At 36.3% G+C, this 72089-nt stretch overlaps 3 protein-coding genes across 4 annotated transcripts; all 3 read right to left on the reverse strand.

Moving 5' to 3' along the window:
* Positions 1-9796: 9796 nt before the first annotated feature.
* Positions 9797-30482, reverse strand: LOC109110523 (FH2 domain-containing protein 1). Its single transcript, XM_042718477.1, has 12 exons — positions 30293-30482; positions 21707-22551; positions 17831-17892; positions 16430-16532; positions 15957-16042; positions 15768-15868; positions 14530-14600; positions 14203-14310; positions 14004-14074; positions 13669-13786; positions 13386-13550; positions 9797-12562 (listed from the first exon to the last, which is right to left on the reverse strand). The coding sequence occupies exons 2-12, from the start codon at positions 22127-22129 to the stop codon at positions 10439-10441; spliced, it is 3432 nt and encodes a 1143-aa protein (XP_042574411.1). The 5' UTR covers positions 22130-22551; positions 30293-30482; the 3' UTR covers positions 9797-10438.
* Positions 30483-31712: 1230 nt separating this feature from the next.
* Positions 31713-46700, reverse strand: LOC109110029 (arfaptin-1-like). 2 transcript variants are annotated; one of them, XM_042718572.1, is made up of 9 exons: positions 46530-46700; positions 44520-44824; positions 41760-41858; positions 40942-41047; positions 37049-37161; positions 35615-35836; positions 34276-34433; positions 34004-34178; positions 31713-32979 (listed from the first exon to the last, which is right to left on the reverse strand). In XM_042718572.1, the coding sequence occupies exons 2-9, from the start codon at positions 44820-44822 to the stop codon at positions 32824-32826; spliced, it is 1332 nt and encodes a 443-aa protein (XP_042574506.1). In that variant the 5' UTR covers positions 44823-44824; positions 46530-46700; the 3' UTR covers positions 31713-32823. The 2 variants fall into 2 exon arrangements, with proteins under 2 accessions (XP_042574506.1, XP_042574542.1); XM_042718608.1 differs by lacking the exon at positions 44520-44824 and having other exon boundaries at positions 46530-46697.
* Positions 46701-47850: 1150 nt separating this feature from the next.
* On the reverse strand, positions 47851-51467 carry LOC109110030 (secreted frizzled-related protein 2-like). The gene is made up of 3 exons (XM_019123071.2): positions 50887-51467; positions 50724-50804; positions 47851-49905 (listed from the first exon to the last, which is right to left on the reverse strand). Exons 1-3 carry the CDS (start codon positions 51383-51385, stop codon positions 49598-49600), a joined length of 888 nt encoding a protein of 295 aa, XP_018978616.1. The 5' UTR covers positions 51386-51467; the 3' UTR covers positions 47851-49597.
* Between the last annotated feature and the right edge of the window lie 20622 nt (positions 51468-72089).

Raw genomic sequence — 72089 nt, forward strand, 5'->3', positions numbered from 1 at the left:
CATATATGCACATATTACTTATTTATTTAGTGTACATTTAAATAAATCTGTTATTAAAAATGTTTTTTTACTATTATTATTATTACTGCAACTGTTTAAATGTTTTATTGTATAACAACAAATTGAAGTAGAAACATGATTCTATTATTTAAAAAGTTGATATAAAACTGCTTTATGTGCAACTCACTGTGTTTTGAGTGTTGATTATTACATAATTTTTTTTGGGTTAAATGAAAACTTCAGTTTTGGTGAATCACTAGTAAATATATTAATTTCTAATTGATGTGTCTGCAGCTTTTATGAGCTCTTATTAATTGAAAGAATACATGCAATATTTGTACTTATAAAATCAATTTATCAAACGGCATGAATATCTACTCAAACAAGTACATCAGTTAAGAAAAAGGTGAAAAGGACGTGTGACCTTTGCCATACATTCAATCTCATCAGGGCCTTAACACACACACACACACACACACACACACACACACACACACACACACACACACACACACACACACACACACACACACACATACACAAACACCCACACACATAAACACACACAGCCAGGGCACATGTGACATCCAACACTACACACCGTGATAAAGGAGGAAGAGATGAATCTGTGCAGGAACATCTGTTCTGTTTTTGCATGCGTGATAGTTTGTAGCAGACTTATAATAACTTAAATGAGTACTTTTATGGTCCTTTTTTTTGGGCCTAGGATTATAAATCACCAACCACTTTAGTTGTTTGGAAAAGAACGGCAAGGACATTTTACCAAATTTCTCCTTTCATGTTCAACCAAAAAATTAAAAATTAAAAATAATCACACAGGTTGTGAACAGCAAAAAATTCTGGGTTAATGATTCCTTTCAGTGTAAAAATGATAGAAAACCTTCTGTCTTTAGTGCCACTAAAAATATCACGGGCCACTGCCTTCCTGTATGCAAACCCGGCCAGGTTCTGCTTGAGCGAGTGTGCTTTACAGCCCAAGAAGTTCAACTGATCTTGTTTATAAAGTGCATTTCCTATCACAGACTCATGTTAGATAGGACAAGCAGTACACAATGCCTGACTGAAATTATGAGTTAATTAAGGCAAACTGCTGGCTTGGAAGTATTGTGGTTTTAAAGGAAGCTGTTATTACAACTGTGTGTGTGTGTGTGTGTGTGTGTGTGTGTGTGTGTGTGTGTGTGTGTGTGTGTGTGTGTGTGTGTGTGGCAGCATCTTTAAGTGATTATATACAGTACCGTGATCATTAAAGTTGCAATCTCTGAGTGACTTTCAAAAGGAGAGCAGAGAGCACCATCAAGGTCTGTTTAACTGTTGAAAATATTAACATGAAGAACACACACACACACACACACACACACACACACACACACACACGCACACTTCTTCTTATATCAGAGTGGCATATTTTCCTTGAATAGGCGTCGGTGCAGTCTGCAAGTGTAGATAAACTCTTTCCAGACATGCAGGACGGCAGCAGGGCTGTCACGTTACAATGCCTCACCACAAGAGAACATAATAATGTTGATGAATTCTGCAAATGGTAGTGATTATACAATTCCTAATGTAAATTGGAATAAATAGTATCTGTCATTTCTAAAAACGTCTGAATGTCCGCTGAGGAAAGATATATTACAGTGGATTCTGGCATCCGCCGTGACACTCGCTGTGAGAAATACAGCTAGCGGAGTGATATAAACACTGAAACGGTTCTGTTATCACTCTAAAATCACACTCTTATCAGCCGATCAGATTCAGGACCAGAAAGAACTATATATATATATATATATATATATACTGTGCAAAAGTCCATTAGTATTTTCACCAACCAAAAATGGTTTTAAGCCAGTCATTTCTATCTTTTGCTGTAGTGTGGAAGTAGGGCTGCACAATTAATTGAATTTCTAATCCCGATTACAATTACAGATGCCACAACTACATAATTGCTCAAAGCGGCAATTAATGGTTAAAAGTCCACTTATGTTATTCTGCTTGCTTATGGGTCCCCCCCCCCCACTACAGACTATTTTAAGGGTTTTCCCGTTGTTTTAATTTTAGTTTTAGTATGCAAACCATGCATATGTTTTATTTTAAAAGAAGAATACTATAGAAAAGCAATAACAGTTTTTCAGCTAGTTTAATTTCATATAAACATATGGCTTGCAGTTGCTTCAAACAATAGTATAAACATCATTCAGTGTAAATTGTGATAATCGTAATTAATAATCGCAATTATGATTTTTTTGTCATAATCGTGCAGCCCTGATCTTCTTGAAGTGTCCTGGAGACGTTCTTCTGGATTTAGTCTGTCAGTTTGTTCTGTTTCTTCATGTAATCTCAGACGGACTGGATGATGGAGAGATCAGATGTCTGTGTGGAGCACTGGCTGTTATCAGACTCCTGGTGCATACAAAAATCTTGCAAAGTGCATTATTCCAATTAATGGCAAAAGAAACCATTTTTTGTTGTTGGTTAAAATACTAATGGCCTAAGACTTTTGCACAGTACTATATAATCAGTAACGAAAAAAGTCATCTTCTGTGCTATACAAGTTGAAGGCCGTTGCAAGCAGCGTAATCTATCAAAATATATATTTTTTAAATGAACAGCCATAGTTCAGTGCGTATAAATGCACATGTTGCTGGCATGGATTAAAGCAACACAACGCTAGGAAACACCTTCTGTTCTCTCTTTAGGACTGAAACACTTACGTGATCTCCATGTCTGCTCGTCAGATTGTCTCTGTCTGTCCACTCATCTTTCTCTTGATGGAACGTGAGTCACGGATAACATAAACTCACTGCGCCGTCAGCTGCTGTCAAGAGCCAAAGGGAGGAGCTGCAGAAAAGGGCCAATCAGGGATGAGAGGATTTAACAGTTACTGTAGTTCAGTTTGAGTACAGTGTGTGTGTGTGTGTGTGTGTGTGTGTGTGAGAGAGAGAGAGAGAGAGAGAGAGAGAGATGAGGGTGCAAAGCGTAACAAAGTTATTTTAAAAAGCCCATTTGAATATCTGTCCTATAATTGCTGAATGCATCCAAACTTGACAACAGTAGACCTGACAAGTTGCATTAAAAATTCTGTCTATAGAGAACTTATAAACCTGTCATAAGTCTGCAGCTGTTTGATCAGTCAGTCTCCACACATGGCTGAATATATTGAAACCAGTGCTATATTGCTATAATTAAAATAAAGTGATAATATAATTTCTTTCTTTTAAAATAATATACTATTTCTTTAAAAACATCCTGAAAGACATGCATCATACTTAAAAAATACAGCAGATATAAGGCTATGTATTTATTAAGTTAGTTAGTACTTTTTGTTTTCAGAATTGTTCAGAATTCTTTATTTTTTCAGTGATTTTCTGCCCTCTAGTGTTTTGATTCAAAAGATCAGTGTGAATATTTTCATGTGATTAGCTTGAAAAAGAATTTTTAAAATCCTAAACCCTAAAAAAAGAAAAAGAAACAAAAATAATTAGCTAACATGGAAAATAATAATAATACTAATAATAAACATCTATGTTGTTTTACCTGTATTATCATTGTATTTCATTTGAATACAGCATACAATCACTGTATTTCTGATACTGGTCTTCTGTGTTTTTCTGTGCTTGACTCTTCGTCTGCATGTCACTGTTTGAGTCCTTACTATGAGTCATGTGACTACATTACATTAACACAATAACCCAACTTTTTATTCCAAAACCTAAATCATATGCACTATTTAACAAGACTGACCTCAGTCCTGTCCAAACCAGGCAAATATTATTCCATCTAGTGGTACAACGGTGCAGGAGTAACTGGTGTTTAACAATGAAGAAGAATGGCCTTGCAGCTACTCTTCACCCAAATATACCAAAAAAATTCATTTTTATGCATAAGTAATAACAGATTAGCTTGTATAAATTGTCAGCATTTATATATAAAACATCAAATCTGAATGGCTTAAAATTGTGAAAATGATACATTTGTTATTCATGTTAAAACAAGTATGTGCACCAATTTGTTAAAGTCAGCTATTTTAATAATAATAATTAAAAAAAACCTCTAGAAACCTGTGTGATGAAATCATAATTCTTGATTTAAATGTATATAATGTTCTTATCAGATCTTCACCAAACATGTACCATGCTGGCAATAAATAAATAAATACATATATTTTCTTTAATGTACTGTACTTTAATGTATTGTACTGTACCATACACTGGGACTTTTTTCCTAAAACCTTGAATATATAAAAATCCCTCATATAAAGTAGAAGATAACAGGGGTTGTTGCTCTTATACTATTATTTACGTTTCTCTAAATAAATAATGTGGCAAAAATTCCTTAGAGTCAGTGCTTTGATAAACACTGAACGGACACCAGACATAATAGTTTAACTCAGGGTTGCCAGATCTACATAACAAAACTAGCCAAATCAGGACCAAAACTTTTGTTTTCATTGGATTTCATTTCATATCTTTTAGCATAACACTGATAAACAACTAAGAAAAAAGGATAGAGATTTGTTGTTTTCAAAAACACAAACAGTCTGCGTTTATTAACATTTAGGGCTATTTTGAGACTCTCAGCTTCATGTAGTTCTGCTTCCATAAACATCAATGTGCAATATGGTTTTTGTGACTCAATATGAAACTGAATACAATATGTCAAAAGCAAACAAATTTAATCAGTTTACACATAGCATGTCTTTAAAATGATTGCATGAGAACGGCATGCATTAGAAAATGTTAAAACTTACGTTTATGTAGACACCCAGCAGTCTTAACAGTGCATTGAATTATATTTCCAGAATAACGGTTTGTTTTCAATGTGAGTTAATTATTTGTCTGGGTGATTTCTCTAAGTTGGATGATGTTTTTTTATAAATTATTATGTTCTTTGTGAGTTGGGAACAAAATAGAAATCAATTATAGATACCGTGTTTGCAGAATAATAACACCATTTTATAAGGATAAATCAGTGCTGCAGGATTCAGGATACTCTCAGTTACTGACATATTTCATGAAACATAACTTTACTTTAAACTGTGTCTCTTCTATCTATGATCTGTCCTGTGATACATTATTATATTCATCCAGACCTTGCTTCCATTTGAGCTGGCAGACATTCTAATGGTGATAAATACAGAGCAATGATCAAATAAATAGAAAACGTAATGACGATATGGCTAAATAATTCATGATCTGTAAAAAGTATTTTAATATTTTAAATAGTGAAGGTGAAGGATCAAAATTACCTTAGTTTATTAATAGGTAAATAGTAGCTATTGCAAATAGCAAACAGATAAAAATAGGATTATAATAAAATTCTTTATAAGACTTTATAAAAACATTAAAAATAATATAAAATTGTATTTAACAAACACTTTCTGACCATATTTAACATTTTCACAAACTGTGAGAATAAAGTAATTACAACTTTTCAAATGATTTTTTTCCAAGTTATTTTAGTTGCTTTTGGATATGATTTTTTTACTGTCCCTAATCAGGTGTATTATTTTGCATTTAGGCTAATTTTTACCTCAAAGTATGTGCTTTCTGCAAATGTAATTGTGCAAGTGTAATTGTTCAGTTTATTATTTTTTATATTAAGTTTCAGAAATGTTTAATACTGTGTGCAAAACAATGCTGCAACCTTATTGTCATATCTACATTAACCTCTGTAAGATGTATTTTACCCATGTAATGATTTATTTATTTAATACAATTCCTCAAATGTATTTCCTCGTGTTTTTTTCTGCCAACATTCCTCAGAATATCTTCTTTTGTGTTCTGCAGTCAGGTTATGAACGACAAGAGGAGGAGAAAATTATTATTTATTTATTTATTTAAGAGAACTATCCCTGTAGGTGCCATGCACAGAGGTGTTTTCTCTTTGTTAAGTTGTAATGTAATTTGATATTTAGAGTTATACAAATGAAAGCGCCTTTAAGGGTAAATAGTTCTCTGCTGGAACAGCATGACCATGGCAACTTCAGAGCTAGAACAGAGACCACCAGAAAAGTCAGGATGTGGGAACAGCCAGCTTTAACCAATCCTGTTTATGCTCCTTCCAAGAATCAACAGCAGGTGGCATTCTAGCAGAGGAAACGTTTAAAACAACAGGATAAAAAGAGTGTTTGGCCTGAGCTGCTTGAGCTTTAGTGCTGTAATGTGTGTAAACAAGAAAGAGGGCAAATGAAAAAGGTGATATTTTTGTTTTATTCAATCTTTTGCTGTTATCTGGGTGATTTATAGGTTCTCTCTTTTGCTTTGTATTGCTATGCTCTATTTACATCTCTCTCTTTATCTCTCTCACACACCTAAACACTGGGTGTGGTTCAAAAAAAAAAAAAAAAATATTTCATCATTGTAATTCAGAATCAGTGGATGGAAATATTCTTAATATATTTTCACATGTATTTTATTGATTAGCTTATACTGATTGTACTTCTACAATCACAGAAGACAGGGCTCAGAAATTACATTCAAAATAGAAAATTCAAGCAATATCAATAAAATGTACAACACATTGATATATATGCCCAACTGTGTGACTGGACAAATGCACATTAGGTTTCATTTCAGAGTTATAGCTTAAAGTAATTTTGCTCTAAATTTTACTAGATTTTTTTTTTTTAAGATTAAACTCCTATCTAAAGCTGGAACAAGGATTCCATTGTGTCAGACTTCACCATGTTGCCATGGATGCGTTCTAAAGCATGTTAACCAATCGGCGCTAAATATACAGATATGTCAATACATAAACCTTTCTAAAAACAAACAAAAAAGGCATTGTACATTGTAACTGAGGTACACCTGCAGAACTTTGTGAAAGCCAATGATTCACTTGATGAGTGAGCCATTATAATATAAGAACCAGAGGTGGCAAATATGATTCTAGAGGTAGAAATTATGATTTTTGTGAAATCAGTATTGATTTCATCAGCTGACAACAATCTATTAATGTTTAGCTATTCATTTTTTGTATTTATATTAATTTCATATAACTCAACTATTTTGAGCATATCATTAATGCCCTTCCTCACCAACATGGGAAGTACTTGAGAAGTAAACACACATAGCAGAAGGGTAAATGCATGTAAAAGCCTTCCTGTGCACGTCTAGTTCAAATTGCACAGCTTTTATCACTGTATTAATCACCACTAATTATGCTTAACCAGTAACACTTTACAATATGGTTCAATTCGTTAATGCAAATTGGTTAACTAAACAATTAGTTAATGCATTATGTATCTAATACTAACAGAGAACAACAACTTTTATAGCATGTATTAATCTACAGTAGGTTCATGTAAATTTATTAATATACTATTGTTCAATATTGTTAACTTATGTTCATTCATAACACATGAACTAATGTTAATTTTATATATATATTTTTTAAATCTTGCTGCAAATGCATTAGCACATAGAAAATAATATTAACCTAAACTTATAAATGAAGTAAAATATGGTTAATTGTAGGGATGCACGATATTGGATTTTTGCCGATATCCGATATTCTGATATTTTTCAACTCATTTTAGTTGATAGCTGATGCCGATATATTTCCTTTTGTTTGGAAACAACACCAAGTCTCTCCTGTACAGAGGTTATAAACAAATAATTTTTCATTTTGGTTAGTTTGGTTTTAACAAAAACTTACTTTTGTGAATTAAATAAACTGAAGTTCTTTTATAACGAAAGTACATTGAAAGCTTTGAAAGTAACTATAAAGCAATCCTTAACATTTTATTTGGATATTTAACATTTCATAATCCATTTGAAAAAAAAAAAAAAAATATTACACATTAATGAATAAATCTGTATTTATATATAATTTTTTTCATTTACAAGTGTCTTGTTTGTGATTTTTATTTGCGTAGGCTTTACCTTCTGACCTTTAAATCAATCCATTCTCGTGATTTTATGACATTAATTACTGCTTTATTTAATCAGAAACACAATCTTAATGTTATTTGTGTATTTTAATTTAATTTTTTTACAAGCAGGCCAACAGCCCCCTATAAGTAAATAAAACACCTTACCGGTCAGGCACCGCTGCTACACGCGCTAGTAGCTGTTGACTCTCAAAACAGTGAATCTAATCATCATTCAGGAAAAAGTTCGCTTCAAGAATGACTGCACTGCTGATGTGATCTTATCATTGTCACACCCTGAGCACATGCGAGTTACTCGTCTTATCGGCAAGGCATATCGGCATAATTTTTCATATCAGGCGATACCGATATTTGCATTATAAGCCATTATCGGCCAATTTCAATAACATTCCGATAATATCGTGCATCCCTAGTTAATTGTTATTTCATGTTATCTACTGCATTAATGTTCAGAACCTTATTGTAAAGTGTTGCCACTTATTCTAACACTGATTTGTAAGTTTTGAGCAACACATACTTTTGTTGACTACCTGTCAACTTCATTTCAAACAGATACTGTGAGAATATTTGATGCATACAGTGTATGTGCTTTCTCAAAAGTTTGGGCTAAAACTAGCCTTTCCTCTAGCACCAGGTTTTGCCACTCTCGGTTAACAGTATGGCTTTAAAAAGAAAGAGCCAGCAGTATATTCACAGAAAAGTCACAAATACAGTGTCATCAGCAGCAAGACAGCAGTACAGCAGCATGTACCCTGCATGAAAAGGCAATTTGAAAAAAAGCAACTCGGCAGCAAAGATTTTGAACATTTCCAAAAACATCATTGTGACAGCAGAGGCATCTTCGAACTACTATAGCTGTAATACTCATTGCATCAGCTACACTAAGGTGTATTTTGATAACATTCATAGACATTTATCAAACAGTCTCCAGCTTGATTTGTCATCATGCACAGAAAACATTTATTTGAAATGTGGATAAATCTTTGAGTGCTCATGAAGCTGTTTTAATGGAAATGTTACCCTAGTAAACAGTACTACATTTACTACATATTATATAAAATTACAAAGCAAGCATATGGATAAATGACAAGCTGTCTTCTATTTTCAGCAATTTGTGAGAACAGCTCACAAGATCTTTGTAAAGTTAATAGAGATTATAAAATATAGGGTTAATCTAACACTAATTACAATTTGTGATTGATGTGTTTCTGTGACAGTTGATAATGTATCAAGTATATGTAAGAAAAGGCCATCAAAACCATCCTTGTGTGGATGTGGAAGTGCTACTAAATGTGCTGTCAAATGGTGACAGTAGCTCACGTCATTCTTGAAAATCTGAATCCCAAAGTATGCTTAGCTTTCTTAAGGCCAAAGTATACTTCGGTTTTAAGTGTACGTGAGGGTACAGTGCGTGTGACACAACTTTCATCCCTTTGCATGCACAGGTCACACATGTGCATTGGTTTAGCACATATCAGTTGTTCCACAAGGTGGCAGCACTGGACCGGGCAGTTGTTTCACAGTAGAAAACTAAACTAAAGAGACTGCAACAACAACAGACACCTGCATTTACAAGTGCTTGTGTGTTAAATTTCAGATTAAAAGAGTACAAAGACATTTTTATCGGTCATGACTTTTGGAGAAAAATAGCGCAGACACTGGACAAAGATGAAGCTTTCTAGAGTGCATGTGTAGACCGCCTGCACTCACGTACATTCGACTATACTTTGAAAGGCTACACGTACAACTGTGCACATACCCTAAACAAAGTATACTTAGCGTATGTGAAACAGCTGAACACATAGCCTTTCAAAGTACACTTCATTTGATATTGTGCGTGAACACAGGTGGTCAAAATACTCTAGAAAGCTTCATCTTTGTCCAGTGTCTGTGCAATTTTTCTCCAAAAGTAATGACCGATAAAAATGTCTTTGTACTATTTTAATCTGAAATTTCTCTATTGTTCTCCAGAAGTTATAAGCAATAAAAATATCTTTGCACTCTTTTAACCCCTTAGCATTCCTGTAAAATTTGCCTAAATCGCCTAGAACACACAGTGTAGCGTGGAACGCTAACAGGTTAAACTAAAGTTGCTGCTCTCTCATAACCTCCTCACGCAAGCGCTTGTCAATGTGGCCATCTGTTTTTGTTATTTTTGTTTTTAGTTTCATTTTCTACTGTAAAACAACGGTGTGGGCCAGTGCTGCCACCTTGTGGAACAACTGATTAGTTGCAAAACAAATTCAGTGTGCATGTGTGACCTGTGCGTAAAGTTCGCACAGTTACAAAAATCAGGTGGTGTGCTTACTTATTCTTACTTAACACTACACGGACCCTCTCATACACATAAAAACCAAAGAATACTTTCTGCTCGAGTGAGCATCCAGCTGCACAACTTCAGCTACATTTTAAAGTCAGTAGATACATTCAGAATAATTTAAGAGGCTATTGTGCCTCTTCACTCTATGCGGAAAATTTTGATCATCCTTGTTTAACAGTGTTTTAGAGCCACTGTGTAATATGTTCACTCTACTTCCATGTGGGTTTGTTGGTCCTGCTTGAGATGGAGTCTCTAATCTGCATGGATCTCTCTGAGAAACTGCTACTTTTAAGGGAGCGCTCTCGTCCAGACTCTGAAGGAGGTGTCTCACTGATTCGACTGGAGTCCCTTACACTCTGAACCCTCCTGATAGGTTTATCCCCACTCTTTGGCAAAGGTCCGCTACTGACAGAGTCTGTTCTACCACCAGGCAATCTCTGAGAGCTACTCCTGGATAAGCTCTTTGATGGTGTTCCTGTTACAGCAGGTGAGGGCAAGTCCTTTTTAGTTCTGGAAGAAGATGCCACAGTGTTGCGAGCAAAGCTAGGCAAAGGCGATGAACTTTTCGGGGTGTTGCTAGGACTGTCAGGTGTTCCTCCTTCTGAGGTTCCTTGGGCCTGAGCTTGGGCCAAGGCGCGCATCGTAGAACGACACATCTTTTCCTCTGGTGCTGGTTTTGAAATGTTACGAACAGTTTTGGCATTCGTTTTCTTGATTGAAGGTCTGTGTTGGACCGAGTCCCTCGCCCACCGAGAGGTGCTTGGCGTCGCTCCTCTTGGTGCCCTGGGATCCTCTGGAGGGAGACTTGAATGTCGTGTAGGTCTACCTTGCCTCTCGCCTCTCCTGGCTGGCATGCTTTGGTCACGAAGTGGACGTCTCGGTTCAATATTCTCATGTCCAGGAGGTTTTTCGACTTTCCTCATGCTGCTACTAGATCGATTCTGCCTTGTAATGGGCACCACTTTGCGCATGTTCTGAGTCTCAGTTGCTGTGAGGTTTCTTGTCGGACGGCTGGCATGAGTTATTGCTTTGGATGGAATCTTGGTTTTGACAAGTGTTGTTTTGGGTCTACCTGTTTGAAATGCTTTCTTGCCAACTCTTCGCCCTTCAGCTGTGTCACAGCTATCTGTCTCTGCTTCCTCAGCAGTAACCGATGGACTGACAGATTCTTGACATGCTTGATTGACCCTTCCCGTGAGGGGTTCATCACTTGACATGGACACAAAGTGACAATCAATGGACTCAAAATTGGAGGAAAGGGAATTGGTGTCCTGAATAACTCTTGGAAGGTTGGCTTCCTGTGGCTTTGGGTTAAGTTCAGATCTTTCTTTTTTGATAGGAGAACTCTCAATCTCAGAACAGTCCAACACAATGGAGCAATCCGTCTCAGTGCAGTCCATGACATACAACATAGATTTCTTACTGGAAACAGAGGGATCCAGAGGCAACGGGGTGTCACAAGTTGTTGAGGAAAAAGTACTTGAGTCTGCTTCCTCTCTCTGTGATGAGATCATTTTGTCATTCCATAATTTTTCTGGTATAGGTCCCTCCTCAGAACTCCGACTAGATGGGAGTATATCAAGGACAAATAATTTGGGAGAGTTTTCATTCCTTTTCAGATCTGTTACCAATACTTCACACTGGTTATCCACAGAAACATGACTGTTATTATTGATTTGGCTGGTTATCTCAAAGGGTTGAAGACCTGGAACCAGATTGTGTTTCTCCACTGAGACACTCATGTGTCCAACACTTTGACCAGATGTCCCGTGCTTTGTGTTACTTATTCGAGGTGTAACTCCACTTTCTGAGAGAGAAGTGTAATTATTATTATTATTGTAGGGATCATTTCTCGTGTTGTAGCCAAAACTCGAATATCTAGCTAAAGGACTGATGGGTTCTGTCTCAGCCTTTGGTGAAGAAGCTAGCTTCTCTTGGTAAACCTGACTTTGTGGACCCAGCTCCCTATTATCATCCTGTAAGAGAAGCCATGCCAATGTATTTCGTTGATGGTTCCTGCCTGAACGTGGCAGGCTGCTGAATTTCGTAGTGTCACTTGCTGCAGACGCAGAGGTCAACTCTGTGTGATGGTAACGGCGGGCACTAGCCGAGCGCCCCAAAGGACTGTGGGGGCTTTGAGGTCTTGATTGAAGCAGGAAGTCCAGGAGGCCTTCTTTGGTTAGGATTTCAACATCATTTTCGCTGCTACTGCGACCAAAACCTCCACTAATGCCCGCCTCAGCATTGGCTGCACCCCATGCACACCGTCTCTCTTCCAGTTCCCGTAAGCGCCGCTGTCTAGCTTCCTCTTTCAGTTCCCTGTCCAGGTTGTCCTGCAGGGGGGTGGACAAGAGATCACTATAGGAGTTTGTGTATACTGATATATGATCTGTAGCAAGATTTGTAGCCTTAAGCCCGGGACACACCAAGCCGACTTCAAAGAACCAGTGGCGAAAAAAACAAAAACCTGTGTTGTCGCCTCATGTCAGCTGCGTCTAAATCAAAAAGCTGCACTTGAACACATGCCGCAGGCTACAGTGACATGTGTATTCTGTGTCTGCATGAAAGGAATTAACTGTGTATATCAGCAGCTGTGCTTATAAACACTACTTTAATATGCATTATATTGAGGTAAGATGAAAAAAAAAATGCCATCAAAACATTTCTGAAGACGGTCAATTCCTCTCAGAGATAGATTCATATAAACCCCCTCATATATATCAGCCTATATTTCGAGGATCGCGAACAGTGAGCCTGATCTACCTGATGCAGTATTTTCTCCTTTTCACAGACTTCATAAAAATTCCACACAAATTTTGGGAAATGACTGCAATGCAGTTTGTGTGCAATTCCGGAATAGAGATCGGTCAAAGTAAAGCTAAAAAACAGTTCTGATTTATAGCCGGTCGAGCGGTGCATCTCAAGAACCCCAAACTTTCCCAGACCGCTGATTTAGAACAAGCAGGGGGTTCTTCAAGCTCTTGCGTGCCATCTGAACTCACCAAACTCACAAAAACCAGCGAGAGAGACGCTCGCGGATGGCTGATGATCAGCTTGGTGTGTCCCTGCCTTTAAAGTCTTGACAAATAAGAAATTATTTAATTTACTGTTTTTATATGAATCTTAATTTTGGATGTTAGTCAATGTGATATGTACCTTTACAGCTTTTTTGAACTTTAGACAGAAATCTTGGAAAATTCTAAAGCACTCATCCAGTTTGAAGGTGTCTTTGTCTTCACAGAAGAAGTCAATGAGGGCATTACCCTCCTTGCGCATTTCCAGCCTGCGATGTTTAAGGTCCTGCAAGGCCTGTATAGAGCTCTAACAAACAAGAAAGCATGTGAGCCATTCTTATTTACATAAAAAAACTTTAATCCATTATAGTAAATGAAAATACATACACAAATATAAATATAAATTGAGGGAATGATTCATTTACCTGCAAAAATGGATCTAGCTGCTGTCGCAGCTCATCATCATCCCGAATCTTCTGCTCCAAGGAACGTGTTTTGACATAGAGAGAGGAAAACTCTCCTTCTATATTTTCTACTGAAATTCTACAACAATAAAAATGTAAGTAAGCCGAGGAAGGGCTCATAAAAAGTACATAATGACTACAAGAAAAAGCCAAACACTAATGAAGTATTAGTACTAGTAGTTAAATCAAAATAGATGTTTGGTAGTTTGGTTTGATACTGGTGTAGTACTGCATGGCCTGATCTTTACAGTATTAAAACAACTCAATTTAAGATGTTCAAATGTTTCACTCTGAACCTGACTGCACTCTGAACATGCGTTAGCTTCTCTGGGAACTTCAAAAGAGCCTCATCCTTCTTCTGAGCTTCCTTTGCGAGAAAAGTTAAAGAAAAATTAGAGTCAAAGCAGTTAAAACAAAACGTTTCCTGAAACATTTACAAAACTTGATCAGTAAATCTGGAGAAAACTACAGTGCATCTGGTTTTGTCCTACTTACTAGTGCCACAAAATGAAGCAGGTTCATGCCAGGCTTGTTGGCCTTCGTGTCAGCCAGAGAGAGAAGCGAGGACAGATTGAAGCCCACTGCATTGCCTGCGTAGCCACCCTACGAACACACAGAGTACATCAGTCAGTGTCTGCTCAGTGCTGTAAAAGCCATCAACCTTTCCTGATTTTAAAATGTCAGGGAATGTTTTGGAGGAGTAGTTGAAAAGAAAGAGCAAAGGTGAAAAGAGGATTGGGGGAAATGTCCACAAAAAGAGGGAAGATGAGGGGTAAAGGAACACTGGAAAGACAATAAACAGAGAGACAGAAAGAGACTTACTGCATTCATGATATTTCCCGCTTGGAGAACCAAGTGTAGAATGGCATGGAGTTCTTCACAAGCCATTAGTTCTGTGGAATAATCAATGGAAACTGAATTAAATTACAATTCCACAACACCAACACTCTAAATGCTATTACTATCCTACTGTCTACAGACTAAGACATTTAGGCAAGGCAAGGCAAGTTTATTTATATAGCACATTTTGTACACAATGGTAATTCAAAGTGCTTTACATAATAGGAAGTAAAATAATCATGAAGAAAAAAAAAATAAATAAAATAAAACAAGCAATTTTAAAAGGAATCGAATTTAAAGGAATCAAATCCACTTTTAAGTTAGAAAAAAGTGCTGATGGCATAACGACTGCTCAAATTAGTTAAAAGGTTAGTTCACCCAAAAATTTAAGTTAGGCTGCGTTTTACTCACCCCTGAGGCATCCTAGATGCATATGACTTTCTTCTTTCAGACGAATCCAGTCGGAGTTATATAAAAAATAGTCTTTGATCTTTAAAGCTCTATCGTTGCAGTCAGTGGGTGTTGCATTGCTTCAGTCCAAAAGAAGTGAAATAAAAAGCGCCCATCCATAAAAAATAACTCACATGGCTCCGGGGGGTGAACAAAGGCCTCCTGTAGTGACTTTATGCATTTTTGTAAGAAAAATATCCATATTCAAGTCTTAATAATCACTTTTTTGTGGAATGGCGTTTTTTATTTCACTTCTTTTGGACTGAAGCAATGCAACACCCGCTGAATGCAATGATAGAACTTGAAAGATCAAAGACAACTATTAATATAACTCCGACTGGATTCGTCTGAAAGAAGAAAGTCATATACATCTAGGATGCCTGGGGGGTGAGTAAAATGCAGCCTAATTTTTATTTTTAGGTGAACTAATCCTTTAATGCAAGATTAATAAAACTCAATTTGAGTTTTGCTAAAGGCTCCCAGCATCAACGGAGTGCCATATCTTTATGTTTTAGTGCTGCTGAGGTGTAGAAAGGTCATGAGCCTTAGGTTTCTAAAACAGGCAGAGCTGAGTGACAAAAAAAGGACTTTGTGCATCAAATTACACGGATGACTTTGTGTACAAGAGAACAAGCAATGGTCCACAGAGGTCAAAATAAAAGGCATGCATAACCCCTCAAAGTGTTTTGCCTGCTTAGCTGAAAAAATGACAATTATTACTCTGGATGAAAGTAAAACAATTCCTCCAAAATATGACAGAAATATCTTACCTTCAGTAGCCTGACGCACAATGTTAATCTCATGACTCATGACCGCACAGGACGGGAGGAACTCTTCCTGAAGTACCATAGCCTCAATACGCACTTCATAGCTTTAAAAGTGAACAGATAATCATAACTGACTTGCATTTTGTGTATGCTGTTAGGTGTTTTTTATGTCATTCATAAGAGAGATCTCACCATGGCACTTGAATCAGCAGGAACATGAAGGAATCAGCCAGTGTCAGCTTATTTGGGTCTCCTTTGAATTCCCGCAATCTCTTCACCTAGTGATTGCATTTTATTGAGGGTAGGCTTTGATTTTGTAACTACATACAGGTATACATCACTTAATACATCAGTATATCACTGCATGCTGATATCAAAACCTTGTTTTGGTGTAATGATTATTTGTTACAGGAGTTGTCTTTTAATGTTTGGGACACATTAGGATGCATTAATGCAGCAAATACACTACAAATGCGATGTGGCTAAATGTATCTCTGACTACCAGCACATGTGATTTGAGGGATTTAATTAATTTGTTTACAATACACTTTGCATCTCGTTTACTCCTGTATGTGTTGCTGTACATTTGTGATGTTACTAGCAGATGCCATTCACCAGAAATGGGGCCATACAAAAATACAGTGTACATGTAAGGTATTTCTTACCTCGTGTGCTTCTGGTAGAAGTTTGAGCAGTTCTTTCAGCGGTTCTGCTCCATATTGCTTACTGTTGCCCTGACGAATGTCTTCTACTATTGCAAGATTGGACCTGAGGGAGAAAAACACAAGTACAAAACAGACGATTCATTTTTGGCTCTTCTTCAGACATGCAGCTGGTCAGAACATGAGATTAACCCTTTGTAGGACACTTCAGTGTATGATCCAGAGAAAGCTGTACCTTCACAAGGATAAATTACTATATACTTACAGTACGTTAAATTAAGCATAAGGTAAGGTTAGGGGTATATTACACTGCATACCATCAACACTGTCTCTAAAAACTATATACAAGTCTGTATTTTTAATGAAGGTATTTCATAATAGCAATAAACTAGGAATTTTGATTTGAATGATTCTGATTAATTGGCCTGTAGATTATGAAGAAAAATCAAACTACTTAGTAGTTCATTAATAGTTACTGTTTCAATTTAAATGAATTAAAATAACACTCAGTCCTGGTACTCAGCCTATTATCTAGTGATGAAAAAAACTATCACTTAATCTCAAATTGTAGATTGAGATGATATTTAGTAATATATTATGGAAAAATGATCTTACAATGCATTTTACAAATGCTGTAGTAGTAAAATAGATATTTGAAGAACTGTTTGAAAAAACAACATTCTTCAAAATGCCTTAATTTGTGTTCAACGACAGACAGAAACAAGCAAAACACTATGATTTTTAACCATTTAGCTACTGACTGATTGCCAAAAGTGAGCACTTACTGTATACTGTCCCCCTGGAAATCTGCATTGAGTACATTTGAGCTGTTTCCTAACAGGTTTTGGTGATTACTTTTCTTAATAAAACAAAAAATGAATATGTCTCTAGATAATGACTTTTTCAGATACAAATAATAAGTCAAAAAATGCTTTGTTCTTGAAGCCTGGGACTAACTGTAACATTTTCTCCTGCATGAGTGACGTAAATATGATTTTACTAACTGATCACAGAAGAAAGCATTGTCTTTTTGCATAATGATTTATAGTCCTGCTGTCTTTGAGGATGTGGAAATACCAGTTCAAAAATAAACAATCCTTGTTTACACAGGACACATCCACCTGCCCTTTTCACCCTGCAACAAATCTGACAGAAACTTTCCTTGTTTCATGCTTTTTTTTCTCTGTTGAGTACCGACAGCACACTTTATCATATATAACATATATATCTGTAACTAGTACTCGTTACGGCATCCTCATGTGAACTTCCAAGCATCAATCAGAACCTGAAAGCTATTGATCTTTCCACAAGAGCATCGGATTTCTCTTGACAGCCAGATCCTATTTCTGTGCTGGAGCTCATGCACACGCAGGTTTTTACACATGACGACGCTGAGAAACTTACTTCTTGAACTGTTTGAGGAAAATCCCAATGTTCATTCCTCTCTTAGAGTCCAAGATGCTGATCTGGGAGAACAGAGGAATAGAGATGGTGATTAAAACGTATGGAAAGATACACAAAGCACAGACTGTGTGTGTTCTGAGCAGACGCGTAATTCCCATTCAAATTTTTGGCCTTCAGGTGTTTGTGGCACGCTGATTTGAATGCAGCTTCCACATAAATAAAACTGCTATCTTTGATGTTGCAGAATTACTACGTAAAAGACAAGTGAGGTGACACTTTTTACTTATTTTTCAATGTCCTTGTTACATGTTACATATACTTAATAATAACAACAGTAAATTATGCATAATTACATGTAACTTACCCTAACCCTAACTCTATAGTAAGTACATTGTTCTATAGTACCATAACCAAAGATGTTCAGAACAGTGGCACTCTAAAATAGTGTTTTCAGTATCTTAGTTCATTTTGTTGTGCATACTAAGAACACGAAGCCATCCATGTTTACTTTGTTGTCACATTTGCTTTTCCAAACAATTTTGGCTTTGGCTTTGGTTTTTGTCACCATAGAAATGACACCGGAGAACCGAAAAGAAAAAATAGATGCCAGCATTTCTATAGGTTTAGATGAGGAGGAGCATTTTAAATTGAAACTATTATTGCAAAAATAAAAGCCTTGAGAGTAACTAGACCATGCAACATGAAAGTGAACAACTCTTTTTATTATTATTAGTATGCAACAGGAATGAATATCTTTCTAGTTTCTACAAATGTTTTGAAGTTTTATTTGGAAATGAATCTTGAAGGGCTAGTTCACCCAATAATGAAAATTCATTCAATAAACATAAAACTTTCATCCATATTCAAAATGCAATGAAGATTTTTGTAATAAACCCTGAGAAATTTCTGTTCCTTCCACTGAAAGCTAAACTTTTCACACTTCAAATACTAGATCAACTGTGTTTGCTTGATGCATAAGAACAAACCTCACTAGCTCTCATGCATCAAACAAGCATGTCTGGGCAATGTTTATTTATGGTTAAAAGCCTAAATTAAATCAGTTAATCATACAAAACAATTGTGTTTCTTCAGAAGACTTGGATTACTTTTACAATGTAATTTTAAATGTTTTGAATTTTAGTCTAATGGACTTTCCATGAAGTTTTTTTTTTAGAATTATCTTCATTTGTGTTTTGGGTTTGGGACTGATGACATCATTTTCATTTTTGGGTGAACTATCCCTTTAAAGGCCACAATGCTGTCCTTGTTTTTTCTCATTAACATAATATCAGCACTAGCTAGGAAACCCTCATTTTAGTGGCAACTAAACAGACACACAATCTGTCACTCTCTCTCTGACACACATTTACACGACCTGTGTGTGATACGTGTAATTTGTGAGGCATCACAAACTCAAAGGAGTAGCTGGGTGGTGTCTGAAATTACAAACGAGACACACACACACACACGCGCTCCACGCCACAGAAGCTTCATTAGATCTGCACAGGTACACTCCGTGCCTTTGTGGATAATTACAAAGCTACTCAGACCAGCGACAACCACACAAAACAACACTAAACACAGCTGGTCGCTTAGACACAAATCGACAAGCTCACGGGAGCATATGTTTTGAGTAACAGGGACGTGTTTGTCTTATGTGGAGGTGGAAAACAGAGTTGCACACACCTAATAATCTTTCTTATAAGCTAGTATAAAAGGTGTTCATACATGATAGGAAATGCATACATTATAGGCAATTGTTAGCATGCAAAAATACATCATATCATACAAAATAAGTGCACTTTGTTTGGAACATATCTTGATTTAGTTACTGTTTGTAAGGATTTGTGCATAATGTTTACACTGGATATAAACTGTTTTAAGCCGTCATAATACCAAATCAGGTAAACCTCTTAAAAATATGATGCAATTATATAAATCTTATAGATTAAATATAATTTTCATTCCATGAACATAAAAAGATTCATAAATATTGATTTGAATTGATGCTCATTGCTTAATCTTTACATAGTTAAATATGTTCTAAATACATTCTTAATGCATGTACCAACAATTACTAATAAAATCGTGTTGAATATAAAGATGTTTCACTGTAACTTAATACAGTAGATGTATTATAGACAGATTTCAGAATGAATGAATTACACAATGCAAATAGTTCAGTGATGTAAAGCACAGCATTCATTTTTGGGAGAGGAACTCAGCTGAGAAGATGAATATCAGTATTGATGTTCTGTATGTGTTGATTATGGGATTTGTTTCTCAGATCTTAAATTATCAGTGACCCAAGTCTACATGTGATTATACAGTGCACACTGCAAATGTTCAACACGTCATTTTCCTAAATTTGCTTTTAACAGATTAACTGGATCAAATTACACTGACTTCCAAAGGCCACAGAGATGAAGCTCTTCAGAAGGCAGACAAAACACAAAGAGAATCTCAAACCTGGGTATCTGGTAGCATGATTTATCGATGGACAAAACCATATCAGATCATAGTTTTTTGTTTGTTTTTTTAAATCAATGTCACGCTTCTTTATTTTTGCTGTATCTGAGAAAGCTATACTTATCATTGTATATATCATTATATAATAAATTTGTCCACAGGCATGTATCATTCTTTACACCAGTGGTTGATTGTAGGCCAACGTTTGCCATTTCAAGCAACTTTTAAGGTTCAATGTTACAGAATGTATATTTATATCTAATATTGGCCAGTAATGATATATAAACGATTATTGGTTATCAGTACTGACATAACTTTCTACATTGGTGTATCCCTAATATCTGGTAGTATTGGGTTTCTGCAACACTGATAATACGTAGCTTATCGTGCGTTTCGTGGGAGTTTCAAAGTGAATTGCAGCATTTTTATTAGGTTGGTTCAGGTACGTATTGTGGCGGTTCTGAATTAAAATGTTCGGTGAGAGTGTCGCTAAAAGGTTAATGCTTGATCGTGTTGGACAATAACATTCCTCATACACCGAACCCAACCTTAAACTGGCTAAATGCATTCGCTGATGCAACCGTGTTATTTTAACTTCCTTTTACGCAGCCTTGAGCTGTTTTGTTGCACCGTAGTTTCACGGGATTTGGCGTGAAACACTGTATCGCGTGAGCTACAGAGCAATCCTACGGTGACGCCAACATTCAAAAGTATCAGTTTTCAAATCTCACAGCATGTTACATTTGTGCTTAAGTCATGATTGCAAGGAATTGTGCGATAATTAGGCTTTCTTGATCGAAACTCTGTCCCTGTAAATCATGCTTTGTGTGAAATTATTTTTGCTTGGAATAATTTACCTGGGTGTATTAAAAAGATACAAGTTGAAAGTATTTTTAGAAGGGATGTTAATTTATTTATTTATTTATTTTTTTTAATGATTGATTTATAGAATTATAAGTTTGGTGAGATTATGAACTGGATGTTGATTGCACTCGTTTTATGATTTCTTCATCCATTGTTGAAATACTGAGGACCACAATGGAAATAAGCCTAGAGACAGTTTTGAAATTACATTTTGTCAAATAAAACAAACAAAAAGGAATAAAAGCTGTCAGTTTTACTGCCTCCAGTGCTCTTTATCAACTGGAAACTGCAGCAATTTGTACATACTGGTATGTTTTTGAGTTTTGCAGAAATGTACAGTAGGTAGAGTCATGTATTTCCATAGAGTCTGGGGAGATCTTTACACAGGTTATTCTATTCGGTCATTGTTAAAAATCAATTTGACTGAAATAGGAAGTTTCAAGAATGCTTGAAGTGCAAAACATTCGCCTACCATGCAGAGACTAAAATAAATGATACTCTATAACAAGCCGAAGCTATTCCGAATGATGGATGATTCCTTACCTGATCCTTGCTCTCCTTAAATGAACCTCTGGATCTCTCAGGACGAGGATGTCCACTGCTTGTCTGGGTTCGAACCTCCTCTTGCTGGCCGAAGAGCTCCTCCACTGTCCTCACGTCAATCTGATACTGCTGCTGTCTCACTGCTAGAGTCCAAATGTTGGGTTTTCCCCGAACCTTCTCCTCTGGAATGGTTTTCCAGAAGAAGCTCCGTACCCGTCGTTTCTTGCGTGAAGCATGCGGTTGAGTCTGAGGTGGAGGTGGAGGCGGCGGAGGCGGTGGTGGAGGGCAAGAAGTGCTGTCATGTCCATGACTAGGGTCAGTTGTGGAGGTTGTAGAGGGTTCAAATGGCAGCGGTTTTACTATTGATGTGGTACAGTCGCTTGCCGAATCCTCCGCAGCAGTCACGCTTGCCATGACAAGCATTACATTAGCAATGACACCAGTCCTGGAGGACCAGGATGTGAGGGGAAATTTATACAACTCCTAACAATTCGGGACAGTGTCTGTTGGAGTCCCAATGTATCTCTCACTCATAGTCGCTAACACAACTAACAGCCAGGTAAATAACGAATCTTTCCTCTAGCCGAATATGTGTGGAGTTCATTCTTAATTAGAATTTAGTGCAAAGGATTCAGAACTGAACGTTGTCACAAAACTGTCGACTGACTCATGGCTCTGAAAATAATGAGGAACGATGGACACGGGTGTTTCGCAGCCCCCTTAAGCCAATGTCTTGACATTCTCACATATTTTGTCTTCACTTCTTCCACCTAGTCCCATAATGCCGTGCTGTTCCTTCCAAGCTTTCACCCACCGCGGTGTGGTCAGAGGTCAAACCCTTGAAACTGCAAGAGGGACAAAACACACACACACATACACAAAATTAAAATTACTGAGGTGCACTCAGGCGAAGGAACTTGGAACCTAAAAACAGAGGAAATGAGAAAGTAACAGACATCAAAAGAGATGTGGCTGTACACTTAAGGAAAGGCCCCAGTAGGAAATGCTATTGTTCACTGGGGCAGCCTGCTATGTGTAAAAAATGATCTTGACAGACGAACCAAACCTTCACTAATGAAAACTCACACAGGGAACTTTCAAGGGATTTGTACTTCTCATGGCAGCAGTCATCATTAAATACGTTACATAACACACTGTAGTTACATAACATGTGGCTACATTAAAGGAGTAGTTACAGAATACACAGGTCATCCAAGATCTTCATGTCTTTCTTTTTTCAGTCGCAAAGAAATTTAGGTTTTTGTAGAAAACATTCCGGGATTTTTCTCTGGTTCCAGTGTGATTACGTAATGCGTGAAGGCAAGCTAGTGCAAGATGTGCATTTGTGGTTCAAAAGTATATACATTTAGATTTTTTTTAGATGGTTTCTCTAGATAAGAGCATTATTCCTCGGCTGGGATCGTGTAGAGATCTTTGAAGCTGCAGTTTGGACCTTCAACCCGTTGGTCCCCACTGAAGTCCATTATATGGAGAAAAACCCTGGAATGTTTTTTTCACAAAAAACTTAATTTCTTTGCGACTGAAGACAGACAGACATGAACATCTTGGATGACATGGGGGTTAGTAAATGATCAGGACATTTTTATTCTGGAACTAATGCTTTAAGGGTGCATTCAGTTTGGTGCTAATTTATTAAAAAAGCTGTACTATTATTAAGAAATACATTTTTTGTATTGTTTGTGAAAAGTCATCTGAATGGTCTACACTCAATAATACTAGTTTACTAAAAAAAATGGTTTTAAATATGGTTCAGGTTGTTCAACATTCTTTCTCAGGTAGAAATGTCTTAATTTACATTGTAACATTAATTAAAGTATGGAAGATGACAAAGGGAATCCTAAGCAGTGATGCCCAAGTTGCTTTATTTTTGTTGTCGTTGCTGAACAAGTATGGGAATTAAATATTGTGTACACCTAAAACCTGGGAGATGATCATGCTGATTAATGCAGCTAACACCATTGTGGCATTGGTACTTAAACTATGTGAAGAACAGCAATGCTAACACCAGTTAAAATACTACTGAATGCATCTTTACAATGTAGGTAAAACATGGTAATCTAGAACGCTGCTCAAGGAGTAAACGATCTAAACACTGTTCTTGTTTATTTGCTGGTAACTTCTTTTATGCTACTATAAATCAATATTGGTGAACGTATTAGCCATCGAGTGCAGAATTACATAATTAGAATAGTTTTCATACTGGTGATTCACTCGTGCCACTTCTGTAATTTGAATATGCAAAGCAGCCGACATCAAAGTAAAGTGAGGTTGTCAAGGAGACCAGCCAACAACCAGTTCTAAAAAAAAAGCAGCTACTTCACACAAAAAATGTGTAAAGATATACAAGCAAATCTGTAAAAAAAAGAAAAAGAAAAAAAAAGATATTGCTTATTTTCTATTAACTAACCCTAACCCCGTTTCTATTGGTCTGCACATATCATACGGCTCAGGTCTGGTTTTACAGGTGTGTTTGAGATGAGTTTCATCTTATGTGACGTACAGCACTGTGTTATGTAACCTGCAGTTCACAGAGAGGCTAAGGGTCACAATGTATCATTTCAGGAAAAAAGAAAACACATTCTGGTGGTAACATTGTAACATTGATCAATGCAGAGGATGTTAGTACAACAGGTTAGTTTTTACTGACAAAGTTAACTGTGGTGAAAGGATGTTCTAGAAACAGATAATACAAGACACCAAGCGCTGAAAACCAGAGCTCATCATACTGCAACACGCTCTCATTCGATCCTCAAGGTTTTTTACTTATTAAAAGACAACTGACGTCACAGGAAGACTCTGTTTCCGTGCTGGTTCAGCTGAGTTTGGCACAAGCTACTATGTATAATTTATTCATATGTAAAAGTAGGTGTATTTTTCCTTATAAAGTCATCTTCTTCAGAAGAATGCTGTATGGTGTTTTAACATGGTTTTGACAAATAATTGCAACATATGTATATATATATATATTATACCAATTTGTCAATTGGGAAAATGTGGATGAAGGAAATATCATTGTTTAAGAAATGAATGAGCAAAGGGATATCATTGTTTAAGAAATGAATGAGCAAAGGGATCATTTTTGTCCATCCATTCAAAGTCCAATTTTTGAAAAAAAAAAAAAAAGATTTACAAAGGTGCTGTCACAATTTTTTTTTTTTAAACTGTTGAAACAATGAAGCAAGTCCATGTTTCTACAGCATGTTGAATTATTTTTAAATAGATGAATAATGCCATGATGCATTACATGATAGAATACTTCGGTTTACTGATAAAAAGTCTCTGGACTATGATTTAAAATCGACCTCGTCATAAATCTGATTGCTACAGACAGTTTTTAAGTATACTTGATGGATTTCTGAGCACATTTGGAAAGAATGGAACAGTGTGTTAATAAACACACACACACACACACACACACACACACACACACACACACACACACACACACACACACACACTGTACCCAGACCATTAGACATCTGTTCACATGCTTGGCTGTTCCAAATTAATCCTCCTTAGGAGAAAATCTCCTAAAATTTCACATTGTTTGTTTGTTAGCGATTAGTCCTTTTGTTTAGAAAGGATGTCAGGACAGGATCATCTGATAAAGTAGATGGTATGCAGGTTAAACGCATAATTATGGTCTTAATTCTGTTATATTTTAAAGGCTCTGTTCAACACTGTAAAAAAAAAAACATTAAGAAGCTATTTCTACCTGATCTACCCCTTACATTTAGTTTATGCATATAGGTTGATTCAGACGTTAAATAATATTGTTGACCTAATTTAGATGTTGCATGCAACAAATTCAGATTTTTTTCTTCAGTGAACTGTGAAACTGAAAGATGATCTGGAAGCGATTCTTCAGAAGACCCTCAAAGGCAGCAGAAGATACAAAAGTGGATTCATTTTCGTCTAACATAACAGTAGACCTGTTTGCCTTTGGGTCCGTTTAATCAGAAACACAGAAACACAGACAATCGTCTTCTACTCTACTACAACTCTTCAGACAGTCTTGGCAAACTGTTACCTGATGGAACTGACACCGAGGTTTAAAACGCTCTACTCGTAGATTGATTTCCAGTACGTCTGGTAAATGAGGCCCGAGGCAATCACCCACACACCGGATATCTAATACTGTACCTTCAGAGGAATATCTGGGTGCAGTGAACAGAACCCAAACAAAGAACCTTTGAGAGATTAATAAATACTTGAGCAGATTCAAGTCTTAATGTCTTAATGGTGCTTGTGCTTTGGATTCAGCATTCGGTGCAAGTGTATCTCTGTATGCCAGCCATTTATCAAAGTCCAAACACCCACAGGGTCTTGAGAAGATTAAGCTGCTTTCATAAAGAACACTGATAGAAGCCACAGGTTTGTTTAAGACCCAGACATGCTGACGTCATCTGCTATGCAAATCATGAGGCTGTTTCTGTATCAAACATTCATGTAATTCCAAGTGTGATGCTGACGATTTAGAAAGGCTAATTAAAGGAAGGAAGGAAGCCAGGAAAACATTCAGGAAGGCAGACCATCTTAATCTTGTGTAGCAGATGTTACACTGAATGTGTGGCTTACTTTTATCTTCTATCAGCTGTTACATTTTAGACCTTGCAGAAGGGAAATATTCTCTGCTTCAAGCTCTCTTTAAGCTCCTACATACTGTATCTTCAGGTCATTATATTCTATATCTTCTATGAGTAAAACATTAGTGAGGCCATTAACACCTTCAAACTATTCTACTAGTCAGTAACTGAGGCCAAAATTATATACTACTCTAAAAGCAGACGTTATCTAAAACTGAATATTATTGTTATGTTATTGATGGACTGGAGTGCTGTGGAGTATTGTGATGTTTTTATCAGCTGTTTGGACTCTCATTCTGACGGCACCCATTCACTGCAGAGCATCCATTGATGAGACACTGATGCAGTGCTACATTTCTACAAACCTGATGCAACAAACTGATCTCGGATGGCCAGCAAATTTAAATTTTTTTGGGTGAACTGTTCCTTTAACAATATAAGACAATATAGATTTGCATTCTATATTGTATCATTTTGTATTATAAATTTGTATCAATATTTCTGAAGAAGAAATTATTTTGCATGCACGTTAAAATAAATGCTTCATTTAAAATCTACTGTTATGACAATGTACGTTGAAGTACGGAATTTTAATATAGTTGTGATTTTGCACTGATAATATGCATGCTGTGCACAAAAGGTGCAGTGTATCTTTGATTATAAACCTCTCTTGGTCTGATTCTGCAGATGATTTATTTATTTATTTTCCTAATGTAACAAGTTAAATGTTTTTTCTTAGTGTGATAGTGTCGTGATTTCTCCACGGCAGCTTTGATGAATCTTCCTTATTAAAATTACCACAGCTGGGGGGGGCAGGGTGAGGCTTGACCCAAATACAGATTGAGAGGATGATATTATAATGAGGAGACAGAAAGAAAAGTGGGCTGGGAGGGAATCAGATCAGGGAAATCTTCAAGAATTCCTAGAAGACAAACTAATTCTAAAGGTCAAAGAAGCAAAGTTCCAGAATGATCTAATTTACAAAGTACAACCATTTCTGTGCATCATTCGCTAAAGCATCACTCAGAACAAATCTGATATGAGAAGGAATTTTTAAGTTTCTGGGAAACCCATGAGGGATATCTGAGCCATGAAGATCATCCGGTCCACTTGGGAAAGCTTAAAAAGTGCACTGACTGGGAAACTGCACTAACGAAACAGCTCTTCGCTGTCAATCACTGATGCTGCATATTGAGCTGTGGGCATTTATACTAATTCTTCAGATGCTTCGCTTTAATGTGACCTGAATGAGTGTGCTGAAACACACGAACACACACACACGGTCACTCATCAGTAACATACACATGATCTCGACCACAAACAGTCACTCCACCAAGTGGTTTAGTCCCTATAGGAACAGCTCATAATAGTAGACAGTGAAATGGCCTCAATAAAATATAAATAGCCTCATGTGCAAACAAAGAAAGTTGGAATAAAAGCACAACCTCCCGGAATACCAAAACAATCCTAATGCATCTTGATATGTGGCAAAATTACATAGAGCGGCTGCGCAATAGAACAACAAACTGGATGTCTGATCATTTTATACAGGGAAGTGAATCAGACAGTGGGATCGATGGCAGGACGCACTTTGGTTGCCATGGTGACAGCAGATGGGATGCTGAAGTCCAAACAGCTGATGTTTACGTGTGTGCGAATGATGGAGCCAGATGCTTGCTGGTGAATTTAGTCCCTGTAGAAATCATTAGAAGTACAACAACTAGAACCGTTCACCATGACGGCAGTGGCGTTATTGTTCATTGATACTAAAACTATAAAAAAAACTGTTTTGGTATCTGAAATAAAGATAAAAAAAGAAATAAAATACAGAAATACTGAAGAAAGATTATTTATATTTTTATATTTGTGAAATTGTGAAGTTTGGGAGATTGGGAATTTTGAATTGGTGAATTGGTGAATTTCTGAAAAAAAATAAAACTAAACTTACTAGAATTCAAATAAAAGCTTAAATGTATTTAACAAAATGAGATAAAACTTAAATAAATAACATAAAAATAAGAGTTCATATGCTGTATTTCTGTTATTAATTGTAATTAATTCTGTCTGTGAATAGAAATTTGAGCTGTCTGTTTATTTGATTACAAATACACACTGTGATATTTCTTGTACAGTTAAGAAAAACTATTAAATATCACTAATTATTTACCAAAAAGGGAAAAAGCTTAAAAAACTTTAGAAATGTTGCATTGGCAGCTAACTGAAATATAAAATAAGTTGAAAATAAAATATCTAAAACTTAAATAAGAATAAGTTATAGTTTAGTAATTTTATTTGGAAGCTAAACTGAGATTAAATTATTTTGTTTTTTTTCTTATATCAGTTAAGAATAACCATTAAATGTCACCAATTATTTTCCAAAAAAGGAAAAAAAAAATTAAACAACTCAGAAATGTAGAAATGTTGCATTGGCAGCTAACTGAATTGAAATAAGTTGAAACTAAAATAATTAAAAATTAAATAAAAAATTAATTGAAACTAATTAAATGTATTTTAACAAATTATGCAAATGACTTAAGCTTAGAAAATGAAAGCTTATTCAAAATACTAAATATTGTATATTAGTAGGTCATATAAATAATATAATATAGTAAAAAACTAGATGGTGGGTACAGTGTTGTTTTCTGTTCAGATGCTGTGTTTCTGTTATTAACTGTTCTGTCTGTGAATAGAGATTTGAGCTTTAACATATCTGTGTTTACTGATTACAAATACACACCGTGATATTTCTTGTACAGTTAGAAATAACCAATAAACATAAAACTAAACTATTTACCAAAGAAGGAAAAAGCTACACCGTCAGAACCCAAAACAACTCACAAATTCACAGTCATGCTAAGATAGTGTTACCGCAGTAATCTACTTTGGGGGCACTTTAGGGTGTGTTACCGTGGCAATGTGACAACAGACCCCCCCCGCCCCCCCGGTGACCTCACCCTGAGGGGAAACTGTTCCCCAAGCTTTGTTCCAGAACTCCTGAATGGATTGTCTCCGATTCATCTCACCATGAGAAATAGGATGGGCTCCTAAAGAAGCTGGCTTCAGAGAATTAGAATACAGCACATCCCAATCTGAGACGAAGCTCTAGGAACAGCTCTAGGGGTCTCCACGGGGCACTAAACAGAGCACAAACCTTGAATATCTATTATTAAAGTTGTCCCGTCAGTTCACCTTTATGAAAATGCGGCGGCTTGCGACAGATTTCAGATGATGTAATGTTTGCAGATCATGGTCAGACACAATGAAGGTAAATAAAGGAGGCACTGAAGGCTTTTGAGCAGGAACTGTGCTATAGTTTTCTTATTAAAGTCTGAACAACAGATTACAGAGCAGCTGACTCATGAGGTTCCTCCAGTAAAACCCTTCTGTGGTCTTTAGGGACGCGATCACACTAAAGGCTACAGAACTAAAGCCCAGTGTTAATGAGGAGAGACAAGGCTGAAACTGTCGAATCAATACACCTGTCAACCTGCACTGTACTCACACACGTTGTGTTTCCATGTGTGATGGGTTCATTCCATGGGTGTAAACGTTCTTCTACTGTACAAACTGTATTTTCTATCCCCTTACATTAACTCTACCCCTCACGCAAAACTACAGGCATTTTTAGATTCTCAAAAAACTTCATTCTGTATGATTTATAAGCAAGACCAAAAAAAAAAAAAAAGTCCTCACAAGGTCAAAATTTACTGCTATTACAATCCTCGTTTGGTCCCCATAATGTGGGAATACAAGGCACACACACACACACACACACACACACACACACACACGTATGTATATGTGTATGTCTATTTGCCTAATGTGTGATGCCCATGGGAGAATCACAGGGATGTGAGGGACGCATATGGACATTGCAAGAAGAAACAAAATCATTCAGCAGATGAATTAACTGTAAAATCCAAAACGAAATTTACAGAACTAAATTGTCATGCAATTCAAACTGGGTTCAAGAACTTACCGTGTTTACAGTCTGAGGAAGAGATGTTGCGGCAGGTGCATGTATCCGAGGGTAGGTGTGTGTCGGGCTCACAGACATTGTGCAGCGGCGCTCAGAGATGCAGAGGGTTACAGCCAGCGGACGCAGCGCGCGTGCGCGTGTGATGAAAGCCGAGCTACCGCGCGCGCGCAGTGACCGGCTCAGGTGAATGGAGTGTGACGTAGGCTGTGGCGAGTGTAACACAAATATTGATATCGACATACAGCGTCGCTGGCTGTTTATTAAACATAAGCAGGTCCATTTGGCAACCATGGAGACGATGGAGCATTGTCCAGATACAAATAGCAATTTGAGGGTAATTTAAGAATTTAAGAGTATCTTCAAAAACTGTATGAGCTCGTATCCCATTAACATTTTTTCCAAATCCAAACTCAGCGCATAGTGATTTGCATACATTTTGCTTTTTAGGGAAGCAAAACGAAGTTGCTTTTACGCACTAGAGTCAAGCACTCTTCAAGCCTATTTCTATTACGGAGAAAAATTTAATTCAAAATGTAATTAAAATCCATCTCCAAATTCACAGCGCCATCATAGTTTTGCATAATAATAATAATAAAACAAAAATAAAAATACTAGGACCCACTAGGAGACCTCGACAAACTTCAAGGGAAGCCCTTTTAGAATTATTTAATTTTATTTATATTAACATAAAACTAAAGATGCACATTATACTGATATTATATTTTGAGTTTATTCGTATTCCAACAGAAGCAGCATAAGTACATATCAGCTCATGTATGAAGGCCTTTTAATATAGTCTGGGACAAACAAGGGATTTGGATTCCAAAGAGTTGAGAATAATTTAGTGATTATGTAACACTAGCATAAAGTCAGTGTAAACACTGGGTGAACTAACAAAACAGACAACAGCGCCCCCTGAAGGCAGAATGCGGTCATGACCGTGACGTCAGATGAAATGTGAAACAAAAAACATGATTACTTACCACTGGAAGGATTTAATCATTTTTAAATAAAAGAGAGTTATACACAAGACTTAAGAATAATAAGTTTTATTTTTTACTGTCTCCCATGATTCAACATTCAGGACTTTCGCCCTTATTTTATACCCAAAGAAAAATACAAGATTTTACAAATATATAGATGCGTGTATGCATGTCAGTCAGTCCTCACACTTTTACTGTACAGTGATGTCTGTGTTTGAAGAGTCACACTCGAATCAAAGGTGGTTAGTTGTGCATCAAATGAGTCTCCAATAATAAACAACTGCATTATTCTGTATTCAGTAAATCTTAACATTCCACTGGGCATCCATAGTTTGTCTATTTTTATATTAATTTGTTCTACATTCATTTCCTTTAAAGTTTTTCCCCCGTAGGTACATACTGCCATGTTAAAAGTTTAAATGCATGAATTTTAAATGTAAAGCTTTTTCAGGTTAGCATGTGATTAACTCATCATCATCATGAGTGGAAACTGGGTTAATTTAATCAGACCAGATGTTACACGACTGTATCTGAAGAGCTGAACTCATTAGACACTGACTGCAATAATAAGAAGGGAATGATTTGGATATATATAGTAATAACATTACAAAAAGAGAAGATGCACAGAGAAGGTACAACAAAACCCATGCAGCTGACTTGCTCTCTTATGTCAAATCAGTTTGGTTTACATTTTATACAAAATAGTTTCCCGGCTTAGTTATCGAAGAAATGCAAGGCTTATAAAAATAAAGCATAAGAACAGATAGCACAGATTGTAATTTCAAGTTAAAGAGAGGATGCTGGTCTATATGCATGTGTGGCTGTGTTTATTAGTCCTTTCTGAGGTCTGTAGGAAGGCAGTGCGAGCATCTGTTCTTCATGCCTCCTCACAACACTGACGATGACTGACGAAGAGCAAGGCACATCAAGTCAGAAACAAAGCCTCGTCCCCTTTCAAAGGTTCACGTTAGCAAACTTTAACACAAAAAGCCAACGATTGAGTTCACAACCTCTGGTTATCCTGCACTTTCTCCTGACAGTAAATACAGCGCAGCTACGAAAACGGTCAGCTTCTCAGATCAACATGCCCTTTACGGCGGCAGTGTGGACATTTATGCCAATGTATTTGATATCAATATAACAGTGTGGTTACATAAAGAAAGGTTAGGAGAGGCTGACACCAGCGAGGTCTAAAAAGGCAAGTAGAATGAAGTCTCAGATTGATTTTAAATCATCTTTGTCTCTACAACATTCATTTCTTCCGGTTTATTTGTCTGTATTTCGTCTACCATTAAAGTGCTGGTAACTTGATTCAAAAACAAGATTGTGTGCAAACTCTCCGACTGAAGAAAGAGCATTTGTTTAAAAACTAAACTTCAAGTGTAACATCAGACACAGCAAGGACAGAGAGAGGAGCGAAATACTTCTCTTTCATCAAAACGGTTCCCGTCTCATAGGTTTATTGACAGTTTTAGTGTCCTGAAAGGAGTAAAGAGTGAAAGGAGTGATACAGCGAGAGATTTCTGCTTTATGGTTTTGGTTTTCTTATCAGTGCTCCTCCAGCCAAGAGGGGGTTTCTCCTCCTGGTAACTTTAGTTTGATGTGGAACTGTTTCAGGGTCTGTTCCAGCTGCTGCTGGTTGCCTGCGAAGTATGCGGCGATGGCGTTATGGAAGAGAATCAGCTGGTTGTGTAAAACCTTCACCTGAGGAAAAGAGAATGAAAACTGTAACTCACACCCTGAGGATGGAAATCATAAATCATCAGTGCTGAAAAAAAAAAAAAAAAAAAAAAAACTAACATCAGTATGAAAGAGACTTTTTGTTTCGGCATGTAATTGGGCAAGTTAATAATAATAATTATAAAAGCATTTATATTTATTTTATTTATTTACTTAACTGATTTTTAGCTTTGGCATTCACTATACTGTATTTAAATTGAAATAAAGCACACTTCTTCTTCTCCTAAAAAAAAATTGATCAGGGTAACATAGATACTAATGTTATTAATGTTACTAGAAATAAAACTGTGCTAACTAACTTAATGATAGCCAAAACTGGCATCTAAAAATATGAATCAGAATAAATAAAAATCAGGATAAATCTCTGATGTCAAAGCAGGTTTGAAAGCACACCTTAACCATTAATTAAACTATTTCAGTAAATAAAAACAATACATAAGAAAACATTGAAAAATTCACTAAAGTGACTCACATATTTTATTTTAATGAATTCATTGCTGATTATATCTTGAAATGTGTCTGGCAAATTTAGTGTAGCCTAGGCAACTTTAGTGATAACAAGCAATTTTAATGTTTATTATACATCATCTTTTTGCAACATATTTTACTTCTGTAATGCAATGCGTTGTTTCCAGGATACTGAACAAGAAAAACAAGGGTTTGGTTAGATCAGCCAAAAATGAAGGTTGTTTCAGAGATGGAGCATGCAATATATTTTAAAAGATTACAGGAACATCAGCATCACGTTAACAAGGTGCAAGATTTGTACAAGAGTTTTTTTTTTTTTCCTCAACTGCCTAGGTCACAAACTTTACTAACATTAACCCTACAGGCACAGAATAACCCACATAACCTGTTACTAGCTACAGTGATAGTCCAGAAACCATATTAACTTCAGAAATTAATTTTATTATGTAAATGATTAAAAGTATAAAAGACAAACAAGATTATTTAAATGCTACGAATTTCACAAGATACATTCACCTACCTTGTTTTCCTCCAGAAACTTGAGTTTGACGGAGACGTCGATGCGCATCTTTTCGTATTTTTCGCGGTGGATCTGGAAATGTTGCTGAGACTGCTCGATTTTGGGGAGCGTGTTGGCGTCCCGCGGCCCCAGATTGAGCTCCTCTAAATCTGTGCGATACGCATCATACTCAATCCTACCGAAAGAGCACAGATCGTAGAGAATGAGGGTTGTTTTTCTCAATAAATGAATATAAAAGTAGTACTCAGTGGCTTGTAAAGATGTTTTCAGACCTTGCTGCTTCATATTGCTTAATGTTGACCAAGGTGTCCTCTATAGTTTTATCCACTAGAGTTTTAACACTGGAGATGAAGAAGTTGATGGCTCCTAATAGAGTTTCTCCATTTTTCGCCAGGAGTTTTTGGGTTTCGGCATTGTAGCCGAATTCCTCCTGAAACACATAAATATATAGAGATCGCATCTATATCTGCAGCTACTAAAACAACCAGAAACAGATACTGCAATGAGACTTTACCCCGTCTGCAAATAAGTGAATTCAAATGAAATGTAACTCCCTGAGGGACCAGGGCACTTTCTGGATAGAGTCCAGTCATGAAGTATTTAGCATTCATGGTGGAAACATCAATACCAAAAGTGTATCCAAAACAGTCCATGAATAAATTATACTGTACAGAACATTCTGTTATTGTGTCAGTTTTGCAATATTATCTTTCAAAGAAAGAGCTGAAAATCCATATATGATACGCAGAGTTATCGGTGTTGGATCAGAGTGAAATATTACTGCATTCAAATCCAATGCCAGAATTATGATATTTTGTAAACACTGCTGTTCAAAAGTTTAGGATCAGTAAGATTTCTAATGATTTTAAAAGAAATAAAGGCTGCATTTATTTGATCAAAAATACAGAAAAAACAGTAATATTGTGAAATATTATTACGATTTAAAATAGCTGTTTTCTGTATGAATATATTTTTTTCTATTCGTTTTTTTTGTTTTTATTGGTGTATTTTTTTAAGTGTTATTCAGTGTCACATGCTCTTCAGAAATCATACTAATATGCTGATTTTTCTTTTTTTTTTAAATTGTGAAACTTTTTTCAGGATTCTTTTGATGAGTAACAAAAGAACAGCATTTAAATAAATAATAAATAGAAATGTTTTGTAACAATATACACTTCCTTTCTAAAGTTTGGGGTCAGCATGTTTTTTTTTTCTTCTTCTTTTTTAAAGGAATTAACACTTTTATTCAGCAAGAATGTGTTAAACTGTTAAAAAGTGATAGTGAAGACATGTGTTGAACGTGTACTTTTTTTTTTTTTGGCCATTTAAAACCTAAAAAAATAAATAATAAAAAAAATAAAAATGTAGTATTTTTGTGAGATGGTCTGAGATCGTTGGCTCTCAGAATATTGATACAAAGATTGAAAACACTGTTCAGATGTGATAACATCATTTATAACCACATTTAAAGTTTACACTGAAAAAGAATAAAACCTAAATAAATAAATAATAAAAAATACAAATGTAGTATTTTTGTGAGATGGAAAAAAACCCCATAAGATTGTTGATATATTTTTTGGAAAAGCTTCTTTAAATAGTTTTTATACTTACATGTAGCTCGGGTGTTTTGAGACTAAGGTCGGCAAATGCATCGCCCAGCTGTCTCTGCGTCTGCAGCATCTGCGCCAGTTGCGTGCAAAGTGTCTGCGCCAGCTTGATAACATGCTCATACTTTCGTTTGTTGTCACGAAGAACCTCGATCTGAGCCTCCAGCTCCAGATCAACCGTACGAGAGCCGCGTCCTAACTTCTCTGACAGAATCTGCTTAGTGCACTGCAGGGAGATGTACAGTACAAGATACAAAATCTGTTAAAGAGACACTTTGATTTTGAAATTAAAATGTGCTGTTAGTTTACTCCCCCTCAGCCCAATCAAGATGTAGGTGACTATTTTTCTTCAGTAGAACGGTAAAGATTTTTGGGCCTTGTTTATTCATAAAATGTAAGTCAGCAGCTGCACGTCTTTGAGATGAAAAAATCTTATCAAGGAATGCTAAATTAATAGCCGTGGCTCCTGACGATATATTGAGGTCTTATGAAGCGAAACAATCAGTCTGTGCAAGAAACAAATCATTATTTACAACATTATTACCTGTAATCCTGAGCCTCAGGTAAACGGTTCACTTTGTGAATGAATCGTTCTTTTGAATTGGTTCTTTTTAGAGAACTAGTTGAATCAGTTCACCAAGTCTGAAAGAATCGTCTGAATCAGTTCACCAAGTCTGAAAGAATCATCTGAATCAGTTTGCGTCTCGAGCAGCACAGATCAAAACTCACTTTCAGACGCCTGACAGTCACTGCGACTCAAAATGAGCCGAAATTGCGGTGTATCTGATTCTCTGATGAATGAACTGATTCAGTGCTCCAGTTCTTAAATCAGTTCATTGAAACAAACTGACCGAAAGAACCAGTTCGTGGAAAAGAATCGTATTTCCTATAGGCTCTGGATCACAGGTAATAATGTAGTTAATAACGTTCAGTTTCTTGCACAGACTGATCGTTTCGCTTTATAAGACTTCAGTTTATCATCAGGAGCCATGGCTATTAATTTTGTGCTCCTTGATATGATTTTTTTAATTCTCAAAGATGTGCAGCTGTTGAGTTACATTTTATGAATCACTAAGAAAAAAAGTCACCTACCTATGCAAATTTTAATTTTTTGGGTGAGCTAAACCTTTGACAAAATGGGCAATAATAGAGGAAAAAACATTGAAAATAAGAAATATTTACAGGGCTACAAAAGATTTAAAGGGGCACAAAGGATATATAGAACCCTGTCTCTGTTGTAACAGCAATATTATAGAGAAGACATGAAATGATGGGGAGAATATTCAAAGGGATCATGACTGAGAAACGTCACAAGCCGGACTAAACTAGTATTGTACATGCGTCTTAAAGCCAAACAGACTTTTCTGACACATGGATGCTTGAGACATGTTGAGGGAACACAGATGCCATCATAAGCACTACGACAGGAATCACTCACTTTATAAGTGTTGATGCTCCACTTCCTCATCAGCTCCAGTTTCTCTATGGCAGGACTCTTTATGTCATCAGCGAGGACCACTGCTCCTGCCGTCTGCTGCTCTGTCAGAGCACCTGACGACACAATGACATCCGTTTACTGAATGGGATACAATATTACCCCTCCATTCTTATTGAGATGCACTGGCGGAAACTATTAAGACTAAAATAAGTCATCTGATGGGATAAAACGATGATGATTGGCTAAATCAAGTCAGTCAATATTAACATCCAAGATAATTCTGTGTTTGACAAATCACATCTGTTTCTACTGATTAAAAACAGTGTTGTTATTGTTAACTAAAACAAACTAAACTACTGAAAAAAACATTGTTGTTAACTAAAATAAATTGGAAATAAAATAAAATAAAATATAATATGAAGTCTAAGTGAAAATTAGGAATGTTGCATTGGAAACTAACTGAAAGTCGTCATACTATAGTTACTAAATAAAATAAAAATAAAACAATTTAGAAATATATATATATATATATATATATATATATATATATATATATATATATATATATATATATATATATATATGTATATAAAATAAAAAGACAAAAAAAATAAGCTAAAATTAAAATATTAAAATAAATGCTAATTTTAAATATTAATAAAAACTACAATATTATATAAACAATACTAAAAATAAAATGAAAAAAATTAAGCTAAAATTAAAACTGAAAATATAAAAATAAATGCTAATTCTAAATATTAATAAAAACTACAATATTATATAAACAATACTAAAAATAAAATGACAAAAAAATAAGCTAAAATTAAAATTAAAACTAAAACCATAAAAATAAATGCTAATTTTAAATATTAATAAAAACTACAATATTATATAAACAATACAAAAAATAAAATGACAAAATTAAGCTAAAATTAAAATTAAAACTAAAAATATAAAAATAAATGCTAATCCTAAATATTAATAAAAACTACAATATTATATAAACAATACCAAATACACAGAAAGGACTAATACTAGACTAAACATAAGCTTAGGTGAAACACGTTTTTCTCATTAAAAAAATCAGATGGCGGCAGAAACAGTGGGAATCAACAAAAGCAATGCACTGTTTTGCATTGCATAACAAAGTCCTGTAAGGGAAAAGGTGGAAATTATTTATCAGAAAAATTGTTATATTGTGCAAGCAGCCAGAAAGGCCAAAGGTTACAGGAAGGTCATCCAATATGAATAAATGAGCCCCGACAGAGTTGGCAGAATCTGACAAAAAAAGTGGAAAGTGGTGTTAGTTTTTAATATCTCTTGAACATTTTAATAGACCTCTCAGGAAAAAAAGGTACAAAAGCTCTCACTGGGAAGGTACCTTTTCAAAAGGTACACTTTTGTTCCTTTTAGCTACTAATATGTACACTTTAGGTACTAATATGTACCTTTAAGGTACCAATATGGACTCTTTATGTACAAAGGTGTGCCTTTTGAGAAGATACCGCCCCAGTGACAGCTTTTGTACCTTTTTTTCTGAGAGTGTAGAATAAGAATGTACAGTGGTACAGTGGGAGCGTGAGTTAGTTAGTAAGGAGGAGATGAAGGAATGCAGCTCCATGCGTGACTTCTGGTGTTACGGTATGCGGTACCTTTCTGTGTCTCAGGTTATGAAAGCAACAAAATATCAATGTGTGGGTTTTATATTCATAAAATACGATATAGGTGAGTAAAATCACATGAGCAGAAGTGCTGTTTTCCTGAATATCAGCACATGAGTGTGATCGCAAATGTGATATTGATTTTATACAACAGTTCAACAAGTTAATATTGAGTGAGTTACACTTTAGACACAATAGTGTTTTTTCTGTTTCACCAGTGAAAAAGTTCCAAAGTTAGAGCAGAACATTTGTGCGTCTCAGAGCAACACTGCAATGAATCATTTGAGTTAGTGATTCAATGATCCATTCATAAAGACAGTCACTTGCTTTATTTCTAAATGAATCAGGCGTTTTTAACAAACTGTTTGAATAAATGATTCAGTAATCCATTCATGAAGACATTCATTTCTAAATGAATCAGGTGTTTTGAATGAATCTTTTGAATGAATGACTCAGTGAATCGCTTATTAACACAGGGACTTGCTGCCACACCTAATTCATAAAATACGATACAGTGGAGTAAAATCACATGAGTAACAGTGCTGTTTTCCTGAATATCAGCACACGAGTGTGATCGCAAATGTGATATTGATTTTATACAACAGTTCAACAAGTTAATATTGAGTGAGTTACACTTTAGACACAATAGTGTTTTTTTCTGTTTCACCAGTGAAAAAGTTCCAAAGTTAGAGCAGAACATTTGTGCGTCTCAGAGGAACACTGCAGTGTTTCGTTCCTGAATGAATCATTTGAGTCAGTGATTCAGTGATCCATTCATAAAGACAGTCACTTGCTTTATTTCTAAATGAATCAGGCGTTTTTAACAAACTGTTTGAATAAATGATTCAGTAATCCATTCATGAAGACATTCATTTCTAAATGAATCAGGTGTTTTGAATGAATCGTTTGAATGAATGACTCAGTGAATCGCTTATTAACACAGGAACTTGCTGCCACACCTAATTCATAAAATACGATACAGTGGAGTAAAATCACACGAGCAAGTGCTGTTTTCCTGAATATCAGCACACGAGTGCGATCGCAAATGTGATATTGATTTTATACAACAGTTCAACAAGTTAATATTGAGTTACACTTTAGACACAACAGTGTATTTTCTGTTTCACCAGTGAAAAAGTTCCAAAGTTAGAGCAGAACATTTGTGCGTCTCAGTGCAACACTGCAGTGTTTTGTTCCTGAATGAATCATTTGAGTCAGTGATTCAGTGATTCATTCATAAAGACAGTCACTTGCTTTGTTTCTAAATGAATCAGGCGTTTTTAACAAACGGTTTGAATAAATGATTCAGTAATCCATTCATAAAGACATTCATTTCTAAATGAATCGGGTGTTCTGAATGAATCGTTTGAATGAATGACTCAGTGAATCGCTCATTAACACAGGGACTTGCTGCCACCTACTGGCGGTTTTAGTGTCATATTTATTTATCCATCACAGGCCTAAACCAGGCAAAGAACCAACTCAAAAACACACTCAGCAAAATATTATTCAATTATTGTAATCAAAACCCACCCCAAATATGGAGACATCATTTTTTGTCAGTATCGCAACTGCCATGATGAATGAACTGTGCCTGTATGTGGAGGTTCTGATCATAATAGTATGGAAGTCTGAAATCTACAATAATCGCCCTTTAAATAGACATTATATTCAAATCGGTTTCATTGCATTCATATCCTCCTCAGCTAACAAGTGACATGGGAGAGATAGAGGAATAATAAAAAGCGGTGGTCAGCAATTACACTAAACTAATGACAGGTTGCCATGTTTCCGTCCTAATTCATTCACACAGTAGACAAGGATGAAATAATGAAAGGGGAAGTAGATAGGGAAAAAAAGATCACAGGCGACTCTGTAATGAGACAGGAACACCTTTCTTTTCAAATTCAAATTGTCCCTTTCTCTGCAACACACTCAAAGAGAAACGCAGACAAACAAATGTGGTTCGCATTAGAGGCACTGGACAGAGAGAGGATATTCTAAACACTACTAACCTACAGACTGAAAAAAAAAACAACCCACACTAACCTGATCTCATTTATTACAATGAAAGGAAGTGTTTTAAATGATAAACATTTCCCCGTTGTTTCTGAGCAAGTTGCAAATCTCTATGTAATCTTTTGTACGCACATTAATTTGTGCATCAACTGTAGCACGCTGAGCCATTGCATGCACAGTCAAATGATGTTCAATGCATACTCAGTGTTATACCTGTGTACGGCCCCACTTGGACCACTCCCTCATTCATTGCATAGTTTTCAGGTGAACTCTGGAAGTGTGACGTGATTGGTCCAGAGTTGATATTATGTGGCACATCCTAGAAAGAAATAAAACCGGGAGAACAAGAATAAAAATTAATGATATCACAACAAAGCAGTGTACCATGTTTTCTGCTTTCAATCATTAATTTCACAACAGCATAATTTTGGTAAATTTAAAATGGTCTAAAGTCAGGGTTAAAGCACATTGGGTGCCAGGAATATTATCCATTTTAAATCTAAGCACTGAAAAATAATGTTGAATGGTGAATAACATAAATTTGACGATACAACCCATAACAGGAATATTATTGGTAAAAACTATTGGTAAATCTGCAGTGTGTTAAATGTACAAGTGCATAAAAACAAATTACAGCGTCTCTTCTTGACTCAAAAAGTCCCCTCCGACACTGAAACTAAATACAGTGTGTGTGTGAAAGTTTCTGTGACTGTACAAAGTTCATGAATATTTAATGAGGTAAGCACTAATTAATTTATGATTGGTCATCTGCTGCTAAACAACTCGCCGTGTCATTCTAGCGCCATTGTTTCACATTGTACACATCTGGCGACACCAAACGCATGTATAATCAAGGGTTTCATCATTCTCAACTATCTGTGTCAAACATTGCTGTAACCAGGTACTTTCAGAGACCCCGGCGATTCAAGGTGTCTAGTAGTCAAAAAGACTACGGTTCAAAAGGCACCATTGATAGTTGAGGTCTGTTCAGGACAAGAGCAGTTTAGAAACAGTGCATGATGGGTGCTTACCCTCTGAAACACTTCCTCGTGACTCATGTCTGCTTCTCCGTTTCTGGTGACTGAGATTTGAGCAGCCGGGCTTCTGTAGGCCTCCTCTGCCATAGCCACCTTCAACACACACACACACACACACACACACACACACACACACACACACACACACACACACACACACACACACACACACACACACAATAACTAGAAGAACTAGGACAGAAACAGCGTTAAAGCTAGAGTTCAGATGCAGAGCGCTGCCACCACCAGAAAGCTTTGCACAACCGCAGCTCGTCAGGCTCGTGAAGGGTTAACTGCAGCACCACAAGCAAAGAAAATGCAGCTGTAAAAACGGATCAGGTCAGCTGCTGCTGTAGAACAATTATTTAAAATCAACCGGGAAATAGAACAATTAGTTAATCAAAAAGTACAAGGTACAGGAATAATAGCCAGGTCTGACTGCACTGCCATCTGGTGATCAGTTTGATCAGTTTGGGACACACTCTCATATACACTAGCATTCACAAGTTTGATTGGAAATAAACAAAAATGCTATACTTTTATTTAGTGATGATGCATTCAATTTATTATTAGATAGATATCATTTTCATAATTTCCATCATTTTCACATTTAAATAATACATACATTTAACTACATCGAAATAAAATAGAAAATTTATTTTAAATTGTAATAATGCCATTATAGTAATGATTTACTGCATTTCTATCAAATAAATGCAACCCTAAGAGCATAAGAGACTTCTTATATAAACTTTTGAATGGTGTTAATCCTATGCTGGAATATAATAAAATGCCGTTTTAATAAATACAAACATATTTTTACAAAACAGTACAGTATATGTTGCCTTTCTTTCCAGCTGACACTACCCATAATGTTCAGTATAACTGGTGTATAACATATAGTCTCAAATAGACCAATTAGGACTAAATCTGACCTATTATTTTGATAAATATAAACCTACAAAATGTCTGTGTGAGTGATACATTTTAATCTAAGATGAATCTAATAATGAATGGAAAGTGGACATGCACAGATTCAGTCATGGTTGGATGAACGAAACACAAAACTTCAGTAAGAAGACTGCTGATGAGTCTTTAAACACTCCAATAAAACACTGACGTCCACTGCTTTACAGTAAGTCCAAAGGCAGACACAACCAAAGCTAGACAAAATAAAAACCAAGCAAACACAAAAAACAGCAGCTAAAATTATTTTTAATTGTATTTTTTTTTTGTTAAATTAGCATAAGATAAAAAATATTTTCCGGTAAAATCTTACTAAACAAGTCCCTGAATGTTGGGTCTTCAGCTTTAAGCAGATAAAAGAGAATATCATTGTAAAAAAAAAGAAAAAAAAAAAATACTTTCAAAAGAGTGTGATATTTGCATATTTTACATACTGACTTATGGTACAGTACACTTGTAGGTTTCTACTGTAAATGCTTTACTGTTATATTCAGAGCAATGTGCAGATCAGTCTAGAGACACAAATTTATGATTATTTTCATGTTATGGCTGATGACTGATTATTGTTTCTATACTGCTTCTATACTATGTTGCATAAAAATAAATGTAAAAAATAAAACAAATGTAAAAGTTTAGATAGTCCGATTATAATTTTAAGATAAAGATCTGCTAACAGTGTTGATAGGAGTTACTTTAAATTCATGCTACGTAACAGCAAAGATAAAAACAGGTGGAAATGAGCATTCGTGATTTAATATCCAATATGGGTTTTGACCAATACTGATGTATTACAGATTTCAGATAAATCCAAAAGTGCCTACTTCAGTTACATATGCAAATGAAAGCAAGATACGAGCGGTTTGTCGTCACTATTTGGTATCAGGCTGTAATTTAAGCAAAATAAGAGTGTATTTCAAGGTGGTTTGATTTCACGGTGCCCTTGCATGTGGCTTAATGTGTAACTATTAAAACGGCTATTAAGGTTTGTGTTCTGCTGAGAGGCTCAGTGAACTGAATCTTCAAGACTGGATGCTTGTTTGTCCAGCCGGTGAAAACAGCACACAGCGTGCATGAATCTTTCAAAGCCACCTGATGTCATCGTGCTGCCAGGAGGTCAGTGACTCTGATGAAACTCTCTCAGATGAATCAAATGAATCAAATCTGGAGAGATCTGGCATCACATTCGGTTTCAAGTGAGTCCTTTGCACAAAAAACACTGCTAAAAAAATTTAAGTTTGCCAAACTAATCATCTGCTTTAGAAAGAAATGCTCACACTTCTCTGCTAGGATTCTGCTGTTGCATTAAGAGCATTTTTAGTAAGTTGAGATAATCACTGATATATAATTATTACTGAAAATAAATGTTATGGCTGATGAACAATAAATGGATATGTTACTAAAATTGTGAAAAAAAAAGTTGCAGCAAATAAAAATCTATAATGTAATATCAGTTACATAAAAAACTGTGTAATATGCATCACATAACTACAATGCACAGCAATGACAAGTCTGCAAACTAAAAAACACAAAAAAGTAAAATATTTAAATGCAATAAGAACAGAGACAGCCAAGCAAAATGTCCCAGAACAGGCTAAAGAAATGCACCACCACCTGCATAGAGAAATATAGGACGCCTCACGAAGACATGGAAAGAGAGAGATATGATTGATAATTCATTCAGGCAGAGGTCTAGCTCTTCTAAATTCACAGATAACTCAGCTGATTCAAAATATATTTAAAAAAGCCTGAAATCACAGCAACATGTAAGCTACAGCTCATTACTGTCACCTTCACATCAGCTTCTGTCGCCGCTTCAGCTTTATCCTCAATTATTCCACTAGTTTTACTCTGGGCCTGAGAATCCTCCTCCTCATCATCATCATCATCATCCTCTCTGAGAGTATAATTGTGGTTTCCAACTCCCTTGTCCTCACTGATGTCAATTTCAGTCATGTGTGTCTCATCCAGGCTGTCTTTGCTTTGCTCTGAATCACTCAGAGAGTCTGCAGTATTTTGAGGGCCCCGCTCATTAGGGGCCGACCGATTATCCTGCGAGGCATTCTTCTCCGAGTCAAAACTAGCTTCTGACATTCCTGAAAGTAAACATAGGTGTGAGCGACTGACCGACAGTTTTTCCTTCTTGTGCTGAATCCCGCTGAGGTTTCAGGAAGGCTTTCTGGCATTACGCTGCACATCACGGAACAAAAGTCTGTCTGAAGTACAAACAGCCTGTAATTATTACAGATCAATAATACCCAGAAACCAGCACTGAATGCTGAAATGTAATTTTCAGTGAGAGGGCTTGAAACAGATGGGTTAGTAAATCAACATAAACACATTCTTTCTGACCGTATTCTAGTTTTAAATGCCTTTTGGTTAATATTATGTTACATATGCAGTCCATCTAATAAACTTGCATCCTGCATTCCTTTAGACAAAGAAATTCTGATTCAGGTAATTAATGCGACGTCCGGTCAATAAAAAGACATTTGCAGCACTTTGTACATCAGTGTACACTACTCACACCCAAAATGTTTATGGTTCAACAAGGAAATATATACGTATAAAGCAGACTAAACTCACAAGAGAAGAACTAGCTGGACTCTTCTATGATGAGCTGCAGTGCAGCTTAATGAATAATGAAACCCGACAGTGTGAGTTAACCTAGAAAGTGGGGTTATTATAGGTTTGTATAATACAGCTCCAATTACACATGGTGATATGTTCTCTCTAAACCAAGGGGCAGATGTCATTTAATTATTGACTTCTACATATTTTCATATACAGCAAACGACAATATCAAAAATGATCAATTCTCTGCCAAAAGCAACTTTTACACACTTACACTGTCAAATTTTATAGGTTTACTGCATGTAATTAAAATGTGATTGTTAAACCATCTTGTGCAAGGAAATTGTGTACATTGTAAATTGTGATAATTCACTCACTCTGTCAATAACTGAGACAGTTTGAAATGAAATTTAAAAAAAGTGTAAGCATCTATTCAGTTTTAATAGAAGGAGGGTAAAAGTAGGTCATAGACAATTAAAGGAAGAAGCCCACTTTTCTTAAAAAAAAAAAAAAAAAAAAAAGCTATATACAATAAAATGATGAAACCTAATAGGGCGAAGGCTTAGGTCACGCTTTGCACTCTTCATTGGTGCGTCCAGTCACGTGACTTAGTTAATATTCATAAGCTAATCCTTCGCCATAGTAGAACTCGTGAATTCACTTCATGGACACGTAAACGCTTTTTTACTTTCCAGTGTTAAGCAACGAGACAACACGCACATATACAAGGTGTTTGTTGAAAACCATCTGCTTTGTAAACACAAGTTGTGTTGTTTAATGAAGCTGCCTTCCTCCTTCCGCGAATTCAGTCTCAGTGTTGCTACATTGTTGCGCCGCACGTCACCAAGTTGCGCTTGAGTTACTTCCTCTGCCTCGAGCGCTTCAGTCGCGCTACAAAACGCCATAAACCTGCACTTTTACTTTCCCCTGCTGCTTTTATATCAATGATGCGACCGTTATTAAGCATGAAGATAATTGATATTATGACTGGGTGACATTAAGTTGTTTCACCCCAGCTCTACTCTTCTCCTCATCATTCAAGGCGTGGAAGGTTGTGGAGCGAATTCGACGGTCTGTTATTCTGTCTGGCTGAATTTCCTTCAGTCACTATTCCCCATGACAGGGGAGACAGAGGATCAGCCCTGCACACTGAAGCCATCACACACACACACACACACACACACGCGCGAGCAGCGATGCAACAGTTGATGGTTCAGCAGCACTCACCTGCACTCGGATCACAGCGCGTCTCGGTCCTGCTGCACGGATCTTTTCATAGAAATGGGCTCGGATTGAGTTTGAGTTGCTGTGGGTCTCATTCGACACACAGCTCAGTGAAAGCCTTTTCAAACACACCCGGAAGAGGACGTGTGTGTGTCAGTAGATATTCCTTGAGCCACAGCATGTCTGTCTCCTAGTGGTCAAACCAACAATACAACACCGAGAAACAATGCACAGCATCACACACGAACTACACAACCAGCGATAGCCATCAAAAGCTGCGTGTTATTCATGTGCTTTTACGTGTTTGCATGTGTTTTTTGCTTTCATTTATATTTATTAAAAAAAGTACTTTTTAGGAATAAAAACAGTTTATGATTTTCTTTTGAAATGTCTTGCTCTTGTTCTACAAATGCTACAAATCGTCCACAATCGAATTACATTACTTGGTGGTGGGTGTAAATAAATGCACTTGTATTTAGCTTGAATGCATATTTATTTCAGTTTTAGTTTATACTTCGACTTCAACTTATTTTGTTTCAGTCAGTTGCCATGGGAGCATTTCTCATTTTTAAGTTTATACAGCATCATATTACATCATATTGTCTTGAATCACGAATAGATTAATAAAATAATCCTTTATAGGCCTAACCTGTCTTCAGTAGAGGCATTGGGTATACATTAACTGTACATTTACTCCAAAATAACTTTAATGTTGTGGTAAGACTGATGACTAAATAAAACTAATATTACCTTTGTGGTCTCCTCAGTTATCTTTCTGAAATGTAGAATAAAAATCACAATAATGGATGTGCTGCACCCAAGTAAACTAATAGGCCTGCTATCAAACTATTTTCATATCAAATTATGTACTTTTAGAGTGAGATATCTGCAGTTTTTTGAGTGCATGTATGCCTATATGAAACATTTCAGCCACTAGATGGCATCTTTTATTTAAGTTACATTTTTTGCGATTTTATTGTTAAAATGTACATTTTAATATAATACAGTTAGATATAATGCAACATTTAGTTTGAGTGCCACTGATTTCAAATTAGGAACTTAGGATTTTATTTTGTTGGCAGCCCTTATTTTAACAGTAAACAAAATAAAATGCATGTATTTTGAAATGAAAAATGCTCTCAGCACTGATTTGTAAAAGGCAGATTTATATTAAAAAAAACAAAATCAGAATTGAAAGCCATCCACTAGGGGGAACTAAAGACCACAAATACCTGCAACAATAGAAAAAACTGATAAAGTCAAACAAACTTTGTATTGTTAAAACAAAAGATACTTTTTAGAAATAAAAACACACTGCTTATGATTTTCTTTCTAAATTTATTTGCTCTTATTTTGTATTGTGTGACTGTTGAAGAAAAATGATACAAATTACATTACATGGCGGTGGGTGTAAATGAATGCACTTAACACTAATGAAATGACAAACTATGTACAAGCATAAAAATCTGAATATTTACAGAGTGCCACAAAAGTTTGGTTATTATCTTGAGATGTTTTCCATCGACTAACTGCACAATAAAATACAATTGAATCAACATTGCTGTAACGGTGCAGCATGTGACCTTACTCTAATACTGGTGATTAAGACAAAACAGAAGAAAACAGCAAACAACTCTGTGAGCATAACAAGACACAGACCCAACATTATTAAAATAGCTGACACAGAAAGGAAATAAACCAATACTATATAAAACTGCTGATTGTAATTTAAAAGATACAATACAGATACAGTGCAGTAATTAGGCTCAAGTAGAAAGAAGACAAAAACCCTGGGCTAAAGAAACCATGAATTTGTTGGTCTACTCATAATTGTCTGGGGAGAAATGAAAACATTCACATTAACATACAGGCTAGTGTTACATGGGATATTTCTAAACGTTGAGAATAGAGCCAGCTATCTCTTTGTGCTGATAAAAGCAAAACTTCACGCACAACTCTCACTTATTTACTGCGGCAGATTCAAGTCCACGCACACCATGCATTGCTAAAAAACATGTTTCTTAATGATATTTGATAGAGGAAAAATATTTGTCAACTGACATGTATTTCATCTTCAAACCTATAAGTCTATATTCCTCATCTTCAAAGCACAAATTAAGATATTTTTAAGTGCGTTCAAACAAATCTTCGATGCATCATAAAGTTCATGAAGACATTGTCAAAGTAATCCAATTCTTCTAAAGATCCAAAATTACTTTATACGGTGAACAGATTTAATTTAGGCTTTTATTGACATAGAAACATTGATTGATGCACAAGCATATAGGGATAATATGGTAAACACGGAAGCTCAGCTGCACTTGCTTGTCCTGCAAGAATAAATCTCATTGGTTCTTGCAGAAGCTCAAACATGCTTGTGTGACGAACACAAAAACAAACCTAACTGGTTGTTGTGTATCATGCAAAAATGATTGAGCTTCCATTTACCATATTTTTTGTGCTCTATGCATGTGCACTGATCAATGTTTGTATGTTTAAAGAACTTTTTTAAGCTGAAGGCAGGGACAAAATCTCTCAGGTTTCATAAAAATATCTTCATTTGTGTTTCGAAAGATGAATGAAAGTCTCATTGGTTTGGAATGACTTGAGAGTGAGTAAATGATGACGGAAATTTCTAGTTCACTGGAAACACTGGAATAGCAGAACTCGTTCATTTGAAGGGTTGTCCACACACTTCTGGCCATATAATGTAACAACTCATTCATTTAATCTAATTACAATAAAGAAATAATAGTGACAATTGACAGACTTTATGCTAGAAGATATAGAAGATCTGTCAGGACAGTTTTGGGGCTCTATAATTAAAGAGTTTGAAGAGAGGGATGAGTGAATGAGTTTTGTGAATAGTAAATATGACAGGTGAAGTAAACTGGCAAAACTAATGAGGGAAAACGAAAAGGTGAATCTATGCTAGGTGCTTTTTTCCCATCACCCTCAATCCTGAACTCTGACTGGCCTGGGAAAGCACACGTTAGGGTTTTAAATGCATTTATCTGTGGTTACAGGTCTCATATTCAAGACCATTTGTGTGCTCTGATTAGTGGATGTTCCTAGCACTGAAGTTTGCGAATACTGCGAGAAATTCTCTTAAACGCCCGCTGACCCTTCTGCCAGCGCTTCAGCGACGTGATGACCAGATTTCCATCCATCTTCTGTCCCATCACCAGATAAGCAGCATTGATGTCGTTCATTTCATCACACACACACTGAAGACCATCTTTCAGCCAGAGCGCCGTCTTCCTGAGGTCACGCTCGGTAACGCCTCCGTTCAGCTTGTAGATAGTTCTGCTCTTGGTTTCTGGAATGATCTTGGTGTCGCCATTCATGTAGGAGATCTCCTTGACTTTGATCTTTAAAGCTGGTGTGTAAATACGATTGAAGGTTGAGGACAATGGATATAACAACTGCTTGAATTCAAGGTAGACCAAATAGATGAATAACTTTTCTCTAAGCTCTTTAAAATAAATGTTCCTTATTGTTTTTTTTTTCATCCTATATGCTTAAAAGCTGGTTTGTTGGTCTGGTGTTTATTTTATTTTTTTTGCATATTTCAACAAGCTAAACCAGGATAAGAATCCATTCTAAATCAGTAAAGACCAGTAAACCTGCCTAGGCTGGTTTAAGCAGTTTTTTTTCAGCAGCTACAGAATATGATTCTTTGGATGTTATATCATAGGTTCTTCAGATCAAAAATTATTAATTGGGATTTAAATGATAGTCCCCCCCCAAAATAACATAATTTACTCATCCAAACCTGCATGCATTTCTTTCTTCTATTTAACACAAAAGAAAATGATCTGTCTCTAACTTTTTTTTTTTTAGCCATATGGGTTCCAGTGCTGTTTTGGACCCCATTGACTTTCACTGTATGGACAAAAACATTTTTAAAATATCTTCTGCAAAAAGAAAGCAAGTCATACAGAACAACATGAGGGTGAGTAAATGATCTTTGTGTTTTTGGGTGAACCCTGTATACACGTTTCAATTAAATTTTTAACCCAAAAGTTGGATTATAGACCATATTTGGGTTTGAAACAACCCAGCATTTTTTTTTTAGAGTGTAGGTTCGTTTATATGGCATATCCATAATGGACCTTTATTTTTAAGAGCGTAAAGCAGAGATACTACCACTATATTAATTGAGATGCTTAAAACAGTAATTAAATATAGCCTTACCAAAGTCATTTTTGCACAAGCTGTCCACAATTTCATTGTCATTCTCAGGCTTTTCTTTGCAGGCATCACACACCGTTGGAACTGGGCAAAAAAAGATCAACATGGCAGAAAAGGTAAAGGGTCAAAATGCATCTAAAAAGTGACTGTAATGAAGCGTTCCTACCTTCCTTGGTGACTGGCACTAAAGCCTCTGCGCCCGCAGGTGGTATGCACAGGTCATTATCCAGAGGGAAGCGATTGCAGTCCAGCATGTCCGGCCAAGGGAACCCGAAAGCGGCCATCACCGGAGCGCAGCCGCTCTTCACGCTCTCACACAGAGACCTGCACGGATGAATCGGCTCGTCCAGATCATCCAGACACACCGGAGCGAACAGAGAGCACAGAAACTTCTTGGTGTCCGGGTGACACTGTTTTTGCACCAGAGGGGTCCAGGAGGATGCCTGCTGCAGGACCTCGTTCATGGTTTCGTGTCCGAGGAGGTTGGGCAGACGCATGTCCGTGTACTCGATGTCATGGCACAGGAGCAGGTTTGCAGGTATGGGTTTGCAGTGGCTCTTTTTCTGAAAGAGCTCGGGCTGATCGAAGGCGTATAATCCGTGAATCGCATCCAGATATCCAGGTAAGGAGAGCGCAAGCAGCAGTGCCAGACACGCGCGCAACATGGTTTCACTCGAGAGCGCACCGAGAACTGAGGGACTGCGCTTCTCTACCAACCTGCTCTTCTCATAGCAAAGTGTGGGCGGAGCGAGGCAAGGCGCTCAGATGTCCATCGTGCTGTTTAATGCATATATAGGCTGTGCCTCGAAAAGCTAGTTAGTTGCAGCGTTCGAAGTCATTTATCCTCCTTGACCCACACTTATTGTTTATATCAAGCCATACAGTGATTTAAACCTATCGAGGTTAATACAGAAGTTAAGTAGCATATGTACAAAACAAATTCTTAAACATTAAAAATAATAGGTAATTTTAAAAAGTTATTTTTTTTCTGTTAAACTACAGCCTTCTAATTCCTGTCTTTTGCATTGGTTGGTTGGGTCAGTTGCACAACTTAACTCGGTTGGTCTGGTTTTACCCAGGAACTGATTTATTTTAATGCTTGTTCCAAAAGAGAAACAGTGAAAAAATGAAGAGTGTATGACTTATACATTCACTACAACTAATTCACAATATAGTTTTATAAATTTTATGTGACCCTGGAGCAAAAGCAGTCTTAAGTCGCTGGGGTATATTTGTAGCAATAGCCAAAAAATTATCCATTTTTCTTTTATGCCAAAAACATTAGGATATTAAGTAAAGATCATGTTCCATGAAGATATTTTGTAAATTTCCTACTGTAAATATATCAAACTTAATTTCTGATTAGTAATATGCATTGCTAAGAACTTCATTTGGACAACTTTAAAGGCAATTTTCTCAATATTTGGATTTTTTTGCACCCTCAGATTCCAGATTTTCAAATAGTTGTATCTCAGACAAGTATTGATTTTTGACTGGTTTTGTGCTCCAGGGTCACATATATAGTTGTGTACTTAAGGCTTGCTACTATTAAACTGAAAGTACACTTAACAGTATACTATTATAAACTAAAAATGCCAATTTTGTCACAAGAAGTATACATTGTGCATACTTTTGATTTTAGTATACTTAATACATAGTATACTATGTGGAAAATATTCTTGAACTTTCCTCAAGTTTGCCTAAAATGATAGTTCACCCAAAAATGAAAACTGTCATGATTCACTCACCCACAAGTTGAACAAGTTTCTAACTCAAACTCAAAGAGTAAATGATTCATTTTTGGGTGAACTATCCCACAAATAAAAAGAACTTGAAGTATACTTCATTTTGTAATTCATAAGAAATAACTCTTAATGCCACAGAACCATTCTGGGCTCCTCAAACAATCTCTCAATGAACATTTCTTAAAATAATCATTTTTCTCATATTACTATCGGAAAACATGTAACTTATTCACTTGGTTTTTTGCAAGCGATCTTTTGCAGCTTTCATTTGGTAGCTCCGTATACTTCATATTCTTTGGTGAGTGATGCTGTGATATTTACCTTTTTAACACTCACAGTCATCTGTCATCATTAAGGCAAAATATGCGAAGTATATTTCATAAGTTTATACAATATGGCTAACATTTTTCATGTATACCAGTGTGTGTGTGTGAAGTGAGAGTGAGAAAATGAAGCGTTGAGTGAAGCTGAACTGCTTGCAGTGGCTCTGGTTCCTGCATCATTCATCACTCGGTAGGGTCCAGTTTTAAGCCTCTGAGTGGGTCACACAAACAAACCCTTTCTCATCACAAGACAGATCATCCTTACAGAGTCAGAGGAGGCTTAAAGTGGACAACTACAATTCTGAGCCAAAGCATGAGCGACCTGTAAAATGTTCAAGCAACACTTTATATATAAATGGAGTGTTTATGTAGCAATGTTAAGGCTTTAAGGATCTTTCTGGGTTTACTGGGGAATAGTCCTGATGGAGAAAACCCCCTAAGGCTTCTAAAGGTCATAGGTTCAGAGGCCCCCATTAAATACAGGTTAGCTGCTGGGGTTTCCCATCTTTGGGATCCTGCTGGGAAGCATTTAAAGGCTTGTTTCTAGCTGTAAAGCAATAGCCCTTGGTCTCTATGACGATAAGACGAGTTTAGCTCTCTAGGAGATCTGTGTCCTCCGTTTGCCCCTTTGTTGTGTTTATGTTGTGTGTACGTGTCAATATTCATCTGTCTAACCAGAATAGAGGGGTTACTAATATTGATTAGAGACCAGATGGCGTCTTCTAAAGTTTGCATCAATCAGGGTCTCGTTTTATTGGAAAGTCTATTTACTTTTGCTTAGTTACGTAGAAATGGCATGGAAAAAAAATCTGATCGACTATATAAATATTCAACAATCAAAATGTGCTTATGTTTATTTTAGCCCCAAAAATTTTTCTTCTGACCAAAGTTGTTATTGGCAAGCAACAAAACCCTCACTTGGCCACTAAATTAGGAGTTATTTTAGAAAACAATTTTACAATTTAACATCAGCTGTTCAACAGTCTAACATCAACAATATTATGAGAAAGTTTCTCGTTACTATGAGATAACGAGTCACTGTTTTGAGAAAGCATCTCTATGTAATGAGACACTAAGTCTTAGTAATTATGTGAATGTTTCTTATCATTATGACTTACAGAATCATATTTTTTTATTACTCAGCTGTGGTGGACACTGGCTTCCATAGTTTAGGTTTTACAGTCAGAGAGAAAGATGGATGAGTTTGAACTGCCAGCTCTAGAAATGAGTATTTAGTTTAAATATAATATTTAAGAAATGAACTTTTGTGAACCAGAGTGGAGGAACACTTAATTTTCCAAAGTGCATTGCTGGTGGGGTTTAGGTCATTTGGTTCAAATTTCAACTTGTGAATTGAAAAGGAGCCAAATTTTAAATTCTGAATTTTGCCCAGCCCTTCAACACAACATTGTTCAGTAGAATGTAAATATATTAAATATTAATCGCTTTGTCTTTACAAGGAATAAACCACAAATACTGTGAAAGATTAAGTGTTTTAATAAATAATTAATGGCTAATATTTCACCCAAAATTGAAAATTAGCCAAAAATGTCCTCACTCTCAGTTCATCTGAGATGTAGATGAGTTTGTTTCTTCATCAGGTTTGTAGAAATGTAGCACTGCATCAGTGTCTCAGCAATGGATGCTCTGCAGTGAATGGGTGCCGTCAGAATGAGAGTCCAAACAGCTGATAAAAACATCACAATAATTCACAAGTAATCCACAGCACTCCAGTCCATCAGTTAACATCTGGAGAAGACAAAAGCTGAAACAAATCCAGCATTTAGACGTTTTTAACTTTAAACCATTGCAACCACTTGATATGACACAGTTGCAACAACGAGTTGTAGCATGAATTGTATGTGTTTTCTAGCTGCAGGTCAGTTGTGTTTTTCCTAGGAATCAGTGCAGGGTTAAAAGCTGTCATCAGACCAGTTTTGAGATATAACCTTCACCTTCAGTCTTCATAGCGGACAGCAGGTTCTCATTAATGTGCCTGTGAGAAAATGAGAGCCAGCTTGCAGGAGTTCCGCATCTCTCTCTCTCTCTCTCTCTTCTTTAACCCCAATCAATCCCTTACCACTCACTATTTCCACAATACATATTTTTATCGAGATTCACAGGTCAGGCCACTGCCATAAATAATTAGAGGATGTATGTTTTCTCTGGCAGGAACCAAGGGGCCTTTGATAGCTGAACCTCGTCTAGCGTAAGTTCAGTTCTTCAGCACATTCATTCCTTTACATTAAAGTACTTTTCCCTTTTCAAGAGGGACGTTAAATAACAGGAAGGTATGTCGGCTCACACAAACTGGAAATGCAGCCAGCAGCGGTTATTATAGGGTGAGCATTTTTTCCCCAAAGGACACACAGCACTCATACTTTCAAGATTGCACATTTTTCTCATAACTATTTCTTTGAAATTAATATTCGGAAACAACATTTCTGATAGACTAGACAGCAGGAATCATCAAACAAAATTTTACTTTGTGAAACTAAAACAGGTTGATCGTTAGTTGATATCTTTAAATGTCTGAGATCTTAAAAAATAATCTATTAATTTATTCAAAAATGCATAAAAAAGGGGAAAAAAGAAACAATTTTAACTTAGAATTTCACTAGTAAATTTAATAATTAATAACAAAGAAACTGCAAGAAACACATTGAATTAAACATGAAATTTTAAAGTAGAATGAAATAGTATTTTCATTTAAATTAAAAGTAGATTAATAATTTATTTATTATTTATTTGTTATTTTTACAAATAGCTTTTTTTATATGCAAGGATTTTGGTTCCTTTCTTTTTAAGGGTGTTAAGTATATATATATATATATATATATATATATATATATATATATATATATATATATATATATATATATAGAATATACCTTGATATCATATTGAAGCCACATCAAAATAAGGAAATTCTTTAAAAAAGACAAATTCATATTATTAAAAATATATATAATTAAAAATTATTCTATTTTTTTATATATATATATATATATATATATATATATATATATATATATATATATATATATATATATATATATATATATATATATATATATATATATTTTTTTTTTTTTTTTTTTTTTTTTTTACATATTTTCAGGGGGGAAATGTCTTCACTGATTAATCAAAAAAAAAAAAAACTTATCGTAAAAAAACCAAATTATAGTCGTGTAATAAGAACAAAATGCAGAAAAGAAACCATAATACAGAAAATGATTGTGACTGTGTTGAGGTCAAAAGGTCTCTTAAAAGATCAGATAATTTGACCATGGTAAATAAAAATACTGTATGTTTTTTGAAAATGGAATTTCAAAACCATATGAAACCAACAATATACAAAGATTACGTTTCTACCAATGTAGGACGTGTTTTAAACTAGATTTTGTTTTCCTTTATTGTGAACACTTTTATTTGTCATTGACCCACACTCAGGGGATGTGTGTGAGTAACGGGGGCCGAGGTCAGCAGATTCAGCAGAGGGCATTCACACTCATGTGGACTGTGTTATCCTGCTGGGAAAGAAAAAGGCCGTTTAGAGAGAGAAGTAAGCTGCAGCCCTAACAAGCTTGTTAGTGTCAGTCCCGGCTCTGCACAGCTTGAGCTGAAGAATTCAGTCACACAGCACACGAATGAATGGAACTGAAGGTCCATGTAGTCATTCAGATTGTGCTTACATTACAGAACCCCTCACCAACACATACAGAGAACCTGGGGGTAATTGAGTCAGCATGGAAGCAATGGCAGTATAGACTGAATGACTAATGTGGGAAGACTTTGTCTGCTTGTGTGAGTGAATGTGTCTGTTTTCTGCTTCAAAAGCAGGCCTATATGAGCTTAATTCTTTGCTTGCGGTTCTAGTGATTTATTTCGTGAGTTAAGTCCAAATCTGGCCCATGCTGAAAACAAACAAACAAACAATGCATGCATTCTTATTCACTTGTTAGTGAAGTATTAATTTATGTAAACATTAAATAAAACATGATGATACACTTATTAATACATATAGTTTCTCTGTTGTTCATTATTAATTCATGTTTCTTCATACACTGAAAAAAAAAAAAAACCTTGATTAGCTGTAAGTTACCTTGCCATATACAGTGAAAAACTGTAAATGGTTTAATGTTGCATTATATGCAATTTTACTATAAAATAATGCACAACTTTTGGAAGCAAAATCTAGGAACTACCATACAATTTATGGTGAAAAAGAGTAAAAGCCCAGAAATTACTCTTGACTTGACATTTGATTATATCTTATGTAAATAATTATGTTTGTTCTTATTATCATCATCATCATTAATGTAGTAGGGTGTTTTGTTAGATCATTTTTATTGCATTATTCTATTTCCATTAATTTATTGCATTATTCATGTGTGTTACCCTGATGATGTTATGACCCTGTATTGGCCATGATTTGTGGATAAAAAGCATATTTTGGTAGTCATAGTGGAAAATTAACATCATATAACTATATACGGTGATAATTTGTAAAATATACAGACATGTATATTAGTATTAAAATGTATTAGTATAAGTAGAAACAAACACTTACCTACAATAATAAATGCTACAAATGTACTGTACATTGTTATTTCATGTTTGATTAACTCATTTTCTTTGGCGATGTACTTACAGGAAAGTTTTGCATAGAATAGTCTGGAATATATATTTTCAGAAAAAAGGTACAAAAGCTGTCACTTGGACGGTTCCTTTTTTGGAAGGTACAAATATCTACCATGAAGGTACTATATGTAACTTTAAGGTACACATATGCACCCTTTAAGGATAAATAAGGTACAAACACGTGTACTGCCCCAGTCACAATTTTTGCACCTTTTTTTTCTGCGAGTGCAAATGTCAAAGTTCAGCAAAATCATCCACTGCATATAGAGTGCTACACGGGCTGCCATGTGACCCCAGGTGACCTGGGACATTCCAGAGAATGGCTTTGTGGGTAAATAAAGCCTGGCATCCATAGGAGTCTGCCTGGTGGCAAAAAAGGGTTTACAGGCATCAGCCAAACGACCTGGTGATGCATGAGGCAAAGCAGACACGCAGTAACCCCCACCTACTGTCTCACACATGTGCACACATTTATTCCTTCAGTGACTGTAATGCATTTAAACCAAAGCTGCACTATACTACACAATACAGGCATGCAAAGAGAGTATATTCATCAGTGCATGGTCAGGTTGCACTGGTAACAAGGTTTCATTTGATAACATTAACTAACTACATTAGTTAACATGAACTAACAATGAAAATACACAAAGAACATGAAGGCAAGATTGTAATCAAAGAAATTTAGAAAAGACGCGATAGATTCCCTACAAAAAGAAAACACGGGAAATACATGAAAAATGCTGCAAAGTTTGAAAATGGGATGGTTTTACATCTTGGAAAGCAAAAAAAGGGGCTTTCCTGTGTTTTTTTTTTCTGCTGTAATTTTTAATGCAAAAACTCAAGAATGAACTTCACAATTGAAAAAATAAACAAACAATTGCAGCATGCATTGCTATACAATCTACACTGTCATGAGTTATAACGGGTGACAAGATGTGTTAAAGACGTCAAGGTTCATTGCAGTTTTAGAACTTGTGGGTTAGTAAAAATACTTTTGATGTACGGGACATTTTCCTCTAATCTTGGCTGCAGTGTTTTGTAATCAATGTCCATGCTAAGTGCTATCACAAGGCCACCCTCTTCCTCTTCTGTATCATTGCAAGTCAAATGTTGCACATAATAAAACTTGCTTTCATCAAGCTGCTGCTGCATGTTGAAGTGTTTGAGCTAAAGTGGCCGTTGATTATTTGGACAAGGCATGATGAATGATTTTGCAGTGGCTTGAAGTCCCACAGCATGAAGGCGTATGGGAGTCTTGGTCATTTCTTTGTTGTTTTTCTGTAGCCAGAAGGCTGCTTTTCTTTACAATAATTAAAAACATTTTGCACAAACAAATGAACAGCACTTTTGAGAATGAGATGAGGACTCCAGTCACATCAGTAGAAACACTACTAAAAGCTGTTTTATTTTACATGGTCAGCTCGTCACATACAGGGAGCCAAATTTATCTTACTGCCAAAAAAGTAGAATGTTGAAGAAATGTTGGTGCAAGAAACATGGAAAAATGTTTTTAGAGCGGTGCCCGTTTTTGTGCACTTAAAAAATACTAAATTACCTACACTGAAAAAATGGTGACATCTAAATTATTTGGTTTTGAACAAATAAATATTGCTTAGCCTCACTGAATCAACCTAAATACATTGATTTATATCAACAAAACTAGTTTTCATGAGTTAAATTAGCACTTTTAGTGGAGGTTACACTGTAACACATTCACAAAAGATCAGTCGAAAGACATGCTATGAAATATATAGTTAAAATAAAAATGCTGTGTATTTGCAATCATGTTAGAAAGCCGTGTGTGTGTGTGTGTGTGTGTGTGTGTGTGTGTGTGTGTGATCTGTATTTGCTTAATGATCTCACTGTCTGATAAAGTTGGCTTGTCTCACTGCAGTTCCCGGCCAGCCAGATGTGTTTTATGCTTTGCAGTTGTTAAAGAAAATACAATAAACTTTTATTAAACTGTTATGACTACACTATATTGAAATGACCATATAATCCGAAATGTATTTATTGCATACCAACCGAGTACAGAGAAATTAGAATTTTTACATACAGTTGTAACAGTATATGACACCCCACACGCTGTGCAGAGATCAGACTCTTCATCCAAGTTAACTGTTTTCCAGGCTAAATTAATAAATAAATAAATCCATCCGCTAAAGGCCAAGAAACACAGTCTTGAATGAGTTCTTGAAGAGACCTGACACATATTATCTGACCTATGGCATAGTCAAGACTGAAGAAAAAAAATAATGGATGATTCAGACAATACAAAAATCTTGTGGTTTTGTGTGTGACTTGGAGAGGTCTGAATCACGAAATACATTTAAATAAATTATATATCATCATTCTTTTCAGCTTATCAAACCATTGGAAACAAATGTTACAGGGCAGCATTTGCACTATAAAGTTGCGGTTTTGCTCAGTGTCTGTGATTTTCTATAATTTTGGCAGAAAAAGAGTATGTTTACCACCAGCATTTTAATGTAGGCTGGAACAAAACAGATTTAACCCTTGATACGCCACTGAAAAAGGCAATAATTCAAATGCAAAAAGATTTTTAACGATAACTTAGAAACTGTTAATTACAGACCTACCGTGAGCCATGAGGTTGCTTTTGCTGAAGTCATCAGCACACGTTATTTCAACTTAGTTTTTAAATAACTGGTGTTTAATCGCGGAAATCCTGGGGAAAACTACTTTACCCATGATTCTGCAAAAAAACGTTTTTTTATTTGATTATGTCATTTGCAATGCTTCTTGAACCTCTGACTTTTTTCATGTACTTTTTTGCATCAAACACACCTCGTAGCTGCTTGGCTTGGTTTATGGCTTATAAATCTTCACCAAAGACATTTTAAAAATCTATACTTACTACACAAATGTCAATGCAGTTGTTGTTAGTAAAATGATAACACTGTTTAGCAAAGTTTATGTTGTGATGCACCAATAAATATGTTCATGGACAAGATGAAATGTCATTAAAATAGCAAAATTGCAAAAAGGATAAGTATTTTTTTCCCCTTCATCATTCATTCATCCATCTATATTTTATTTATTTTAAACATGTATTATGTATGATACATGTAAACTGAATGAAAGCAAAGACATCTATTTTTAACCATTCAGAAACTTGGTTCAGGTGGCATAAAGAATATTATTCACTCCCTAATTACTGTGTGATTCAAAGCATTTGTTGATTAAGGCTCATATTGTTCTTATGAGTTAGATTCTAGGAAATGAGTTCAAGCTATTTGCTTTTAAAGGCAACAAAAGTTCCAATCCTGGCACAACTTTGATGTTACGGAAACAAACCTACAGTAACACATATTCACATAGGAAACAGTTACTTAAAATTGTAATAATATTTCATCATTTTAAAAGCATTTTGATCAAATAAATGCAGCCTTGGTGACATGAGACATTAAAAAATGAGGTACAGAGTAGCACTGCTTGAATAAAACCTCAGTGTAAGAGTCTTCATCTGTTTCACTTTCATAAGTGGATGTACTGAGGACTTGTTTGCACCAAGTTATCACATCATAAAGACTGTACTGGTGTTTGAAACGTGATCCCATAGCAGCACAAGGTCCACTGCCCACCGCAGACGTGTGTGCCAAAGCACTGACTACATGTTCTGAGGCTCTGTTTAATCCAGAAGTCTTCCTACAGAGTGTTTTGTGCAGCTTTATTGATTCCAGGCGTAACTACATGTGAGCAATTCACGTGTGCAGAAATGAACATGCGCTGAACTTCACGGCATCTCCGTATTAATAAATCTTCGTGTTGATAAATACCCTGAGTTCACGTTCAGTATGAAAATGATTTTCCATTGCTTAATGGAAAGTTAACTTACAGCAGGAACCAAATCAAGTTCAAAGTCGCTCGCTGACATGAGATTTATTGGTTGAGCTATTGCTAAATTCACTTATTCGGTCTAGAAATATATGAAGTTTGTTACTGAAGAACAAAGAAAGATCTAGGTTCCCCTGTGAGGTCGCTAAACCATGCTTATGTAACAAAGTGCATGTGTAACCAATCAAAAAATGAACTTCCTCTTCATATAGTTGGGCTCTGTGTTAAATTAAGCCCTCGTTTCACCCTCTTTTTTCATTTTAAGTCAAAAGCTATTAATGATCAAGTGCACCATGAATTGCTTAGGATAACTGTGCCTTTCCTTTCAAATGCATCTTTTTGCTCTAAATCGCACATGGTACTTCAAACAAAAGCCCTATGCTGGATTTGCATGAGTGATTAATCCCGGCCCGGCTGCGGCCCGATGCTTCCGATGCAAAACTTGCTCCTCGTTCTGCACCAGGTCCCTATCGGGATCTGGCAAATTGTTCCTGAAGTCACCAATATGAGAACTGGAACAGCTTGACCTATACTGTACAGAGCCTGTGACCCTCCGTAGAACATTACATATGGGTGGTTTCCTGCTTAATTTAGGCCCTTGTCAGTCACACTCCAGCATACAGCTCAGCCCAGCAGACTATTTGAACCGTGGGCTGCTGGGGAGTAAATCAAAAGCTTGCTGGCCTTGACCTGCTATGGCCCTGGATGAAATGCATGCTGACTGCTAAAAGCTGGAGTGCACGGGTCGTTCTAGGAATCCCGGTGTGCACAGAATGACTGTGATGAATGTTTGCAGGCCTCCTCAAAGCCAAATACCCCACCTTCCCAAACTTCGCTCCCCGCTGGTCGTCTGACCCAAAAGAGTTGCTCTTCCTCAGAGGTCAGATTGACATGTGCATCTCGTTTTCAGTGATAGTTGATCTATTAGATATCAGGAAAGTATGTGCCAAGGTGTATGTGCACTTCAAGTACTATTGCATGCTTTTAAATACTAATATGTGGTACTATTATAAACCATTTAAGGGTAAATAAAGTACAAAGATGTACCTTTTAGCTTTTGTACTTTGAGTTACATAGATTATCCAACATGATATTACTAGTAATTATAGATATTTGTATGTTAAAGGGAATTTACCTGAATGTGCACTGAATGCAGTGTTTCTGGACATGTTATAACTGCAATTAAATGAAAATTTATTATTATTTAAATTCATATTAAATGCAATTAGCTGAACTTTGAGTGTTTTGACCTACTTGAGTAGGACTTATGCAAATCTTGATATGTAGTGTCATAATTCATCTATTGTCTTTGAAATATGGTATTGCTAAATGTACTGACAACCATTATTGAAAAAATGGGAAGTGTCTGTCATTACCAATTTTATAATTTGATATGTTCAGGTATTATTTAAATATATTTGTAGTTATACATTTGTAATGATGAAGCTGCAGTTTAGTACGTTTAAAATATATTAACTGAATTAACTATTGATTTAAATATAATATTGAATGATACACAACATTTATTCATTAGAATTTCGGTTATAACTAAGTACTTTAAATGTGCTTTATGTTAGTAAACACATCGAAATGAGTGTAGTTCGTTAGCGCATGAGAAAAGTTAATTCAAACATACTGATTTAAAATATACTTCAAAGTATAACTTTAATTTGACAATATTAAAAAGTGCACTTTAAAAGTCTACTTGTGTGTTTAGAAACATAGTCATGAAATAAATATAAATAAGCGTATCTTAAGTGACCTTTGATTTCATTAACATTATATTAGCTGCAAGTACGGTTTTTAAAAAATGTACTCTTATGATTTGAAGCACCCCACATTTGATACAATAAAGCACTATTTTCCATCTATGCATCAATAAAATGCTACTATAGTAATATATTTATTTTATAACACAAATGATTCATAGCATTGCATTATTTAATCTATATATTGCACATTTAAGATAAGTGTTAATTGAAAGCACAAAAACAAAGATATTAAATATGATTACGTTTTTTTCAGACTTTAATACGGATTGTCAGTCCATAAATTGTAAACTTTACAAGGAATTTAAAACTCGTCTTAGATAAAAATGAAAACTATAACCATTTAGTTTGTGTGAAAACAGACTAAAAGGTTAGAGTCTAAGTGATAAAATCCAACACCTTCGATGAAGCACAAGCAAGTCTGAGAAAAAATTAATTCTGAATGCCTTTTTTGTGCATAAAAATAAGGCATTCCCCTTGCTATCTACCCAAGGTCCAAAGAGCGATCTGGAGCACATCTGAAAATCATAGAGTTGGTGTACCACATGGTTTTGATGAGGCCAGAGGCAAACAACAGAATGTGAGACAAGCTGAGGCCTATTGTACAAAAATACATGAAGTCATAAAGCATATAGACAGAGATTTAATGCATTCACTGTCACAAATCAAAAAAACAGCTTTGTGATAATCCAATGTGTAAATTATACACAAAATTAATAACAAAAACAGCTTCATAAAAATATAAGCATTCCAAGACCCATTAATTTATAATCTGTTTATGAATGTCATTCTATTTTAGAATGAAAAGAAACTACAAAAAAACAAAAGATAATGCATTTAGTCACTTTCACTGTCACGTCACTTTAAGTAGTAACAGTGTTTAATTTTTTTTTAGTAAAATATCCTCATTGATTTTATTTACATTTCTGTCCACACACACACACACACACACACACTCACACTCATACACACACACACACACACACACACACACACACACAAACTCATACACAAACTCACACGCACACACTCACACGCACACACACACACACACAACTCAAACTCACCACACGCACCCGCACACACACACACACACACACACACACACACACACACACACACACAAACTCACACGCACACACTCACACGCATGCGCACACACACACACACGCGCACACACACACACACACAAACTCACACGCACACACTCGCACGCGACACACACACACACACACACACACACACACACACACACACACACACACAAACTCACACGCACACGCACACACACACACACACACACACACACACACACACACACACACTAGTTTCCATGTATGGTGGGTTCATTCGATAGGTGTTATGTTTTTTCTACTGTCCAAATTGTATTTTCTACCCCCTTACCCTAAATCTACACCTCACACAAAATTACAGGCATTTTTTAATTCTCAAAAAACTTATTTCTGTATGATTTATAAGCTGTTTTATAAATGTACTTACTATCTTTGTTGGGACATTTTGTCCCCATAACATATTGAATACACACAAACACACACACACACACACACACACACACACACACACACACACACACACACACACACACACACACACACACACACACACACACACACACACACACACAATAGGCTACATATGGACATTTTTCAGCTTCTAAATGAGGACCAGAGACCAGCAGGCCTGTGCAGTGGGCTTAAAGAGAACCAACAAAAATATAGCTCAAATGAACTTTGGGATTTTGGGGCAAAGCAGCTTTGACCTTATCCTCAGTTCCTGAAATGTCTGGAGCTGTGGAGATTGTTCAGCAGCGATGAATAGACGGTCAGTGCTCTACTGTAGTGCTGAGAGACAGTAAACAGAGAACTGGAGCTGCTGTAAAGTCTGCAGTCTGTCTGTCATTTATCTGCATTTGATGCATCGCTCAAAGCTGAAATCGAACACAGATGTGCAGTCTCCCTTTTTTCATGTTCTTCGGGTGCTTTGTCTTAAAGGCCCTGGAATGTTGTCGACAAATGGCACGGTTGCATGATTTGGGATAGCAAGGTTTAATTTTTACCAACAAGTGTTGGCAAGTGTCTCAAAGCTCACAGAGCTGATGTGTAATAAACTTTTGATGGCTTGAAGCTGAAATGAAATCAGTGTATTCCAGAGAATGGACATTTGAAATCAGAATTTTCCAAACTGGATGCACAGTGGATGATTGGATGGATATAGACAGTGAACGTTTGGAATATTTGGTCTGTAGTTTATTCTCTTATTTTGTTTATTTAAAATAAGCAGTACGCTTCATCTTAGGCAATAGTGTTTTTTTTTCTTTTTTTCAGAACCATGGCCAAAGATGTTTATCCAAGCTCTTCATCATTTTCTCTCCATGATCAAGGTCCAGACTCCATGGCCATCTTTTTTTGATCTACTCAACATAAATACAGATGTTTGGAATCACAGATTTTTGGGACAATACTTCGAATTCCAACATAACCTAAAGCAATATATAAAAATATCAAGTTTTCATATTAAACACACAGAGATAAATAAGAAAAGAAATACAGAAGATAGTTGATAGTAGGGCATGATGTTGATTATGAATTGAAGAAACAAAAGAAACACTTGCAGTTGCTTTGTTATGATGCTTCTGTATATTTAAACTTGTTTCTCAAGTCGGTCCAAGTCTGAAAATGAGCCATGCTATCCACATTGCAGAACATCTGTACACATTTAAGAGTTTTGCTTCATAGTGTTTTGTTTGAACGCTACATTAAGCCCTGTGTAGCGTCTTAAAATGGATTTCAGGCTTCTTTCAGTAAACAAAAGTTTATTTGTTGTCTTTCAACAACATGCCTGAAACAAATGCAAGAAAGTGATGAAAATTCATTGTATTAAAATGTGTTTAAAAGGAGAAAGAATAACAAGAAATTATGCATGCCTTGCAATGAGCTGTATAGTTTTTAAAATGCAGTGTATACACACACACACATAGGCGTAATGGTTTTTTTACTGTACAAACTGTATTTTCTATCCCCTTACCCTAAATCTACCCCCACACAAAACTACAGGAATTTTTACATTCTCAGAAAACTTAATTCTGTATGATTTATAAGCCATTTTCCTCATGGGGGAAAAACTGTCATCACAAGGACAGAATTTACTGGTATTACTATCTTTGTGGGGACATTTGGTCCCCATAATGTGGGAATACCAGATACACACACACACACACACACACACACACACAATAATCAAATACACATACTGAAGAAGGGTCTGTAAACCAAGCAAATCAATACAAATAACACTGATTAAAATCTCAACATATTCCACACTTATCACGGAATCTTTCTTGGTGTCTGAAGATAGTGTGGTTACTTTGCTGTCAAGATGTTTATTACTGTTAATGTGCGGATCTGATAAAGTGAGAAGAGCTTAGCTGCTTTTGTTTCGAAGGCCGCTTGAGTAAAGCATTCAAAGTACATTGCATCAGTTGAAAAGACGGTTGGGCTTGGGGGCATTTGTGGGAAATGTGGTCATGTGCTTTCACTGAGGTTGGATTATAGGAGTTGTTAAACTGGCTAAAGCGATAGCTGCCACCTCACTCGTGGTTTGGAGGCTCTTGTCATGGTTCTGGAACTTAGAATTGGCAAACAGGTGGCCACATTTAACAACTCAGCTATAAGAAAAGAATTCTGCCTCTTCGTTCCAACAAAGCCTTAGTTCCACTTCTTCAAAGTAACACATAAACAAAATATTTGGTCAGTTTGACCCTGGATTGAAGAGTCTTGGGGTTCATCTTAGCATTAGGCCTTTTCTCTAATTTCACTAATGAATGCTTTAGCATAACGGAGAAACAATTTGGGTGCATCGTTAATAAATTGTCTTAATTTAATTAATTAAAATTTTATTGGTATTTATAGATATTCCATAATGTCCAGAAAGTATCCAGCTACAGGTATGTTATATGAAAAATAGAGACATTTATTGAAGAAGAAACAAGATACAAGAAACAATATACATTCGTCATATTGCTTCTTTAATCTTGTATTTTTCATATTACACAACTGGATACTTTCCAGACACACACACACACACACACACACACACACACACACACACATAAATATACATAAAGTGAGAGTTCCTTGTATAGTTTTCTGTTTCCAAGCAAATATTTGGCAAAATAAACATAAATAACATGAGATAATGAGAACAACAAACCAATTTAAGTAAATCAGCAATAAAAACAATTAAAAACAATAAAACGCTAACATAATATAAATGTCTGTGTGTTGTATTTTATAATAATAATAATACAATACTATAGTTATAACTATGGTTATTAGCATTATTTATCAAAAATAAGTCTTTACAGTCATCTTGATTCATCGAATAAATCAAAAATGCTACAATTCAACTATTACACTAAAACACAAAAGCACATTGTAACTTAAAGTAGTTCATATTTTAACATTATTTTGGAACAAAAAATACAAATTTCAATACAAGATTACAGTTGAATCTCTGCATCATCCAAGACGTCTTTTGGCAGTGTTGCAATTTTTGTGTAGCATCCCAAACCTGTTTCTGAAACCACTGGAGAGGTACTAGGTGTCCGAACGGTAAGAACTGACAGAGAGAGGCAGAAATTAGGAGTCATTGCTGAATGGGTCAGCTCTGTGTTTCTAGAATGAGTCTTGGTGTATGTGGGCAATCTGACCAGTGGCGATCTTCTACAAGGCATTCTGGGAGGGTCGGAGCGTATTCCCGGCTGAGCAACCACTGTGATGCGAGGAGGTGGGTGTAGAAGGCTCTGAGACTTTGACTCCACATTTCTGGCCCTCTTTGCATCATCTGGAAGCATCCCAATGTCTGTAGAAACAGAGGCCAAAGACTGGAAGCGTGGCTGCCAGTTGAGAAAGTAGTCCCAACAGTAGCTTTCATGCAGCTGTTCCTCAGAGGAAGTCAGATTGGTGAGTGAGCCCTCAACTGAACCTGGGTCATCAGGCAAAGACATGCACCTTCTCATGACTTCCTCGACTTCCTTCATGTTGACCACCTGAGGGAGCATTCCCTCACCTCCTCCTTCATCCTTAAATGTATGGAGACTCTCAGAACTGGGAATGTCCACTATTTGGACTATTCCTACCGGAAGATGGGTCTTTATCTACCGAGTGGAAGAAGAGTTGGTCTGAGTCTCCAGGGATCCCTGAGTCTGAGACTCTTGATGCATGTTGTAACGGGACAGAGCTGAGCTGTTTAAACCATGCAAATTATTGATAATTTTGATCTCTTGATCTTCAGTAGTCTCTTCCTCAGTAGACCCTCTTCATATTGAGTTTTTTGAGTGTGAGTTTCTTGAAGGGTTTGGGAAATCCATTCTTCCCCACATGCCTAATGGTTCTTGTAAATCTTGGAGGTTAATACCGATGATACTGCTGTGAAGATTGTCACCCGTTGCTCTTAAAGAGTCAGTCTCGTGGTTGAGGTCAGCAGACATAGAGGTCGCCTTCTTTCCGGCATTCTCTTTGTACCTGTACCTTAGAACAATGTAAATAAAGCTTATTAAAAGTAGGAAGAACACTATCAGTGACACACTGAGCATGGCAGTGTGGACACTGAGATCAACACTTGCCAGAGCTGTTGCTGAACTGGATATGTTCACAGGTACATGGCAGGTTGAAGACCGGGAGTCCAGTTTGGGGCTGCTTGCTAGAACAATCAGGTCTTCTGTTGTCTCATTTGAGATGGGGATCTTCTCTGATACACAGAGCTTGAGATATATAGATATAAAGACAGCCAGTTGTTTTGTTGACACTGAAAAACTGGGATGGGTTTACTAAAGAGTACTCTGGCAAGCCATCCAGACCCCCTTCATGATCCATAGCCATCAGGTGGACTATACTTTGGCCAACCTTAGCATCGCTCGGCAGAGAGAAATGGTACACATTCTGGGTGCAGATGTGACTGAATTCATCAATGCCTTCAATTTTGACTCTTACTCTCAAGGTTGCCACTTGATCTTCTTTGTCACGTGCCTCTACCACAAAACAGAATTCACTCTCTCCTTCATAGACAAATGTCTGTTTTGTGTGGATGTCTCCAGTAAGAGGATCAATACCAAAAGCTTCTTTCCTGTCTGGATTGCTACTGTCATAATCCACAAACAGGGGGTTAAAATGGAATAAGTATGTAGTCCGAAGGTTCCTGCATCTTCATCAACAGCATGCACCATGCACACAGGGGTAAAAGCTGGCAGGTTTTCAGGCACCGAGCAGTTGTAGGTGGGGAACATAAAGAACAGGGAATTGTCATTCTTGTCCAGTACCAATGTGTAAACAATGGCAAAAGATACCTTTTTGTCATTTGGGTTACCATCAGATGCTTGGACTGTTAAGGTAAGTTTGGTATCGTCTTCATAGTCAAGTGTACCATTAACTTCAAGGACACCTGTTGCAGAGTCCACTCTGCTGTTACCTGAGATGTTGTACTTTACGGTCCCATTTGCCCCTAGATCAGGATCGTAGGCAGAGACACGGATAAGGACTGTACCTAAAGAGCCGTTCTCATTGACCTGTGCATGGTACTCCGGACTATTGAAAACAGGTGCATTGTCATTAATATCAAGGACTCTGACTGACACCACAGTTGAGCTGTTCAGGGGAGGGCTACCCCTGTCTGTTACACTCCTGGTCAATGAGTAATTGTCTGTGGTCTCTCGGTTCAGAGTATCACAGAGCACTATTTGCCCAACAGTTCGGCTTTGGGCTTCAGCTGGAACTCTAACAACTTCAAGGCAGAACCGCCTCTCGTCATTTCTAGCTATGATTGCGTACTCCAAATGGGTGTTTCTATTTGAGTAGTCCTTGTCCTCTGCTAACAGAGTGAGGGGAGTGCTTCCGACAGGGACATCCTCGGGAACACTCACCTGGTATGAGTTCTGCATGAAGAAGGAGGTGACACTAAATAGGTTTGGGTCACCGTTGTCACGTGCCTCCACCAATAACCATAACATGTTTACATTTGCAACATAGTTCAGAGGCTTGTTGGTAAACACCGAACCTGTACGCAGTAGAAAATTCACATGAATTCCTATTTTAGGGACTGTTTAATTTTTATACACTGCCTGGCCAAAAAAAAGTCAGCCATGATATTTTGTTGGACCGCCTTTAGCTTTGATAGCATTGTGCTTTCGTCAAGAGTTGTGTCTTTCGCCTTTCCATCAAGAGTTGCATTCATTTTTGGCAAAGATCTTGTATTGACATAATTTGGGTCCAATGAATCTTGACATTGTCATTCTGGAATATGTTCATGGTTACGTCTTCTGACACAGTTGTTTGAGAAATGAAAAGATACACACTGTATCAGTAAGTGTTAAAATGCCAGAAACATGAATCACTGCAATAAGGATTCAATCATAGACTCTTCCGTATTTGCTTATTTAAATCCAACTGGTGACATTTTTTTGGCCAGGCAGTGCATCAAGATGCACTAAATACTGCTAAATCAAACATCTATCTAGTTAAAACTCCTGTGTAGGTTTGTTAATACATGCCTGTGGATTGTCGTTAATATCTTCCACTTAACTGTAGCGACTGAGCTGTGCAGACCCTGGCTGCAGCCGTCAGTAGCTACGGCACGGAAAACATGCTGGGAACAAGTTTCACAGTCCAGTGGTTTTGTGAGCCTTATCACGCCGGTAAAGCCATCAACATAAAAGTTTCCAGAATTCTCCTCCTCTAAGGAGAAGGTCACTAAACCATTGGGCCCCTCGTCAGGATCCCATGCCATCAGATGCAGGATCTCTGAACCCACAGGGAGCCCCTCGCTAATGCTGGAATGGTAGCTTTTCTGAGTGAACGAGGGGCTGTTATCGTTTTCATCAGGGAGGGTGACGTGCAGCACTGCGGTGGAGCTCAGAGGTGGATGCCCGAGGTCAGCGGCAGAGATGAGGAGGGAGTAGATGGATCTCTCCTCTCTGTCCAGGAATCTCGTGGTGCTGATGGCACCAGAAACAGCGTCGATGCTGAAACACTCCTCAGCTTCTAATAGCATACGAAAAAGAGACATAAGCACTGATTTTCACCTTAAAGGGTTTTCTTTAAAGGCCGGGACACACCAAGCGTCGGCTTCCGTCGCTGCTAGTTCTTTGAAGTCTGTGTGGTGGGTCCCAGGCTTAAGTATACATTTTTCATATATATACTACTGTTCAAAAATTTTTACAAATGTATTCAGCAAGGACATTAACTTGATCAAAATAAAGACATGTTGTTACAAAAGATTTCAAATAATTGCTGTTCTTTTGAACTTTCTATTCAGCTGTGAACCCTGAAAAATAAAATGCATCACGGTTTCAACATTGATAATAATCAGAAATGTTTCTCGAGCAGCAAATCAGAATATTAGAATGATTTCTGAAGATCATGTGACACTGAAGACTGGAGTAATGATGCTGAAAATACAGCTGCACATCACAGAAATAAATTACAGTTTAACAGATATTCACACAGAAAACAGCTATTTAAAATGTTAATTTATTTAAAGTTAATTATTAATATTTTAATACAGTATATGTTTAAAAAATTGCAGGCTTGGTGAGTTTTCAAAAACATTAAAAAATGCACTTTGCACATTATGTAACAAATAAACATTTGGACACTAAAATTTTAATTTATCAATCTGGGATTAGAAATGGTTCAACAAACCTGTTGTGTAATTATTCGCCTAGTGAAATTATTTTTAAATACAAATGTATGTGTAACATTAGAAGGATAAATGTGATAACTTATCTTCTATGGAGTACTGAATAGTTCCATTTCATCCATTATCAGCATCTGAGGCCTGAATGATGTGAATGACTCCAGGCGGCAAGTTCTCTGGGATTACGATGTGCAAATCAGGCTGAGAAAATTCTGGAGTGTTGTCGTTCTCATCCAGGACAGAGCACAGGACCGTGGCAGTGCTGGAGAGAGACGGAGTCCCACTGTCCTCTGCCTGAACTGTAAAGCAGCCAAAAACACA

Source organism: Cyprinus carpio, chromosome A1, assembly GCF_018340385.1.
Source record: "Cyprinus carpio isolate SPL01 chromosome A1, ASM1834038v1, whole genome shotgun sequence".
NCBI lineage: Eukaryota > Metazoa > Chordata > Actinopteri > Cypriniformes > Cyprinidae > Cyprinus > Cyprinus carpio.

Excerpts from the sequence above, each read along its gene's own strand:
- LOC109110029 (XM_042718572.1), bottom strand. The coding sequence starts at position 44,822 with ATGTCAGAAGCTAGTTTTGACTCGGAGAAGAATGCCTCGCAGGATAAT. Across the intron at positions 41,859-44,519 it reads CGACAGAAGCTGATGTGAAG|GTGGCTATGGCAGAGGAGGC; the intron begins GTGACAGTAATG and ends TGTGTGTTGAAG. Across the intron at positions 34,179-34,275 it reads AAGCAATATGAAGCAGCAAG|GATTGAGTATGATGCGTATC; the intron begins GTCTGAAAACAT and ends CTCTTTCGGTAG.
- LOC109110523 (XM_042718477.1), bottom strand. The coding sequence starts at position 22,129 with ATGCTTGTCATGGCAAGCGTGACTGCTGCGGAGGATTCGGCAAGCGAC. Across the intron at positions 14,601-15,767 it reads TGTGCGTCAGGCTACTGAAG|AACTAATGGCTTGTGAAGAA; the intron begins GTAAGATATTTC and ends ATTATTCCACAG. Across the intron at positions 13,551-13,668 it reads AGCTAGATCCATTTTTGCAG|AGCTCTATACAGGCCTTGCA; the intron begins GTAAATGAATCA and ends CTTGTTTGTTAG.
- LOC109110030 (XM_019123071.2), bottom strand. The coding sequence starts at position 51,385 with ATGTTGCGCGCGTGTCTGGCACTGCTGCTTGCGCTCTCCTTACCTGGA. Across the intron at positions 50,805-50,886 it reads AGTGCCAGTCACCAAGGAAG|TTCCAACGGTGTGTGATGCC; the intron begins GTAGGAACGCTT and ends TTTTTTGCCCAG. Across the intron at positions 49,906-50,723 it reads CTTGTGCAAAAATGACTTTG|CTTTAAAGATCAAAGTCAAG; the intron begins GTAAGGCTATAT and ends TTTACACACCAG.